The sequence below is a fragment of the Gossypium hirsutum genome, chromosome D10, assembly GCF_007990345.1.
Source record: "Gossypium hirsutum isolate 1008001.06 chromosome D10, Gossypium_hirsutum_v2.1, whole genome shotgun sequence".
Lineage (NCBI taxonomy): Eukaryota > Viridiplantae > Streptophyta > Magnoliopsida > Malvales > Malvaceae > Gossypium > Gossypium hirsutum.
The window spans coordinates 25,323,387-25,395,475 of NC_053446.1; the positions used below are offsets into that span (position 1 = coordinate 25,323,387).

At 33.2% G+C, this 72,089-nt stretch overlaps 2 protein-coding genes and 2 long non-coding RNA genes across 5 annotated transcripts; all 4 read left to right on the forward strand.

The window, feature by feature from the left end:
* Positions 1–12,212: 12,212 nt before the first annotated feature.
* LOC107915434 (uncharacterized) lies at positions 12,213–13,853 on the forward strand. Its single transcript, XM_016844593.2, has one exon. The coding sequence runs from the start codon at positions 12,213–12,215 to the stop codon at positions 13,851–13,853; it is 1,641 nt and encodes a 546-aa protein (XP_016700082.2).
* A 19,177-nt stretch (positions 13,854–33,030) lies between these two features.
* Positions 33,031–33,588, forward strand: LOC107914780 (mediator of RNA polymerase II transcription subunit 23). The gene is made up of 2 exons (XM_016843808.2): positions 33,031–33,272; positions 33,424–33,588. Exons 1-2 carry the CDS (start codon positions 33,039–33,041, stop codon positions 33,571–33,573), a joined length of 384 nt encoding a protein of 127 aa, XP_016699297.2. The 5' UTR covers positions 33,031–33,038; the 3' UTR covers positions 33,574–33,588.
* A 640-nt stretch (positions 33,589–34,228) lies between these two features.
* On the forward strand, positions 34,229–35,767 carry LOC121222194 (uncharacterized). 2 transcript variants are annotated; one of them, XR_005919288.1, is made up of 3 exons: positions 34,229–34,243; positions 35,018–35,255; positions 35,339–35,767. It is a non-coding gene; the product is annotated as an uncharacterized lncRNA (long non-coding RNA). The 2 variants fall into 2 exon arrangements; XR_005919287.1 differs by lacking the exon at positions 34,229–34,243 and having other exon boundaries at positions 34,728–35,255.
* Positions 35,768–45,740: 9,973 nt separating this feature from the next.
* On the forward strand, positions 45,741–47,671 carry LOC121222195 (uncharacterized). The gene is made up of 2 exons (XR_005919289.1): positions 45,741–46,143; positions 46,668–47,671. It is a non-coding gene; the product is annotated as an uncharacterized lncRNA (long non-coding RNA).
* Positions 47,672–72,089: the final 24,418 nt, after the last annotated feature.

A 72,089-nucleotide genomic window follows, 5' to 3' on the forward strand; every position in this document is an offset into this window, starting at 1 on the left:
GAGTTAGAATGATAAGATAGGACCCGTCAACTCAATTAACTCAAAATATTTTTACTCAATTTAACTCTATTCGATCGAACGTTCATTTTTAATTGTGTATAAAAAATACATTAAATATTTTGGAAATCCGGAAGTCTCTCCGTAGCACAAATGATGCATGTTTTTCTTCCCCCCACTGGCTTGTAAACAATGATTGACGGGCACCCTCTTTTATTTATTTTATATTCTTTTCATTTTGGCAAAGATCATCCTTTTATTGACCTTTTCAATTAAAAGCAAAAAACTAATGAAATATCAAATTGAGAAGGATGAATGGATCAATGGGAAATAGTAATGAGTTTGGTTGCTGGTCTGAATTGTATCTTTTTTACCCTAAATCAACGTCAAATTTCAACCGTTTTGATTCATTTTATCAATATCCATACGTATAAATTTGTCATTGATGCAAAATTTTATTTGTTATTTTTGTTTCTTACCAAAATATATTCACTAAACTTAGTTAATAATTTTAAATTTTAAATTTACCTGATATAAATTTTTGTAGTATATGAAGTCCGTATTTTTAATAACTAAAAATTAGAAATAAATATATACCAATTTTTTTTAAAAATTTCCAATAGATCTGTACAATATTGATAGAACGCAACAATAAACAAATGAAGAAAATATTTCTGACTTTTCATTTATGCATAGATAGAAATACTTGCTTTCATAGATTAACACTGATGTGAATCTATACAAAGATTTACTTTGCATAACCGCTGTTAACTAATTAACAACTGACTTCAGTTACTCTAATATTCACCATCATCCATGCTTTGTGACTCTTAGTTTGTTCCAAAACTGGGAAAAAAATGTCAATGACAACGGCTTAGTAAGTATATCAACAAGCTGATCATGTGTCGGAACTTCACCCACGACTAATTTCTCATCAGCAACTTTTTCACAAACAAAAAATAAATCAAGCTCAACATGTTTGAATTTTGAATGAAGAACAGGATTAGCAGAAACAACCACAACACTTGAATTATCACACCAAATAACAAACTTGTCTGTTGGATCCAAACAAAACTCACTCAAAAACGACTCGAGCCACATAATGTTTGCAACAGCAGCAGCGACACTTCAATATCCTACTTCTACTATTGATCGAGACACGACTTGTTGGTTTTTAGAACACTAGGACACAAGATTACCACCAAAGAATATAAAATACCCGGTGGTGGATCGATGATCATCAAAATTAAGACCCCAATTTGCATCAACATATCCAACTAAAGATAAACAATCAATAGGCTAAATCTATAAACCATAATCGATAGTATCACAAAGATAACGTAAGACCAATTTGATTGCAACATAATGAACATCATTCAAGGCATACATGAACTGAGAAATGTGATTGACAGTGTAAGCAATATTAGGTCGAGTGAGCACCAAATATTGTAGCGCCCCAGCAATGCTACGATACTCATTCGAGTTTGTAAGTGAACCTTCCATATATTTAGATAATTGACAAGAGCTGATCATAGGTGTGGTAACTCTTTTGGCATTTTCCATATGACATTGTTCCAACAAATGAAACACATATTTCCGCTGACTCAGATGTAACCCACCACCATCAAGATGAGCAACCTCAATACCTAAGAAATAATGAAGTAGCCTCATATCCTTGAGTGAAAACTCAGTATGTAATCGGCATACAAACACACCAATTTCTGTATTCAAGTTATTAGTAATAATTATATCATCGATTTAGACCAACACATACATACAACAAGTATTAGTAACCCAAACAAACAAAGATGCAACGGATTTAGAAAGCTCAAACCCAATGGAAATAAGAAACTCCTTCAACTTGTCAAATCATGCTCTCGGGGTTTGTTGTAACCCATACAACGCTTTATGTAATCAACAAAAAAGTTGTCCATTGTCATCTATCTGAACATACCCAGGAGGTTGTTGCATATAGACCTCTCCTGTTAAATCACTGTTAAGAAAGACATTCTTCACATCTACTTGGCGCAACTACCAATATTTGGTAACAATAATGGAAAAAATAGTGCAAATCGTAACTGGTTTGACAGCTAGACTAAGTGTTTCCTGAAAATCACAACCAGGAACTTAAGAACACCCTTTTCTAACCAATCGCCTCTTTTGACGAGCTACGGTGCCATTAGGATTGCTTTTCACCTTAAAAATCCACTTACAACCGACTACTTTACTACCCAGAGGTAATGAAACTATAGTCCAGGTTTTATTGTGAACCAAGATATCATATTCTTTATCAATAACCTTTTTCCACTCTTTGCTATCAAACGTGTCCTCAATGGTGTACGGTTTGCATTCATCATGCTCAATAATTAGCGCATTTGGTTTAAAACACTAGCTTTCAAGTGAGTAACCATATGATGAGTGCTGGCGGGAGGCAAAGCAATTGGCAGTAGAGGAACAATTGCTGAAACCTCAAATGTACGAGAATAAGAAGCAGACCCACCATTAAGAGAAAAATCACTCCGAATATGCAAGTGAACACTCCGAATCCTGACCAAGACGAGCAATGGGGGAGAATGAAGTCTTGTTAAAAATGGCCAACCATGCTGCTATTATGTTTTTGTTAAAATGCATGGTACTATGATGATTCTGTAATTTAGTTTGGTTGAGAATGAACTTTGATGTTGATGTTTTGATGGGTTGGTTGAGCTGATAAGTCAGCTTATCCATGTGTACAAGCAATGTTTTTAAAGTTACTAGGCTACTTAGTGGTATTAGGTAGTAATAACTGATGTAGTTGGCTATAAATGTATTGTTTTTCTTATTGAAAAATTAAGCATATCAGTTGTGAAACTTAGATTGCTTCCTTGCTGCACGTTTGTGAGCAAGTAAATTATTTTGTTTCTTCCTCCTTTGTTCTCTGTTTTGTTCTTTTTCTAAGAGCTGCTGCCATTGTTCTTTCTTTTTCTTTTTTCTGCCTGTTAACCGAGAGCTTATGCTCTTGATATGACTGGTATTGCAGCATGGAGTCCAAGGAGGAGTGTTAAAAATGGCCAACCATGCTGCTATTATGTTTTTGTTAAAATGCATGGTACTATGATGATTCTGTAATTTAGTTTGGTTGAGAATGAACTTTGATGTTGATGTTTTGATGGGTTGGTTGAGCTGATAAGTCAGCTTATCCATGTGTACAAGCAATGTTTTTAAAGTTACTAGGCTACTTAGTGGTATTAGGTAGTAATAACTGATGTAGTTGGCTATAAATGTATTGTTTTTCTTATTGAAAAATTAAGCATATCAGTTGTGAAACTTAGATTGCTTCCTTGCTGCACGTTTGTGAGCAAGTAAATTATTTTTGTTTCTTCCTCCTTTGTTCTCTGTTTTGTTCTTTTTCTAAGAGCTGCTGCCATTGTTCTTTCTTTTTCTTTTTTCTGCCTGTTAACCGAGAGCTTATGCTCTTGATGCTTTGTGTTTCTGCTTGCTGTTTGAAGAGCTTATGCTCTTAGTGTTTCATTGTTTGGTTGTTGCTGCCAGTGTTCCAACAAGTCTAAGAAACCAAAGGAAACTGAGCAACAGAGGCAACCGTGTCAATAGATTCCAAAGAAAGACACTGTTGGTTTATTGAGCGAGAGCAAACCACTAGAAGATACTTAGTGGAACAATTGGAGTTAGAAGACAAAACTATCATTGGTTGACATTGCAAACAAAAATTGGTTCTCATCAAACACCACATGTTGCGAAATAAACTCCTGACCATCGTCAACAAGACATTGATAACCCTTATGATGTGGGCCATATCCAAGAACTGTGCATGGTTGAGACCAAAACTCTAATTTGTGATGATTGAACGGTTATAATTATGGATAACAACAACACCCAAATACTCTAAGATGTGTATAATCAGGATGAGTGCCATGAAGAACCAAGTAAGGCAACCGATCTTAGAGTACCAGGGTGGGAAATCGATTGATAAAATGGACAGGACAAGTGAAAGCATACCCCTAATACTTCATTGGCAAGTGAGCTTGAACAAGTAGTGTAAGGCCAACTTCAACCACATGATGGTGCTTCCTTTCAACAATACCATTCTGGTCTGACGTGTGTAGAAAAGTGACCCGATGAATAATGCTATGAACCGAAATTTACCACCCTAGTCACTTTGAAATTGTCTGATATTTCAATTGAACTTCACTTTAACAAATTTCTAAAAACTCATAAAATAATCAATAGCTCGAGATTTCTTTTGAAGAAAATATAACCAAGTAAAATGACTGTAAACATCTACAAATGTAGCATAATACCAGCTTGACCCCGAGTTTATAAAATTCAGTCCCCATAAATTGGAAACAATAAGATCAACTGAGTTGTGGTAGATAGTAGTAGAAGAGAAAAATGGGAGCTTATGAGATTTCCCTTGATGGCACGCAGAACATACATGCTGCATTTTATTATCACTATTAGAAACATTACAAAGCTTTAATATAAAACTTAGTACACGAGAAGACAGGTGCCTAAGTCGCCTATACTACAATTTAAATGTACTACACTTAACAGAAAGATTAGAACTTGCTTCAAATTTAGTGTTGTTCAAGCACAAATCTAAACCACCAACGAAATTCGGAGCAGCAGAAGAAAACACCAAAGAAAACCTATACAAACTATCATGTGTATAGCCGTGAACAGAACTTCTTTGGTCTGAATATCCTTAACAAGACAGTGAAAAGGATGAAACTCGAAAAAAAATTATTATCTCGAGCAAATTGAAAAATTGAAATCAAATTCTTGTGAATATTAGAAACATGCAACACATTTGTCAAATGCAAACATTTAGTTGAAGCATATATAGTGTTATGTCCTAAATGAGCAATATTAGCACGTGTACCATCTCCCATAAGTAAGGGTGTCATACTTGAATATTGCTCGTGCCATGCAACACAGACGCATCATGAAAAACATGATTTGTCACTTCAGAATCAAGATACCAAGTTGTGGCTTCGGTGGAGGCAGTGCCGACCGAAAGTGGAACATTAGTGCTGCACCTTATTGATTCAGAATTTGGCTGGCCATAGGATACAACATGGAGCCCACATGAGTGAATAAAAGTTGGACAACAAACATTTGAACTACACAATCCCATTTGACTTTTAGGTAGATTACGAAACCCAACAGAAGACCTATGTGGTTAATATGAAACATGGTTGGCTTGAATCATAGGCCTGGACAAAACTGATGGCCTAGGTATATGGGTTAATGGACTAGAAGTATATGAACCAGAAGGATATGAATCATCGTAAAAAGAGGAACTCATATTAGGGTTAGAACCAAAATCAAAACCCTATCTACCGACGAGAACCCATCAAACGACCGATCAAAACAGTAGTAACAACCCTGAACGACACGCCCTATCTGACCACATAACTGACATTATGGACGACCACGACCACCATGACCTCGACCCCGATAGAAGCAACGACCACCACAAGACAAGTAGCTAGATTGACGAAAACTAAAAGAGGCATTTTGTCTGGCTGAAGAATTCACACTCGAATCAGTGGGTTGTTGAACTAGATTCGCTTAAATTGGATCCTTAATGGCAAACTATTTTTGCTGATTTTCACAATCAAGAAGCATGTTGATGAGACGATCTAATGACAAAGACTTAAAGACATACAAGAAAAATATCAGAATAGAATCGAACTCCATCGAGAGACTGACAAGAATGATACTTACTTGCTCTTCATCTGAAACATCGTGTCCAGAAGCACTCAAAAGATCACAAGTGGACTTAATCTTGGCCAGGTACTCCTTCATAGAGAGGTGACCTTTCTTCAAAGAATATTTTAGACAATATACTTTGGTGCTCGAAACTGCTACAAACTGAAGACATGCCTTGCTCAAATGGCATGGGTAGTGGTGGTACCTATAAAATAAGGTAAAATATCCACACTAATAGTAGACAATAACCAAGAGGCAAGCAATTTGTCCTACTATCAACAGGTGGCATAAGCAATATTTGAAACCAACCTCCTTCTTTATTAAGTGCGAGTGGAGGAGGTGTGATCACGTTGCCAGTAACAAAGTTGGTTAGACTATAACCATCAACAATGAGAAAAATCTGATGCTGCCATAGGACAAAGGTGCTTTCTTGAAGCTTCATTGTGTCATGGCGAGAAAACGAGTGAATCGGAGCACCATGAGAACCTACTCCGTCAATGGAACTGTATTGCATGGTTTCTTCGATTAAACAACATGATATTTTTAGATCTTGAAACTCTACTTCCTAGGAATCAAGCTTTTGATACCATGATAGAACATAATAGTAAACAAATAAAGAAAATATTTCTGACATTTCATTTATGAATAGAGAGAATTACTTGCTTTCATAGATGAACACTAATGTGAATTTATACAGAGATTTTCTTTGCACAACTGTTTTTAACAAATTAACAACTTTAACCATATTTAATACTGACTTTAGTTACTCTAATAATGAAAAGTCAGAAATATTTTCTTCATTTTTTTACTATTGTGTTCTATCAAATATTAACAACCTTTGCAATAAAACTTGAAACGTGTTGTATCAACCTTAGCAATAAAGGATGAAATTTATCTTTATTCACATCTAACGATCATACAACCATCGGGATACTTAATGGATGTACTTTATCCATGTAAATTTTTTTTAAGATCTTTTCTGTATAAGTTGACTAATGAACATGAATTCTATATTTAAAATGTTCGATCTGCAGGCCAAGACAAAATTTTGTTTTCGCAGGATCTTTCATCTCAAATTCTTTCTTTAAACAATTTACTGCATTTTGAAGCTCTTCTGAAGTTCCAATAATACTTAGATCATCAACATAAATAACAATTATCACAAAATTTTATCCAGACCTTTTTATAAAGACATATGGACAAATTGAATTATTTTTATAACCTTTTTTTAACAAATATTTACTAAGATGATTGTACCACATACATCCAAATTGTTTTATTCCCTGTAAACTTTTCTTTAATCTGATCGAGTAATTTCTCAAGAAACTCTATATCTTTTTGGGATTTTCATATAAATTTCACTAGCAAGTGTACCATACAAATAGGTTGTAATAACATTTATTAGACGCATGTCAAGTTTTTCACATACTGCTAGACTAATAAGATATCTAAACATGATTGCATCTCCCATAGGAGAATATGCCTTTTTGTAATCAATGCCGAGCCTTTGCGAAAATCTTTGTGCTACAAGTCATGCTTTATATCTTACGACTTCATTTTTTTTATTTCATTTTCACACAAATACCTATTTATATCCTATCGGCTTTACATTTTTAGGTGTTTGGACTATAGGTCCAAAAACCTCACGTTTAGAAAGTGAATGTAATTCTGCTTGAATTGCGTCTTTTCATTTTGGCCAATTTTTCTATTCCTACATACCTCAATAGATTTAGGCTCGGGATCTTCATTTTCTTTTGCTATTTCAATAGCAACATTATAAACAAAGTTGTTGTGGATAACTATATATATATTATTGTGGTTCCATATTTTCTCATATTGACATAATTTATCGAGATCTTTTTATTTTCATCATTTTCATTTTCAGGTACCTGAATCTCTTCTTGAATTTTATAATCATCAACAAAATTGAATTTGGATAAAAAAAACCACTATCCAAATCATCAAATTAAACCGCATATTAGGTTTCCAAAGAGCATAAGCCCTGGTAGGCAGGGGATCCAATCCAATCCGTCTACCCAACAACTTAAGAACCACTGTAATAGCCATGCTAGCCTCCATAAGTTTATGTACCCTTTCAGAAAATTGGATAGCTGGGATACCATCAACAGTCATCCTTGTGATATAATTATCGAGGATATCAATATTGTCATCACTGAATTTTGCCCGATTAGGGTTTTAGGCCGGGTTGATCTCGTATGGGCCCAATGATTGGGCCCATTATGATTTAATTTTGAACTTGTTTAAGCCTTTTTTTTATTTTTTTTATTTTCTGTTTTAAATATTAATAAAATAGTAGTAAAAAAATCTCAAAAAAACATAAATTACATTTTGGCCCCTAAACTTTTCTAAATTACATTTCAACCCTAAACTTTTCAAAATTACATTTCACCCCCTAAACTTTCTCAAAATTACATTTCTGCCCCTAAACTTTTCTAAATTGCATTTGGGCCCCTAAAATTTCTATAAATTACATTTTAGCCCCATATTTTCCTAAAATTATGTTTTTGCCCCAAATACTTTGCACACTCTACAATTCAGTCCGTCTAGGCATGACAAGACTACCCCCAACCAGCATCCGGGCATGCACCGCACCCTACGCCTGACACCGCCAATCAGCCATGCTCCCCACCTCCATGCCACCTGAAAACAAGAAGGAAAACGACAAAAATTGAAGCATTTAAAAGAAAATTGAAGGAAAGGGAAAGGGGGATTTTTTCGGCAACAAAAGAAAAAATAGCAGAGAAAACTAAAAAAAAACAGCAGCAAGCAAAAAGCCACCATCGCACCACCACGACCACCGTGACCACCGCCGCCGTGCCTTTGCCTTCCCTCCATTGCCAACACCTACAACACCATCAAACAAAGTCACAAACACAAAAAAAATAGCAAGTAAAAAAAATAACAATCAAATAAAGAAAAGAGAAGAGAAGAAAAGGAAGAGGGGAAGAGAAGAGCCCGTCCTTAGCCACCGAGGACGGAGGAGATCGGTGCAAGAACGGAGGCTGCGTGGGGCTAAGATTCGGCCCGAAGAAGAGGAAGAAAAAGAAAGGAAAAAAGAGAAGAAAAAAAGAGAAGAAAAAGAGAAAGAAAAAGAAAAAAGGAAAAAAAATATAAGAAAGACAGCAGGCCACATTGTAGCAGGCCGGTCAACAGGCCCAATAGCAGTGGCAGCCCAAGCAGCAGAACAGAAAAAAATAAAATAGCAGGCCTGTAGCAGGCCCTTTGCGCCAGCCCAGTAGCGCAACCCAACGTAGGCCCAGTAGCACAGCAGCAATCCAAGCCCGCGCCCAGCTTCAGACCAGAGACCAGCAGATCCGACCCGCTTGACCCAACCCGGATCTGGCCCATCAGAAGCAGCCCAGGCCCAATTCGCAGCAGGCCTAAAAAAAAGGCCTGTCCTTCAAGCCCACAACTTTGGGCTTTGGGTAAATTTTTTTTTAAATCCATTTTAATTTATTTAATTTATTTAAATGGTATTTTATTTAAATTAGCATTTTTATAGTTTTTTAGAAATATTATTATGTTATTTTATTTGCATGTTTAAAATAAAAATATATATTTTAATGCGTAAGGCAACGAGCCGGTTTAGCATCGAGCCGTTGATTTCATCGCTATGTTGGGTGAATATCGATGGCTCGTGTTAAATACGGGACGCCCTTCTAACAATCGAAAATATTTGAAATTCCTCGTATTTTAATAAAGATTCTCGTGTTTTATTAGAATCCCGATTAAATATTAAATTGAATCGGTTTGACACTAATTCGACGATTTCATCGCCATGTCGGGGTGAATATCATCGATTTCGTGTTAAATACGGTATTTTAAAAAAATCGTGTTTCAAAAATTTTCATGTCTTCAAAATTTCTCATGTTTCAAATAATAATAATAAAATTTCCCGTGTTTCAAAAATATATATTCGTGTTTCTTTTAAAAAAATTTTTTCCGTGTTTTCAAAATTCCCTTGTTTGAAAAATGTTCGTGTTTTCGTGTTTTCAAAAATAATTTCTCATGTTTCAAAAAAAACTTTCGCGAATATTTTTTTGATGTTATCGTGTTTTCAAAAAATTCTCGTGTTTGACAAATTTTCATGTTTCCGTATTTTAAAAAATTTTCGTGTTTCAAAAATCTTCGTGCTTTCAAAATTCCAGTGTTTTTTCAAAAAAATTTCCTTGTTTTCAAAAGTCCCGTATTTCAAAAATTTTCTTGTTTTCAAAAAAATTCCGTGTTTCAAAAATTTTCGTGTTTTCAAAAAAATTCCCGTCTTTCAAAAATTTTTGTGTTTTCAAAAAAGTTGACCATGTTTCATAAATTTTCGTGTTTCAAAAAATCCTCGTGTTTCGTATTTTATCAAAAATTTTATGTTTTCAAAAAAATTTGTGTTTTAAAAATTTTTGTGTTTCAAAAAGAAAATTCGTGTTTCCTAAAAAATCTCGTGTTTCAAAATTTTCGTTTAAAAAAAGAGTTTCGTATTTCTAAAATGCTTGTACTTTAAAAAAATTGTGTTTTCAAAAAAAAGAAAAAGTTGTTGTGTTTTAAAATTCTCGTGCTTTAATCGGATCACGACTAATATTAAATTGAACTCGTATTTTTGAAAATGAAGACAACGCGCGTTTAACGAGATACCAATTTTGGGCGTCGCGAGGGTGCTAATACCTTCCTCGCGCGTAATCGACTCCCGGACCCTAATTTTCTCTGGATTTTGACGTGGACCTAAAATTGCCTCTTTTTTAGAAAAGTTTAAAAAAAATTCTAAAAAAGATTTTATTTGGTGTCCGATCACACCTAAAAAAAGATCGGTGGCGACTCCTTTTTCAAATAAAATCGAGATTCGATTTTCAAGTTTTCAATAATCACTTCGACTAGCGCCCGATCGCGAAAATTTTTTAGGTCGCTACAGCTGGCGACTCCACTGGGGACTTTTGAGAGTTGAGTCTGATGTTAAACGCGTATTGTCAAATTTTTAAAATCCTTTGTTCAAATTAATTTTTAATCGTGATCCTTGAATTTTATTTTTTGAAAAGTCATGCATTTGCATTTGGTTTTTTTAATTAATATTTTTCTAACTTGTTTTGTCTTTCTGTTTTTTTTAGCTTTAAGTTTTACATTTTTTTAGTTGTTTTAGTAAAAATAAAATTTAAAAAGGTTTGTGAGTTTCTCCCCACACACCGTGCACTTGCATTCTTGCATAACATGAGCTCTCTACCCGGGCTCCATCCGTTTAAGTGGAAGTAAACGCTACGCCTTCGTGAGTTAACTCGTCCCTCCGCACAGGCTAGTGAAATACTTTCGGGTTACATATGACTTATGCTTTCGTGAGTTAACTCGTCCCTCCGCATAGGCATAAGTAAATGTAATCCCTCGAATTGAGCTCGTGAGCTTGTGATGGGTGATGACCGAGGCTCCGTACTAACCTTAGTAGGTGACAGTACGGGCAATTCGAGTACCTTTCTAGAACTAAAACCACATATAGTGAACCATACAAGCCACCCAATTAGAGCCATGCCGAACCTCTATTCGTTTGATAGTTACCAAAATAAGTACACGGGAGAAACGCCTCTTACCTTTTATTTCTTTTACATTTACACTTATTTGCAAATGAATTGAGTCTGTTTAATAAATTTGGCCGGATAGATTGTCTGAGGGTATGTGGGGTAGGTTTCTTGTAAAGCATGTTGGGGCAAAAAAAATGCGGGTCTGTTCCACCAAATTACATAATTGAATAGCTTAATTTGTTAAATTTTCTATAGTCTTTATTTTTATTTTTCTTTTGTTTGTATCTGTTGTGATCTCTAACCAAGGTTATTTGTTTTTCATTTTAGTTTTCATCATGCATCGTAGACATCGTTAGGAAGGTGTTGATTAGAGATTGGTTGCCAAAAACGGGTTTCTGATGGAGGAGTCAATTACGCAAGTAATTGAGGAAAATGTTGTAGTCCGAGACTGGTCTTTGAGGACCCAAAAAGAATCGCCAGAATAATCGCGAAGACTTGATTAGGATTTGGAAACAATGGGACTCAAGCACTAGGGGGATCTTCATTGGCCAAATCTTTTGTAATGGAATCTTTTGATTAATGAAACGCCTAATTATGGGGCTATCTTAAAATCAACACCTATTTTTTTGCATATTTAGGCATAAATAACATTCATTGGTCACTCATTCATTTATTTATTCATTGCATGTGCATATCACCCCAACCATTCACTGAGGCTAAAATCGTATAATCCACAGTGGCGGTACTACAAGGCTGGAATCACATTATCCTTACAGGACACGTCTAAGAACTAGAGCTATGGACGCTGAACTTAACGAAAGAATCGAAAGGATGGAAAGGGTCCAAAGAGAGTTACAAGAGCAATTGGCCAAGTCACAACAAGAGGCAACAGATATGATGGTGAGATCTTGAGAAGAATCACTCGAGCAAAGAGACCAAATGGCTAAAATGATGGAAATAATGACAACTTTAGTAAAAGGAAAGGGACCCATGCAGAGCCCTGATATCATGGAGCCCCAGTCAAGAGCTAATAATGATCAAGATCCACTCTATCCCCTAGGATTTACTCCACCTCACGCCCATGCAATCCTAGAACAATGTCCTGCACCATCTGCTCATCTGGGGCAAGGTATGTTCGTATCGAACCCCGGGGCTATTCCAGCAGATCCAATTGTTCCAGATCTGGACGATCCTGTAGAAATAGCAAAGTTGAAAACTAATGATTATGACGCTCAAGATAGGTACAAGATCCTAAAAGAAAGGCTCAAGGCAATAGAAGGTGCTGAAGTCTTCTCTGCTTTGAGTGCTAAAGAACTCAGTCTGGTGCCCGATCTGGTCCTACCCCCGAAATTTAAGGCACCAGATTTTGAAAAGTACGATGGGACGCGATGTCCAAAGGTGCATCTCGTCATGTTTTGTCAGAAGATGACTGGTTACGTGAATGAGGATAAATTGCTGATACACTATTTTCAGGACAGTTTAATTGGATCGGCTCTTCAATGGTATAATCAGCTCAGCAGAGAGAGGATTCGATCATGGAAGGACTTAGCATCAGCATTCTGTGAGCAATACAAGCATGTATCAGATATGGTTCCTGATCGACTAACTTTGCAAATGATGGAAAAGAAGCTGACAGAGACCTTTAGACAATATGCACAAAGATGGAGGGATACCTCAGCTCAGGTGGAACCCCCGTTAACTAAGACGGAGATAACGGTCCTCTTCATTAATACTCTGAAAGCGCCATTTTACGATAAGTTGGTAGGAAGTGCCACAAAGGATTTTGCAGACATTGTAATATCTGGGGAGCTTATAGAAAATGCCATCAAGAGTGGGAGGATGGAAAGTCCCGAAAGTTCAAAAAAGATAGTACCTGTAAGGAATAAAGAGGCAGAAACCCATATGGTCGGAACTGAGAGCCACTATACCTCTAATCCGCATCCAGCCCAACCACGACCACGTTATCGTCCGCCTTCAAACTTCTACTTTCCCTCCCAAAGTCCTTATTGTCAAACACTTCCTCTTTACCCCATTTATGCCATGAACAACCAAAGACCGTTCACCATGTTCCCACCAAATACCATGCCCACACAAAGCCAACCCAAAAATGAGCAAAGACCAGCAAGATCCAATCCTGAGAGACCTCAGTTCACCCCAATTTCTGTGTCATATAGAGAATTATACTCGAAACTATTAGAGAATCAATTAATATCCCCACATTACATGGCACCCTTGAAGCCTCCATACCCAAAATGGTATGATCCTAATGCTAGTTGCATGTATCACGCTGGAAATCAGGGGCATTCTACAGAAAATTGCCTGGCCTTTAAAAAGAGGGTTCAAGATCTCATCGATGCTGGCATTCTGCGATTTGATGGCGTTAGTAATGTGGCTGGAAATCTTCTTCCTAACCATACTGATGAGAATGTGAATGCGATAACAAATGAAAACAGGGGGCAAAACAATCAGCGAAGCGCCTTGAATGAAAAGGGATTTCAGAACATCAGCATAAATGTTGTTGAGAACGAGGGTGATGAAACCGATATGATGCGCCCTTGTCCTCCAGGATATGTTTTGAACAACTGGACTGCTGTGGACCTCCTTGTAGTTTCTAAGTCTTCTCCAGAGTAATGCCCAATGTTAATTCTCCATTATTTTGTATGTCCCTAAACAATGAGATTCCTTTTGTAATAGCTTATGTTTGCTCTTTATCATCTCAATGAACATTAATGAAGATGCATTTTGTCATGGTCTTTTCATTTCCTTTGGTGTCGTAATTATTCCCGCTTCTCAGTCTTTTCTTACATATATTTCATATCATTCAATAACATTGTGTGTGTTGATTCCAATACTTTGATACTCCTCTATAGCTTTTCCTTCTCATTCACATTTCAAGTGCTCAGATATCTATGGCATGAACAATCCCGTCACAAATCCTGAAATCGATTTCGAGAAGGCTCTTTGTTTAGGAGAATTCGAAGCTGACGAAAATGCTAAAGAGTGTGTCTCGTCTCTTGACTTATTGAGAATGGTTGAGTAAGAAGAGAAATAGATTTTACCCCATCAAGAATCTATTGAGACAGTGCACTTGGGAAGTGAAGAAAAGAAACAAGAGGTGAAGATTGGGACTTCTGTTTCGGAGAACACCAAATAGAATTTGATCGCCTTGCTCCGTGAATACAAAGATATATTTGCTTGGTCGTATCAAGACATGCCAGGATAACACGACAAAACATTATTCATTTTCTTTCATGGATGGTTTCTCGGGTTATAATCAGATAAAGATGGCTTCCGAATATATGGAGAAAACCACATTCGTCACAATGTGGGAAACGTTATGCTACAAAGTGATGCCATTCGAATTGAAGAATGCTGGGGCAACATGATGAGTCAGGAAAAAGAGAAAAGGCAATTTACTACCTTAGTAAAAAGTTCACAGAATATGAGGGAGAATGGCACGATGGCAGATCCTATTGTCTGAGTATGACATTGTATATGAGAGCCAAAAGTCAGTAAAGGGGAGCGCGATATCTCAAGCATGAGTCTGAGAATGAGTCCGATGGACGACCATGGTTCCATGGTATCCTAGAGTACATCAAGAATCAAAGGTACCCCGAGCAAGCAAACGAGAATGATAAAAGAACAATCAGAAGACTAGCGATTGGATTTGTTCTTGACGGGGATATTCTATACAAAAGAGGAAAAGATCAAGTGCTCATGAGGTGCGTGGACGCTGTTGAAGCTAGAAAGATACTTGAAGAGGTTCATGAAGGAATTTGTGGAACACATGCTAGTGGTTTCACCATGGCCAGGCAGATTATGAGACTTGGTTATTATTGGCTGACGATGGAAAGGGATTGCATTGGTTACGCACGAAAGTGCCACAAATGTCAAATTTATGGCGACAAAATTCATGCAGCTCCGTCGCCTCTTCATGTCATGACTTCTCCGTGGCCTTTTTCTATGTGGGGCATGGATGTTATAGGGCCAATTTCCCCGAAAGTTTCCAATAGGCATCGATTCATCTTTGTGGTTATAGACTACTTCACAAAATGGGTAGAAGCCACTTCGTTTGCTAATGTGACAAAGGCTGCAGTCTGTAGGTTCTTAAAAAAGGAGATTATATGTCGATATGGTCTGCCTGAAAGAATCATTTCAGATAATGCTTTAAATTTGAACAACAAGATGATGAAAGAAGTATGTGAGCAATTCCAGATAAAAATCATAATTCTTCGCCCTATCACCCAAAGATGAACGGAGGAGTAGAAGCCGCTAATAAGAACATTAAGAGGATTATTGGGAAGATGACTGAGACATATAAAGACTAGCACGAGAAGCTACCATTCACTTTGTACGCATATCGCACCTCTATACGGACATCTACGGGGGCAACTCCTTTTTCTCTGGTTTACGGGATGGAGGCCGTTTTGCCTATCGAAGTAGAGATCCCATCCCTACGCGTCTTGATGGAGACAAAGTTAGAAGAATCAGAGTGGGTTCGAGCTCGATATGATCAACTAAACCTCATTGAAGGGAAACGCTTGAAGGCAATTTGTCATGGACAGATGTATCAGAAAAGAATGATCACGGCCCATGATAAAAAGGTGCGGCCAAGAGAATTTCGCGAAGGGGAGCTCGTTTTAAGAAAGATCCTTCCGATACAAAAAGACTTTCGAAGAAAATGGTCGCCAAATTGGGAAGGGCCATACGTTGTAAAAAGAGCATTCTCAGGAGGAGCTCTGATTCTCACTGAGATGGATGGGAAAGAATTATCTAATCCAGTGAACTCAGATGCTGTGAAGAAATATTATGCCTGGAAAAAAAAGACAAAAACAAAAACAAAAACAAAAACAAAAAAAACAAAAACAAAACAGAAAAAACAAAAAACAAAAAACAAAAAAGAAAGAAAAGAAAAAGAGAATTAAGATGAAAACCCGAAAGGGCATCCTAATAAAATGGGCTCGAACTTAAGGAGAAAGACGATTTGAACGGGGAGTTGAATGACGAAGTCACAATATTTGAAGCATTATCAGAAGCTCAAAATCTTCTACACAAGAAGCCGCGCTCGAAAAGATCCAGGATGAAGAAACGTGGAAAGTTCATGCATTGGATATCTAGAACATTTGTGGCCATTGAATTCGCTTTCGTTTCTTTATGATGCTTTCTTTATTGAACTATTCCTTGTCAATTTTCTTTGTTGCTTTTGAAATAGTTTGAATATAAGGTATTTCTTTCATGCCTACTTTACCATTTTTCATGCATCTCGTGTTTGATTCATTTAACTGATAAGTGGTAAGATGACATACTCTAAACAAAAGGAATGTTGAGCATTACCTGGATGAGAATTTGATAAATACAAGGGCCCCAAAGCAGGAACAAGGTTCAAACAGGGGACAAGAGGGTGATATACGAGGAAATGTGGGTCACTCAACAAACTTGGAGATGAGCACAAAACCTGAGAGAAAGTCAAGAATTGAGGAAATGAATACGGATCCTCACGAAAATCAAAAGTGGGGCACGTGATAAACAGCCCAGGGTGCATGACATGATCATTTAGACACAAAAACATTTAAGACAAACATGTGCATATCATAATAACATCATACATGACATATACAGGTATACCAGTAGAGCAAGGAATACTGGGAGAAAGCTGCACAGAATTAATGAAGAAGAAGGCTTTTAGTTCCACCAGATGTTTTTTTTTGAAACCCTGTTTCTTTCAAGAAATTTTTTTCAATTTCTATTTTTCAAAAAATCAACTCATATTGCGAGAGGTGAGTTGAGCCTCGAGTCACGTCGAGGTATTTTTAAATTTCTATTTTCAAAAAATCAACTCATATTGCGAGAAGTGAGTTGAGCCTCGGGTCGCACGCTGAGGTATTTCTTTTAAATCTCCGTTTTTCAAAAAAATCAACTCATATTGCGAGAGGTAAGTTGAGCCTCGGGTCATGCTGAGGTATCTTCAATTTATGTTTCTCTGTTTTTCAAAAAAATCAACTCATATTGCGAGAAGTGAGTTGGGCCTCGGGTCGCACGCTGAGGTATTTCTTTTTAATTTCTGTTTTTTCAAAAAATCAACTCATAATGCGAGAGGTGAGTTGAGCCTCGGGTCACGTTGAGGTATTTTCGATTTCTGTTTTTCAAAAGTCAACTCATATTGCGAGAAGTGAGTTGAGCCTCGGGTCGCACGCTGAGGTATTTCTTTTAAATCTCTGTTTTTCAAAAAAATCAACTCATATTGCGAGAAGTGAGTTGAGCCTCGGGTCGCACGCTGAGGTATTTCTTTTAAATCTCTGTTTTTCAAAAAAATCAACTCATATTGCGAGAAGTGAGTTCAGCCTCGGGTCGCCGCTGAGGTATTTCTTTTAAATTTTTTTCAAAAAAATCAGCTCATATTGCGAGAGGTGAGTTGAGCCTCGGGTCACATACCGAGGTATTTTAAATTTCTGTTTTTCAAAAATCAACTCATACTGCGAGAGGTGAGTTGAGTCTCGAGTCACGTCGAGGTATTTTTCAATTTTTGCTTTTCAAAAAGCAACTCATATTGCTAGAGATGAGTTGAGCCCCGGGTCCCGCTGAGGTATTTTCAATTTATGTTTCTCTATTTTGCAAAAAAAATCAACTCATATTGCGAGATGTGAGTTGAGCCTCGGGTCGCACGCTGAGGTATTTCTTTTAAATTTCTTTTTTCAAAAAAATCAACTCATAATGCGAAAGGTAAGTTGAGCCTCGGGTCACGCTGAGGTATTTTCAATTTATGTTTTTCTATTTTCAAAAAAATCAACTCATATCGCGAGAAGTGAGTTGAGCCTCGGGTCGCACGTTGAGGTATTTCTTTTAAAATTTTTGTTTTTCAAAAAATCAACTCATAATGCGAGAGGTGAGTTGAGCCTCGGGTCATCCTGAGGTATTTTTCAATTTCTGTTTTTCAAAAGAAAAAGTAAAAAATCAACTCATATTGCGAGAGGTGAGTTGAGCCTCGAGTCACATCGAGGTATTTTTCAATTTTTGATTTTCACAAAAATCAACTCATATTACAAGAGGTGAGTTGAGCCTTAGGTCATATGCCGAGGTATTCTTCAATTTCTATTTTTCAAAGCTCAACACATAATTTGAGAAGTGAGTTGAATTTTGGATCGCACACCAAGCTATTTTCAGTTTCAGGTTTTCAAAGAATAAAAAATATAATAATTTTGGACAATCGAACAAAATTCAGTGCTTTTAAGTCTTTGCTCTATCCCTGTTTCACAGCGATGAGCAAAGAGGGGCAGCTGTCATCACTGAATTTTGCCCGATTAGGGTTTTAGGCCGGGTTGATCTCGTATGGGCCCAATGATTGGGCCTATTATGATTTAATTTTGAACTTGTTTAAGCCTTTTTTTTATTTTTTTATTTTTTGTTTTAAATATTAATAAAATAGTAGTAAAAAAATCTCAAAAAAACATAAATTACATTTTGGCCCCTAAACTTTTCTAAATTACATTTCAACCCTAAACTTTTCAAAATTATATTTCACCCCCTAAACTTTCTTAAAATTACATTTCTACCCCTAAACTTTTCTAAATTTCATTTGGGCCCTAAACTTTCTATAAATTACATTTTAGCCCCATATTTTCCTAAAATTACATTTTTGCCTCAAATACTTTGCACACTCTACAATTCAGTCTTCTAGGCATGACAAGACTGCCCCTAACCAGCATCCGGGCGTGCACCGCACCCTACGCCTGACACCGGCAATCAGCCATGCTCCCCACCTCCATGCCACCTGAAAACAAGAAGGAAAACGACAAAAATTGAAGCATTTAAAAGAAAATTGAAGGAAAGGGAAAGGGGGATTTTTTTTCGGCAACAAAAGAAAAAATAGCAGAGAAAATTAAAAAAAATAGCAGCAAGCCAAAAGCCACCATCGCGCCACCACGACCATCGTGACCACCGCCGCCGTGCCTTTGCCTTCCCTCCATTGCCAACACCTACAACACCATCAAACAAAGTCACAAACACAAAAAAAAAACAGCAAGTAAAAAAATAACAATCAAATAAAGAAAAGAGAAGAGAAGAAAAGGAAGAGGGGAAGAGAAGAGCCCGTCCTTAGCCACCGAGGGCGGAGGAGATCGGCGCAAGAACGGAGGCTGCGTGGGGCTAAGATTCGGCCCGAAGAAGAGGAAGAAAAAGAAAGGAAAAAGAGAGAAGAAAAAGAGAAAGAAAAAGAAAAAATGAAAAAAATATAAGAAAGACAGCAGGCCACATTGTAGCAGGCCGGTCAACAGGCCCAATAGCAGTGGTAGCCCAAGCAGCAGAACAGAAAAAAATAAAATAGCAGGCCTGTAGCAGGCCCTTTGCGCTAGCCCAGTAGCGCAGCCCAACGCAGGCCTAGTAGCACAGCAGCAGTCCAAGCCCGCGCCCAGCTTCAGACCAGAGACTAGCAGATCCGACCCGCTTGACCCAACCCGGATCTGGCCCATCAGAAGCAGCCCAGGCCCAATTTGCAACAGGCCTAAAAAAAAGGCCTGTCCTTCAAGCCCACAACTTTGGGCTTTGGGTAAAATTTTTTTAAATCCATTTTAATTTATTTAAATGGTATTTTATTTAAATTAGCATTTTTTATAGTTTTTTAGAAATATTATTATGTTATTTTATTTGCATGTTTAAAATAAAAAATATATTTTAATGCGTAAGGCAACGAGCCGGTTTAGCATCGAGCCGTTGATTTCATCGCTATGTTGGGTGAATATCGATGGCTCGTGTTAAATATGGGACGCCCTTCTAACAATCGAAAATATTCGAAATTTCTCGTATTTTAATAAAGATTCTCGTGTTTTATTAGAATCCTGATTAAATATTAAATTGAATCGGTTTGACACTAATTCGACGATTTCATCGCCATGTCGGAGTGAATATCATCGATTTCGTGTTAAATACGGTATTTTAAAAAAAAATCGTGTTTCAAAAATTTTCATGTCTTCAAAATTTCTCATGTTTCAAAATAATAATAATAAAATTGCCCGTGTTTCAAAAATATATATTCGTGTTTCTTTTTAAAAAAAAATTTTTCCGTGTTTTCAAAAATTCCCTTGTTTGAAAAATGTCCGTGTTTTCGTGTTTTCAAAAAATAATTTCTCATGTTTCAAAAAAAAACTTTCGCGAATATTTTTTTTGATGTTATCGTGTTTTCAAAAAAAAATTCCCGTGTTTGACAAATTTTCATGTTTCTGTGTTTTTAAAAAATTTTCGTGTTTCAAAAATCTTCGTGCTTTCAAAATTCCAGTGTTTTTTCAAAAAAATTTCCTTGTTTTCAAAAGTCCCGTATTTCGAAAATTTTCTTGTTTTCAAAAAAATTTCGTGTTTCAAAAAATTTCGTGTTTTCAAAAAAAATCTCGTCTTTCAAAAATTTTCGTGTTTTCAAAAAAATTGACCGTGTTTCATAAATTTTCGTGTTTCAAAAAATCCTCGTGTTTCGTATTTTATCAAAAATTTTATGTTTTCAAAAAAATTTGTGTTTTAAAAATTTTCGTGTTTCAAAAAGAAAATTCGTGTTTCCTAAAAAATATCGTGTTTCAAAATTTTCGTTTAAAAAAAAAGAGTTTCGTATTTCTAAAATGCTTGTACTTTAAAAAAAAATTGTGTTTTCAAAAAAAAAGAAAAAGTTGTTGTGTTTTAAAATTCTCGTGCTTTAATCAGATCACGACTAATATTAAATTGAACTCGTATTTTTGAAAATGAAGACAACGCGCGTTTAACGAGATACCAATTTTGGGCGTCGCGAGGGTGCTAATACCTTCCTCGCTCGTAACCGACTCTCGGACCCTAATTTTCTCTGGATTTTGACGTGGACCTAAAATTGCCTCTTTTTTAGAAAAGTTTAAAAAAAAAATTCTAAAAAAGATTTTATTTGGTGTCCGATCACACCTAAAAAAAGATCGGTGGCGACTCTTTTTTCAAATAAAATCGAGATTCGATTTTCAAATTTTCAATAATCACTTCGACTAGCGCCCGATCGCGAAAATTTTTTAGGTCGCTACAAATATCATCCTCGTTCGCAATATATTCCACCTCCACGCCACTAGAACCAGTCGAGCTGCCAACCTTGAACAAAGTATCTCGAAAAAACCTCTTGGGGACACCATCGGTATTATCAGCCAAACTTGACCCATCTTGATCATCTCTATTCACTTTAAATTGAACTTTCTTCGTGGCTCTTGCAACAGCTAGAGAATTCTCATTAACAGTTTTGATTGGAACCGTTTGAGCAATTTACATCATTTATTATAATTTCATTTTATTAATTTCTATTAAATAAAAACGAATTTAAAAAAAAAGTTACTTTAAACCTTGTATGAACATCTCTGGATATGAAGTTCTGCAATATTAAATTAATTTTGATTATAAAGAAAAATTCAAACTGCATAAAAATGTTTATTTATTGTAAATAATGAAAATATTTTAAAATTAAAACAAGAAGCAATAAATAATACTAATTATATATTATCTCACACTATGCCTACAATTAAAGAATTATCTATTCACAATCAACATTTTTCATAAATAAATATAGTAACCAATCAAATATATATTTTATAAAAAAAAACTTATCAATGTTAGTAATAACATAATATGCTTAAATTTTAATATAAAGTTTGTTTGTTTGTTTGTTTTTGAAGAATTTTGTTTTTGTAAATAATCAATTTAACGAAAGATATATATAGGTATATATTTTAATTTTTACAATTACATATTGATTCTAGTCCCAGTATATTAAAATAAATTTTTTATTGTATGTATATATGCATAATTTAACGATTCAGGTTAAATTTTTTTATACAATAATTAGTATTATCTATAACCTCTTTCCAACCCTTAAATAAAAGGATAAACGTGCTTTTAATGCAATTAAACTCACATTCTCCTACACTAACAAAAATTTCATGCCAATCTAACTAAAACTAATTAAATTGCCAATTCAGGTTAATTTCTCACTTGTAGATGCATGCATAAATATTGTGAATAAATTTTTTATTGTATATATTCATAAATATTATCCGTTAATATTTATTTTAATTATAAATATATATTTATAATATAGTTTTTCCCATTTGATTCAAAATTTACAATTACTTTTAAACACCATTGATATTGATTTAATATTTATTGTATCCATTGAGTATGATGAGGTTTTAATTATTGAGGCATGTCATTTGGGAAGCATAGAGGAAATTTATCAAATACTTAAGAAAACCTTACTATAGTATATATATTAGTTTTTTTTATTTGTGTATTATGTGCATTAATTAAAATATATTAAAATATTTTTTAAATTGAAATGTATTGTTTAAAATTTTATAAAAAATATACAATACCATAAATGTTTTTATTGGTTAATTTGGTTATATAATATTAAAATGATTTAAAAACTAAATATAAATTTGTGTGTTCATTAAAAAAATTCAAAAGTAATATTGTAACGTGAAATAGACAAGGTGTTTATAATTTAAATAAATAAAGGTGATTTTATCTTTATTTCATTGATTAAAAATTTGAATGGATGATTCAATTTAATTAGAGCACGTTTGGTTCGCTGTATTGGAATAGAGGCGTAATGGAATAGAGGTGTAATAGCAAATCAATTGTTTGGTTGGATGTAATGGAATAGAGGCGTAATAGTATTCTTGTGTTTGGTTGAATGGAATAGAGGTGTAATAGCATAATAGAAAAAACTAAAATGACTAGAATACCCTTAGCATAAATTTGTTTGGGTAAATGATTATTGTTATTGTTATTTAAATTTTAATAATATTATTAATATCAATAATAAATAATTTAATCATAGTTAAACATAATTATTATTAAATATTTTATAATTAAAATATATAATTTAATAAAATTCTTAATAATCAATATTCTTATATGAATTTACTCAAATCATAATATATGATACTATAAAAAAAATATAATTTAACATAATTATTATTAAATATATTATAATTAAAATATATAATTTAATAAAAATTTTAATAATTAATATTCTTATATGAATTTACTCAAATCGTAATATATGATACTATAAAAGATAATTTAACAAAACTATTATTAAATATATTTTAATTAAAATATATAATTTAATAAAATTCTTAATAATCAAAATTCTTATATGAATTTACTAAAATCATAATATATGATACTATAAAATATAATTTGAAATAATTAATATTAAATATACTTCAATTAAAATATATGATTTAATAAAATTTAAAATAATTAATATTAAATATAATTTAATAATGATATATAATTTCATAAAATTCTTGATAATAAATTTTCTTATATGAATTTATACAATTTAAAATAATTAATATTAAATATAATTTAATAATAAAATGTTCTTATATGAATTTACTAAAATCAAAATATAACTTGAGAATTATATTCTGCATAAACATAATTAACTTATATTAAGAAAAGGTTAGATGAAAATGAAATTCTACATCATAATCCATATGTTATATAGTTTTACAATATCAAAAAGTTTGAACATTGATTTTTAATGGTCAGAAAGAAATCTTCTGACCCATTCCAATCGCGCAACAGAAGGTAAACTAAAGAAAACGAGCATTTGAGTTAGATGATCTGGAATTTTACTCAAAGCTCGATACCGCTCATCGTCGGTTAAACCTTCAATTTCCCATAAGGTTGAATATAAATTTATAGCTTTCTCTTGGATGATCTGAAATTCTTCTGACTTCTGCTGAACTACCACTTCGGAGGCAATACTCCTACTGATTTGATCGCCAACGGCCTTGATGTTTTCGACCAATAAAGTGGCAGCCTCATCAAATGAAGAAGACATATTATCACGAGCATCAAATTTCTTCTTCTCTTGTTTGAAGATGAGGAACCCCCTTGGTCTCTATCTCGTTGCGGCTCCGCAGCAGAAACATCCATGTCATTCAAAGAGACGTCAGCTTCACAGTCATAGAATGAGTTTCTTTCTTCATTCATACCTGTAGTAGGTACACCCTCAGCATTTATTTCTTCAAGAACACCAGCAGCTATTTGAGCATCTTTCCTAGTTGCTCGATCTCTTGAGTATATGGTAGTAAGCTGGTCGTAGTAAGGGAAAGTACAATGTCTGAATTGAGCGGCTTCTTTGTGACTCTAAAAAAAATGAGGAAATCATATTAGTTATAAGTTTGGTAAAAATAAGATAATAAAGACTTGAAATAATCTTACCTTTAAATAGGAGTCCCAAACCGCATCTTCAGCAACAACGAGTTGCCTATGCTCGTCCCAACCAAAATCGCTATTGTTTTGGCCATTAAGCATGTCATAGACAATTGACCACTCCCTTTTTAGTAACCTAATCCTCGATTCAATATTAGGTTTCGCCTTCAACATTGCATTTGGTAAAACCTTTTGTAGCATTCTTTCCAACCCGTTTAAATAACCGGCTTTAAACCCGGTATCAGCATTAAATGTTCCAACATTGTGCAAGTCCACCATGCAGGAAACCAATGCTGCATCTTCTTCTGGAACCCATTTTCTTTTGGTTCCTCGAGAAGCTTGAGAAGAAGCATTTGATTCTGGAACACCTGACATAATTATCTTAAGAACAAAAAAAAACAAATTATATTAATTACTATTTTAATATCATTAATCAAAAGGTGAACACTTTATAAAATTATAATTAAGTTCAATATCATGAATCAAAAGCTCCATACCATAAAAAAATTAAAATTATAACACATGCTGAATGCGAAGAAATTAAATTATAATTCAACAAGTTTAGTACAATACAAAAATCAATACAAAAGTTTCACAAAAGTTTCACAAACTAATTTCTAGATGCTTGACATTCATCGAACATTTGGTTGGCTAGTTCCATCCTCCAAGTAGCCCAAGTATCCGATGGATGAATATTTGTGATATTCGGTTCATCGTCATCCACCACATTACTAGGTAATCCTTCTCCCACCTCCACTTCAATGGGATCAATACTCATATGGGTTCGAATAAAATTATGGAGCAAACAACATGCAATAATAATTCTATTGTGCACCCTTACAGGATAGAACGATGGACTCCTAAGTATTCCTCATCTAAGTTTTAATAACCCAAAGCATCTTTCAATAACATTACGTGCTGAGGCATGTTTCATATTAAAAAACTCTTGCGGAGAACTTGGCTGATAACCCTGACGCCACTCGTTCAAATGATATCGTTGTCCTCTAAAAGGTGCAAGAAATCCCTCACAATTTGTGTATCCAGCATCAACTAGATAATAACAACCTATAAAATAATTTTTTTTAAATGATTAATTCAGCACAAAAAGTTTGATCTTAATGAACAATATCAAAGTCCTCTAACTATCCACTTTACCATGAGGAACTTTTAGTCCATGTCTTCTACTAATGGCATCTCGAAGAACCCGTCCATCGGCAACTGAACCTTCCCAACCAGGAAGAACATAAACAAATTGCATCTCAGGTGTACAAACACCTAGCATATTTGTTGCTATGTCACCTTTTCGCGTTCGATATCTAGGTTTATCAACTGTTGGAACCCTAATCTTAATGTGGGTCCCATCAAGAGCACCTAAGCAATTCTATATCACATGATATAAAACCTTAAGTTAGAATACTAATTTAAATCTAAATCAACTAAATGTTGAACAAGCTATATATAAAACTCAGTCCAATACCTTAAACCATTTCCACCTTGTGTCAAAAGAATCGGCTGTAATTGGCTCCAACTTTTTAAATAACACATCTTGTAAGCGTATGACAACATTTAAAACACTATGAAATGCTCTGCTAACAGTTTCCCCGGACCTTCTAAAGTGATGCTTGATAACTCGATTTTTCAGGTGATGGGATATGATATGTAAAAACATTGCTACTTGCTCATCAACAAGCATGTTTCTTAACGACTTCAATCCCCCTATCGATTCTAGCATCTCACATAGTTTAAAAAAGGCAGTTATATTCATCCTAACTTGTTCAATACAGGTCTCGTCACTAGCATATACAAGCCTTTTCACATAATCCCGTTTTGCATAAAAATCTAAGGTATAGGACCTAATCCTTGGTCTATGTAGGCTAAGGCTGGCACCCATTCTAAAGAAGAACCAAATCGCAATTCTACAGATTTCCAACCATATTGTCAATGCAATACCAATTCTTTTACGCCTCACACTTTGTGCAATTAAAGGCAGACGAACCATCACTGCAACATATTATCACGAGAACACACTATCAAAGAATTGAAGTTGCAATTACACATTATCAAATAAAAATAAACAGTACAAATTTAGAACACACGAAGCAAAAAAGTATCAATTAAATGATATCGTTGCAACTTTAATTTCATTTCTTTATCAGTCACCCAAACAATAATGAAAGAAAAGATATTTAAATACATTTTAAATATATTAAAATTTAAAGGTATATGTATAATTGACCTAAAATTAATTGTTGGTATTTGTTAGATTATAACTAAACTCATTATAATTTAAAATTATAAAGCATGTTTAAAGTTTGAACATTGATTAGTTTATTTATTGATGATTAGTTTAATTAAGGTGACCTAATTTTAAAACAAATAAAATAAAGAATGAGGATTTGGTTTAGTAATGAAATTGACATCTACTTTTAACATCTACTTTCACTGTGAATCAATGGTTATTAGATTACACCCTACTCTTTATAAATGCTTTATTTTTTTTCCCTACAGAAGAATAATTTGGTTGGGCGATTTAAATTACCGTATCAACCTATCATATGATGAAACATGCGATCTCATCTCCAACAAAAAGTGGTCCGAGTTAATAAAGCGAGATCAGGTAGTTTATTGTTGTTTTCTTATCAAAATATGAGCTTTGAAGCCTTATTTAAATCTAGTAATTTATGATGACAGCTTGTCCAAGAGCTGCAGAAAGGTGGAACATTCGAGGGATGGTCCGAGGGTGTACTGGATTTTGCACCAACATACAAATATGAAGTAAAAATAGTCAAGGTATGGTTATGGTGATACAAGTTTTTTATAAGGCGACCAAATACAGACCCGATGCCCAGCAAAATGATATTCGACCATGTAATAATTTTCTGCTTCTTTTCTTTTCTTATCTAGAGTTCATCACTGAAATTAAATTAAATTCCTTAATTAATTATATCTCATTAATTTAGATTTCTAAGTAGGTTTGATGTGTGTTGACAAAATTAAACTTTGACCTTATCATAAATGTTGATAAGAAGTTCATCACTGAAATTCTAAAACTAGCAAAGTCCTAGATGAGAATGTATATATCCAGGGAGCCTACTTGCTTTTCTTCTTTAACTGCCGACTCCAGAATATGATAATATTTTAGAAATATAATTTTGTTTTTATTTCAACTTATTTATAAAAATCTATAAAATTGTTTTTAAGACCTTAATATTTAAAAACAAATTTGGTTTCAACATATCTTTTGTTGAATTAAGGGCTGGTTTTTATTTTTCTAGCTTTGGATTATGTACATATATGTTCAACAATTATTATTTTCTGAAAGAATCTCCTTTTCTTTCAATTTTCATATTTGAATTGAGGACATTTAAATGTTTAATTATTTAATATAAACTACTTAAATGTTGAATTAAGAGTTTTTAATGTCAAAAATAGGATTAATATGACATATAAAATAAACTGAAAACTATATGAGGACAAAAGATAATTTTGATCTGAATGATTTTTTTATCAAAATTTAAAGTATAAAATATTGTTGTAATTTTTTAATATTTAAATAAATAATAAATTCGAAGGCCCTGCTTTCTAATGCTGTGAGCTTAGAGGACAGGACAGGTGAAGTTACCAAAGTAGTGGAAATAATTAAAAAGGGAAAACAGTACAGCTTTACTGCAACAAATCTATCATTTGTGTGAAATGGATCACTTGAAGCTGTTTACAAAAGAAATATAAAATTAAATGAAAGAAATGTCCCCACTTCTCTTTTCTGTGAATTCATACTCAACTCTTTCAATTCTTAATAATCACTTATTTGCAAGTGTGGAGGAAATTGAGAATCAAAATAATGGCGATAAAAGGAGAGACAGAGAGAGAATTTAGAGATGCATTGAGAGGGAGGAATAGTTAGGAAGGAGGTGAAGCAATAGCACTACATGGGTATTCAATTTATAGACATAATGTCTTGGGGATAAGACAAGCCAAACAAATTATATATCAGTTGGGTATTGACTTTGGATTCAATTGCTTCCTAATTTAATAGTATGGCATTTTTTTTTCTTTTCACATTGAGAATTGGAACCTCTATAGGGATTAGGGGTGTAAGATGAAGTTGGAGCTTGATTTAAAATAAAAGTTAAAAGAGCTTGTTCAGTAAACCATGTTTACTGATTATTTCGATTCATTTTACTTAAGTTTGAGATTAGAAAAATAAATTAAACTAGTCAATTTAAGTTTCTAGTATCTGATTTATGCTCATATTAGAGACAGGCTTTATTGAAATACAATATCAGCAACAAAGACAAAAGATGCACTGCTCCATTGTTCTACAAAGTGAAAGCATATAATCAAAGACCAAAAACAAAAGCTGAACTTGATTTTTTTCGTATAAACGTTGCTTTTTTTATTTACCAACAAAACCATACAAACATGCAATAACCATAACCATACAAATAAAAGTTGTAATAAGCAATACAAACATACAAACAAAACCATACAAAGGAAACAACAAAAGCTGCTACAGCAATACAAACTTGCAATCGGGGAAAACATACAAACAAAACCATGAATACCAATGGAAAACTAACCTGTAATGAGCAAATTGGGGACGACTGCGATGAAGAAGTGTTGGAACAAAGAACCTGTAATGAGAAAAGGGAAATCGATTAAGTGTTGAAACGAAACCATGATTTGATTCTTTGATTCTTTAAAGAAAAAAAAAACGAATGGAATTATGTTAAATATAACATAGGTGTCCACAATGATGGTATATATGAAAGGGTGATGGTAAAGGAAGTCTTCCACCATGATTTCACTGACTTCAATTATATATAACATAATCATGACTATGGAACACAACACTGCACAACACAGATTACCTTCAACTACAAGTTTTTAAATGTTCCAAACATTTCAAAATATATTACTTGACTGAATATTTTTCTTCTCCACTAGGAAAGTCCAGATAGCTATGGAAATGTTTGTTTCTTTTCCTAACTGCCAAGTAGATCCAGTTGTCTTGAGGCATGATTTACAATGTGTATGCTCTATTATTTAGATCTTGCTATACCTAACGTTCATAAATAATAGTAATAATCAAATATATTGTAATTTTAAACGAAAAGGAGAAAAACATTACACTCACATTTGGCATAACATTAACTATACTCCAGAAAATAAAATAATTAAATACGATTGTAGACCTAATAATTAATCTTTCAACAGTGATCAAAATATCTTCTAATAATTCATTAGAAATAAATTTATTACAAAAGATAATAAACAATCAAAAGTTTATACAGGCACAAATAGAAGACTTAACTAAAAGGACAGAAAAGACATTAAATAAAGCTGATAAATTCCCATCTAAGAAAATTATAGAAGTAGTTGAAGTTCAATATAGAAAACATAAAAGGAAGATTAGATAGTATATATAGAGATGGTCAAGCTTTAGTTGATATAAAGAAGGATACTATTCTGATATTAAGAGAACAGGATAATAATAAGAATAAACTAAACAATCTCCAGGATTGGTTTACACAAGCTTTAGAAAAACAAACTACTGTTAAGGAACTAGTACAAAACAATCAAAGCACGATCAGTAGGAACTTTAACATATATCATCCACCACACAGCTTTATAATAAACGATAAAAACAAAATCATAAAAGACAATTAAGATGTTGAAGCCTTTTACAGGACAGTCAAAGACTATATATGAAGGTTCTAGTAGTTCTGGAACCAATAAAGAAAAAGAGAATAACATATTCAAGAGAGTATTTAGCACCAAAAAGAAAAACGAAGAAATAGAACTAGCAGAAATTATAGATATAGAAAAAGATCTAGAAAACTTTAAGCAAGCAAATCATAAACATTTTAACCCACATAACCTATATACAAAGGGAAAATTCTGGAAAAAAACCCAACTCATTCAAAAAATGGCAGAAACTCCTATAAAATGTGGAGATAATGACGCAGTTATACTACCATTATTACGAAAAGAATCATGTAAAATGCTTCAAGAAATGAAAAGTTGATTCATACCTCAAGATTCAAAAACCAAACGCCGAGACTGAGAGAAAAAATGAAGCAGTGGGAAATGGGAGGAGAAATGATGAAGACAGAAAAAGGAGAGGGTGGAGGTTGATTTCGGGTAGGGAGGGAGGGTAAAACAGAGACTTGGGAAGGGAAGTCAGACGTAATAGGGTAATCGTCGATTTGGGAAGGGAATAGAAAAGCAGTGAATTTGGGGATTAGGTCAGTATTGTAATAGGCGCGTAATACTGATTACAGCGAACCAAACGCTGGAATAAGTCGGTAATGTAATAGGCGAGTAATTGGGGCGTAATGGATTACCTATTACACTGAACCAAACACGCTGTTAAAGTAAATACAAAAAGAAATTAAAAGTGAATATATATTAAATAATTAAATTATAGATTTGATTGATTTAATGAATGTACATGTAAAAAAAAATAAAAGTAAAGGTATATTAAATTTGTCAGACTCGGCCTAATTCCCAATTAAATAAATTTTAAAATATTTTATTTAAATTTAATTATAAAAAATATAATAATATAAAACTATATATTTTCTTATTTTAATATTGTAAATTATTAAAAATGAAATAGAGGTGAAATAAATTCTGTTTTCACTAAATATTGCACTAGTTTTTTTTTGTAAATTACAAGAGGAGAGTAAAGCCCTAACAACAACGCAACTAGCGCAACTCGAACCTAGGCTACACCTGAGGCGATGAATATCCTAGACATCAGGTCAACACACAGGTACAATTCCACTATTATTTTCTTCTTAGCTAAAATGAAGTAAAAAATTATTTGATTGTTTAAAAAAAACAAATGTAGATTAAAATAATATTTACTTATTGTAATTATTAATTAATATAATTTATTATTAAAACTTAATTCTAAAAGGGTAAATTAGACCATAGGTCACCCAATTATAGGCTATTTTCTGTTTTGATTACCCAGCTATTATTTTTTAAATTGAACACCCAACTAATCGATGGGTGGCATGGCAAATAATCAAAATTTACATATATTACATCCATTTAGTCATAATTTTAAAAAAATTAACTCTCAAAATTTACAAATAATCTCAATTGGATCATAATTCTAAAAAATTTAAAAATAAATATAAAAATACATAAATATTCTCAAAAAAATTTTAATAACAAATTTAAGTTTTATATTAATATTAATAAAGAAAAACCCTCCCCCTCTCCTAATGGCCCCCTCCCTCCAGCCCCCGCGTCCCTCTCCTTTGTCTTATTTCAATGTTCAACATTTTTTTTCTTCTTTAAAACTCGATTGGATTCAAAAAATTAAAAAAAATTTAAATTTTGAATTAATCGAATTGGGTTATTTAAGTTATTTGAATAATTCGAGTCAACTCGAATAACTTGACTCGAGTTTCAAATTTGAGTCGAGTTGAATTTCACAATTCGAATAACTCGAATAATGAAAAAAATTGAATAATAGATTGGTGCAAATACCCTTTTGGTCCTTGTTAACTTTAAAAATAAGCAAATTGGTCACTCTCAACAAAAATTACCAAAAAGAGTTTAAAATAAATTTCAAAAAAGCAAAATAAATTTTAAAATTCAAAATATTTATAAAATTTATATTTTTAAAAAATTCTAAAAATATCAAAGAGTAAAAAAAAAGTTAAAATTTTAAAATTTTTCTAAAATAATAATTTTGGGACCTAATTAATGATTCAAATTTATCGTACTTAAGTATCTTATTATGTTCTCTAACATGGAACTAGTTATACTGTAACAATTTTTTAATTTGATATGGTTAATTTTTTTAATTTAACTCGAATAATTTCACTCATTCGACTCGACTCAAAAAATTTCAAATTGAGTTAGGATGATAAAATAAGACTCGTGAACTCAATTAACTCAAAATTTTTTCACTCTATTCGATTGAACGCTCACTTTTATTCTCTTTATTCTTATTCTCTCTCCTTCTGATTAAAGAAATTAATATCTAAAGATTCTTAATTGTTATTTGTTTGGTCCAAGACTTACAGCATGTTTGGTTGGGTGTATTGGATTAGCCAATACACCCCTAATCCGTGGGCCCCACTAATCCCCACTTAATCCCGTGTTTGGTTTGATGTATTGCCTATTACAGGCCTATTACAACACGGATGTATTCCTTATTTTCTCTGCTTCAACAACGATTAGCCAATCCGTTTCAAAAGTAAGGATTAGCTAATCGTTTCTGTTTTACCCTCCCCAGCCAAAATATGCTGCTCCACCCCACCCTCTCCCTCCCAACATCAACAGCAGTTTTCTTCGAACCAAATCTCCACCGTCTCGCGTTTGGGAAGCGAGAAAGTGAGAGAAAAATGAGCAAACCGGGGAAGAAAGTCGTCGATGTCGCGTTCAAAGCATCAAAGAACATTGATTGGGAAGGGATGGCTAAGCTTTTGGTCTCCGATAAGGCTCGCAAAGAGTTCGCTACTCTTCGTCGCACTTTTGATGAAGTTAACTCTACTTTACAAACCAAATTCAGCCAGGTCTTTTTCTTCTCTCTAATCCCTAGCTCCTTTTTATTCTCTCTATAAATCAATTGGGATGTTTTGGGTTGTCTCCTACACGATGGCGCAGCCAGCTTGTGAAACGGTCATGAATTGGTTATCTTCTGGTGGAGTTACAGAGTTGTTACCTGAAGCAAATGTACAGCCCAATGAGAGATTCATGGTGATGCGGGAAGTTAGTCCATTGCCTATTTCACTGTTATCTGGCTTTTCAATGAATCTTTATTTGAAGTTGGTCTTTCAAATGGAAGAATCTTTATTTGCTGGGCAGGTATTATCCTGAATAGAGTAATGTAATCTAATTTATAAATTGATCACTATTTTCTTGTAGGCTTAATTAATTTTTATTTGGTCTTTGACAATTGGATCACTACTGATTTTCAAACTATTTCTAATGCTTGGTATTGATTCGTTTGACGCAGGTTGTTCCTAGTATTGCTATGGTTGAAACATATACCAGATTGTTGCTCATTGCACCTCATTCGTTATTTTGTTCGCACTTCAGTGTAACTTGCTTCCCTTCTAATGTTATTATTTCTTATCTTTTAGAAGATTTCTTAGTAAAGGATTAGTGTCATGCAGTTTTCGAGATTTGTGGTATAAATTTTGTCTATTGGAAAAGTTATTCCATCTCATTTTTAATGGAAGTCTTAAGAAGTAATTGCCACTTTCAATATACTTGTAACCTCATTCTTGCTACTGGCTGAAAGTAAGTCAATCATCCTACTAATTTGGAAAAACAAATTTTGACTTATAATGACTTTATCTGTCAATATAATATTTGTTTTTCAGATTCCCTGACATCTGTTCAAGATCATGCTACTTTTCATCCAAACCAACTAACTGACTAAATGTAACAATTCACCCTTTATTAAATCATTTAATTTAGAAAATTGCACTTTGGAAATTTCTTTCCAAACCCATTGTAACCATCCATTGGCAACTTATATAAGAGCCAATGATGATTTATGATCAATAGATGACTCCATGTAGTGGGAGAAGGCTTAGTTGTTGTCTGACTGCTGATTTTTTCAATTTAGACCAAAGCTAAAGTCTGATTTCCTTATTCTCTCTTTATGGATTTACAAAAATATATTGTCACTTGCTAATAGAATAATAGGATTTCTTTAAAATGCCTTCTTTGCAGCATTTGGCACAGAGGAATGCTTCTTTATTGAGCAAGCCTGCGGTGACACTTCTGGTGCTTGAAATTGTCAACTATCGTCTGCTTCCACCGTACAGGTGATCTTCTGCATGGTTCATTCAGCCAAGATACTCCTCTCCCTTCTGCTGGTCATAGCATGTGATAGTATTTAGAATGGAATTTGCAGTTTCAGATTGAGCTTTCTGATTTCTGAGGATTTCTGTGCCCTTTGCTTTATATTGTTATTGCTTTTTATTTCTCTGACTGTTTTTTACGGAAATATCAATGCCTGACCTATATCTGGACCATAGATATGGGGATATGACCCTTCAAGGACCCTACAAATTCTTGGAAAAAAGTTGAACATACCCATTTTGGACATTTAGCCTGATCTGACACTTGCACTCGAGTTTGCGTAACACAGTTATCAATCATTTTCCAGCTCCAGATCTCCTTGATCTTTCCTAGATCAGTTCCATGCCCCATACTTCACTGAAAGTTCAATGGAAATCAATTGCCAATGAGGACATTGTTTAAATTGGCTACTATTTTGTTTGCAAATACAATTCTTATTTATGTGCAATTCACTTGTTGAATGCTATTAGCATTTAACAATTTCAGATTAATGCCGTAGATGTTTCATTTCAATAATGCTATTATGTGATCAGATTCTTCTGGACACCAAAACTTGAGATACTCCTATACTTATGTTCAAAGTAGAATGAAGAAAATATAGACATCTAGCTACTCAATTCTCACTTGTCTGCAATTTCTAGCAGTCAAAGTAATCATATTTATCATGCTTGTTATAAGGTTTGGATGGAGTTTTGAGGGATTCACCGTTACAAATGTTATATACTCTTCCATTGCAGGTGTAGAGATCCCCAAGTTTGTTGACACCGTCACTCCTCAATACAAACCAAAATTTGATGAATTGGTGAGAATCAACAGGATAATTGACTCTCTTTTACCCTGTCTCCAAGTTTTTTCCTCGAATGATGTGCTATTTATTTGTGGTTATAGCTTGTAGAATTGAAAGAGGCAGAGGAGAAATCCTTGAAAGAGTCTGAGCGATTGGAGAAAGAAATTGCCGAGGTTCAAGAACTTAAGGTAATAAATAAAACAATGCCGGAATGTGTGTTGTTGTGTTCCAAATCACAATTGCTGAATTTTTTATCTTTTTTTATGAACAGCAAAAGATCAGCACCATGACCGCAGACGAGTACTTTGAGAAACATCCAGAGCTTAAAAAGAAATTCGATGATGAGATCCGGAATGACTACTGGGGCTATTGACATCTTTGTGAATTTAATGGCCAAGCTTTTGGTCTCGACTAGAATTTCTGAACCGTTTCTGTTGTTTTAACCCCTTTTTCTCTTGTGCGGTGATCTGGGTTGGAAAGATTAGGCTGTAATGATAAGAAAATAATTGTGTGAGAAAAATTTATCCAATCATTTGAGAAACAAGGTGGATCTTGTAAGACATGCATTCTATTTAGCAGGCATCCGCAGTCATACTTTTATGGCAAAATTTTTACTGTCTGCCCTCTTCATTCCATTCTGTTTTATGTTTATTATTTGAATATTATCTAGATACAATTGAATTTGGACACCTATTTATCTTGATCCATTCTATATGTATTTTTTAATAAGTGGTTATTTATATTATTAGTATTTTGAAATTTTAAATTTTATAAATTAATATAAAAAAAGGTTTTTACATCAAGAATGAATTTATTGATTCAAGTGCATCTAGACAATCATTTATCCAAATTCATCGGGACGTGCTTTTTAGTTCTTTTTAATATTAATTATTTTAAATTGTATAAATTCATATAAGAAAATTTATTATCAAGAATTTTATGAAATTATATATTATTAAATTATATGTAATAATAATTATTTTAAATTATACAAATTCATGTAAGATAATTTATTAGTTATAATTATTTTAAATTTTATTAAATCATATATTTTAATTAAAATATATTTAATATTAATTATTTCAAATTATCTTTTATGGTATCATATATTATGATTTGAGTAAATTCATATAAGAATATTAATTATTAAGAATTTTATTAAATTATATATTTTAATTATAATATATTTAATAATAATTATGTTTAAATATGATTAAAATATTTATTATTGATAATAATAATCTTATTAAAATTTAAATAACAATAACAATAATCATTTACCAAAACAAATTTATGCTAAGGGTATTCTAGTCATTTTAGTTTTTTCCACTATGCTATTACACCTCTATTCCATTCAACCAAACACAAGATTACTATTACGCCTCTATTCCATTATATTCAACCAAACAGTTGATTTGCTATTACACCTCTAATCCAATACACCTCTAATCCAATACACTTCTAATCCAATACACCTCTAATCCAATACAGCGAACCAAACGCACCCTTAATAGCCATAAATTTATCTTAAAATAGTTTAGAAAAAGTGGGAATGCATTTCTACAATATGTTATGTTCAGGGTTTACCATTTAAGATCTTTTTAAAATATTTTCTGTTGTAGAATATTTTCTGTTTAGGAAAATTCTCTACTATTTTTGAAAATTAATATTGTTATTTTACTTTTTTGTCTCTTCTGAAAACAATATAAATAGCAGGCTATTCTAATCATTTTTCACAACACAGAAAAATAAGAAAACTCAATCCTCTCATTTTTCTCCCGTTCTGGCTCTCTTAAAATTTCGGTGTTTTACTAAACCACATTAGTGCGATATTCTTTCTAGGAGATTGAGTTTTAAGCGGGATCATCTGTGACACCTCTAATCTTTCCTAAAAATTGAACCTAGTGTGGTTTACCCGATTTTCTTCTAGTTTATTTCCCGACTTTTACGAAAAGAGCAATCCTTTTGAGTTCTATCTTCCTCATTCGAGTGTACGAATTTAGAAGTACTGTATTAACCTTGGGGGTGACGTCCATTTCCGATTACACCAATCAGAGTGAAATCGCTTCTAAGTAGTGATTCTTTCACGGCACAGTAATTGCTTTTTTTATTTGCATTTTGCTTGGTTTTTTTTTTGTCAGTGCTAATAGTTTTGTTTGCAGTAGTATATTTCATCCTAAAATACGAGTCCCCACTAACATGGGGGAGGAGTAGGCCCAAATTGCTAACCCTAGCCTGCTAGCCCAAAAAACACCAAGGGTATAGCAGAAACCCTAGCTTCCCTTCTTCAGTGTTGGCGCCACACTCCCTACGTCACAGCAACTGCCCATCACCCCCACGTCACAGCAACCTCGCCCACGTTCAGCAGCCTCTGTGCACGCAGCGCACGTCTCCTCCAGGGCACCTGCAAACAACGAACGGCCAAAACAGTAGAAAATACGACAAAAATATAAAAAATGGGGGGGTTTGGTTTTTTATTTTTTCTGTTATTGTGGGGGGAATATAAGGCAAAAAATAAAATCGGAAGGGGGAGGTCAGTGTGAAAAACAAAAAGGCGGTGTAAAGAGAAGAAGCGGAAAATACGAAGGAAAAAAATAGAGTTTATTGAAAGTGAAAAAGTTTTTCTTCTTCTTTTGATAATTTTCCGCCTCTGTTCTTTTATATATATATATATTTAAGTCAAATACGAAGAGAAAGAAAGGAACCTTTTTAAAAAACCTTACTTGTATGTTGCATTGTCGGAACCTCCATACTTTCGACTTCGAATCAAAATAGGGTGGGCAATGGCTGAGTTGAGTGGCGTTGTGGGTAGGGATGAGCAAAACTCGATTCGACTCGAAAAAATTGAAAAAAAATTCGAATTTCGAGTTAAATGAATCGAGTTATTCGAATCAACTCGATTTTTTTTTTCGAATTTCGAGTTCGAATCGAGTTGAGTTTTCGAATTCGAATAACTCGAATAATTCGAATAATTCGAATATCAAACTATAATATTTTACATTTTTACCCCAAACTCCCAAACCTTTTTACTTTTCCCTCAAAACTTTTACTCCTTCCCACTTTCCCCCCAAAACTTTTACTCCCCTCCCCTCCCCCAAAATCCATTTCCCACCAAAATTTTACTCTCCCATTTATTTTTTCTCAAAATTTTACTCCCAAAAACCCTCAAAACCTTTTATTTTTCCCCAAAATTTTTACTCCCTCCCACTTTTCCCCTAAAACTTTTATTCCCTTCCCATCCCACCTCCCATTTATCCCAAACCCTCCCCCCTCCAATTTTTTTAATATTTTCCCTCCAAAATTTTACTCCCCTTATTTACTTTCCCTCAAACTTTTATTTCCCAAAACTTTTTATTTTTCCCCTAAACTTTTACTTCTCACCCTTTACTCTCAAATAAAAAATCAAAATTATCTAAAAAAAATCATAAATAGTAATAATTTTATTTATATCTACTATTTATATTATTAAATTAAATTTCACATTTTATATTATTTATATTATTGAAGTGTTTAGTCATATTAAATATTTATATTAAAATTGAATTATTAATTATGCCATAAAATATTCGTGTTAAAATTTTATATTGGTATTAATTTCACATTTTATTTTTAAAATAACTTTTATTAAAAAATCATATTTTTACATTTAATATATTTTTTAATTCTAAAATACATAGTGACAAGAATCTGAAGATAATTGAAACAACTAAGCAAGCAAAGAAGCTAATCAGTATATAAAAATTAATAAATAAATTATGAAGTGATGAAAGTTAATAAAAAATTTGATTAAGGTGAACAAATTTTATTACGATGGGTGGCAATGGTTACAAGGACCCAAAATTATTTTTTAAAATTTAACTCGAACAAATATATTCGATTCGATTCGATTCGAATTCCATCTCACTCGACTCGATTCGAGAAAACTTCAAATAAAGTTAGGATGATAAAATGAGATTCGAAAACTCGATTAACTCGAAAATTTTTTATTTGATTCGATTCGATCGAATGCTCACCCCTAGTTGTGGGCATAGGTTTAGTCTGTTGGAGAAATTAGAATGGTGGCTGATATTAGGGTTAGCATTGGTTTTATTTTAAAGTGAAAGAAACGGCATCATTTGGACTTTATGTCAAGGCTCAGTGGCTTATTTGCACGATTGGTCCTCCGCCTTTGTAACATGCTTAAATTAAATTTTTCATGTTTCCTAAATGTGGCTGCATTTTTTATCGTTTATCTCAATCTTGTCCATGCTCGGAGCGCTACGTTTTGGAGGGTTTGGAATATTTCCGAATTGGCCGTCCATGTTACGCGCATTTTGTAAATTCGCCCTTTGTTTTTATTTTTATTTTTTTCCCTTTTTCAATTTTGTTTTGATTATAATTTAATCCTTTGTATTTGTTTTACTAATTAAGTTTAATATTAGTTTGTTAATATTATTATTGTTATTATTAAGTTACTGTTGTTATTATTGTATTATATATTACTGTTATTTTGAGTATTATAGATTACTATCATATTTATTTATTTTTTCATTTATTTTTCAAATGTATATATATTATTTTACTACATATTGTTTTAAAATCATTCTATACTATTTACTTTAAATCAATTTATATTAGTTATTTTAAGCTCACTTTCGTATAATATTTATTTAATTTTTTAATACCTATTTAAATCATTTTTCATATCTTATTTTAGACTCTATTTCATTATATTCATTGCAACTCTATGTGTATATTATTATAGTATTATAAATATTAAATTCTCCATTTTATATATGCTATTTATTTAAATAATATACTATTTTCTATCATTTATTCTTAATTTTCTTCACCTTTGATTTATTTCAAATTTTCCTACTTATCATTTGTTTTAAATATTTTATATTGTTAATATGTTGATGGTTTTAAATTTCCTTTCTCTCATGAAATGTTTTTTAAGCTCCTTATATTAGATTTATGACAATTTGTTTAGCTTTTCTTTCAAAATTGATTTTAATTCATTAGCTTTTGAGTGTTGGTTTTAGTATTCACACAATATATGACCGAGCATCTCTTTTTTCAATAAAATTATACAAATTTCAAATAAAAGCTTATTCTCGGGAATTCAAAAATGTTGGGTCCTAACTCATTGGACATGACATTTTGTCATCTCGAAATAAGAATTTCTAAGAAAATAAAGGCAATATTTGGTATTTGGAATTTTGAGAAATTGTGTCCTAACTTACTGGGTTTCGATTTTTTTCATTTGACCTAAATAACCGAATATCCTTCTTAAGTTTAAAAGCATGAGTCTTAAAAGTCAAAAGACAAGCTTAATTTCGGGGATTGGAATTGTTGTACCCTAACTCACTGGGTGTGACATTTTACTTATCTGAAATAAGAGGGTCTTATCATCTAATTCAATTTATTAAAATTTTCTTTTAAGAAAAACCGTATTTTAAAATCTTCTCAAATTTTCGACGCTAAGACATTAAATAATCAATTTGGCACCAATTCTGGGCGTTACGAGAGTGCTAACCCTTCCTCGTGCGTAACCGACTCTCGAACCTATTTTCTCAAAATTCGTAAACTAAAAAAATCGTTTTCAAGGTGATTCGATCACACCTTAATAAAAGATTGGTGGCGACTCCAATTTTCGTTTTTAAGTCGAAAACTAATTTTTGTTTTCAAAAAATGGTTTCGACAGCTTAGCGACTCCACTGGGGATTGTTAGAGAGTCGAGTCATAAATTGATTAATTTTTGTCTTTTGGTCGAAAAATCAAATTTTGTTTTAAAATTCATGATTTTCCCTTTTCATTCATTGTTTTTTCATCATGATATGCTTGCTTAATTGGTCTAAGTCCGTTAGTTTATTTGCATTTTGCATTTCATGGTCAATTTTACCCCTCTAAGTGGGAGTGAAAAACTAGTCTTTCGTGAGGTTTTCACCTCCGTGCAAGATAGTGGATCGCTTTCGGGATACATCCGTACCTATGTCTTCATGAGATTTTCATCTTCGTGTAACCATAGGGAAATGTATTCCCCTGAACCGAACTCGGTCCACATGAGCCTATAATGGGTAAGGATCGAGGAATCTGCTGGTTCGGGTACCTTTACCTTAGAAGCCAAACCTCATATAGCGATGGTGAACTTTTAGTCGCTTCGGTCAACAATTCTAAAGTGAGCGATGAGTGGATCCTTGATTCGGGTTGCACCTTCCACATGAGTCCCAATTGGGATTGGTTTACAACTTATGAAACAGTGTCTGAAGGTGTTGCTTTGATGGGAAATAATACTTCATGTAGAATTGCAGGTGTTGGAACAATTAAAGTTAAGATGTTTGATAGAGTTATTAGAACACTTAGTGACGTACGACATGTTCCAAAATTGAAGAGAAATATAATTTCGTTGAGTACTCTTAATTCAAAAGGGTACAAATACACAGTTGAAAATGAGGTTTTGAAGATTTCCAAAAGTTCTCTCGTTGTGATGAAAGGGCAGAAAAAGACTACCAAGTTATTAGTTTTGCAGGGTTCTACTGTTACTAGTGATGCAACTGTCGCACCCTCTTCCTTGTTAGATGATGATATTACTAAACTTTGGTATATGCACCTAGGGCATATGAGTGAGAATGGCATGGCAGAATTGAGCAAAAGAGGACTTCTTGATGGGCAAGGAATTTGCAAAGTGAAATTCTGTAAGCAGTGCGTTTTTGGGAAGCAAAAGAGAGTTTGATTCACTAGAGGAATCCATAACACGGAAGGAACGTTAGAGTATATTCATTCTGATCTATGGGGGCCATCCTGAGTGCCTTCGAGAGGTGGAGCTAAATATATGCTAACTTTTATTGATAATTTTTCCAAAAAAGTTTGGGTGTTCTTCTTGAAGCAGAAAAGCAACATGTTTTTCACATTTAAGTCTTGGAAAACTATGATTGAAAAACAGACGGGAAAACAAATAAAATACCTCCGTATAGATAATGGCATAGAGTTCTGTTCAGGTGAGTTTAATAAACTGTGCAAGTCAGAAGGGATCGTGAGACACTTGACAGTTCATTATACTCCACAGCAAAACGACATTGTAGAACGAATGAACAGAACGAACATGGAGAAGGTTCAATGTATGTTGTCAAATGACAACTTAACAATGTCGTTTTGGGCCGAAGTAGCCTCTATTGCATGTTTTTTGATCAATTGATCTTCATCCGTTGCCAATGAGAAAAAGACTCCACAAGAGGTATGGTCTGGTAATCCTGCTGACTATTCTGATTTAAAGGTCTTTGGGTGTCCTGCGTATCCTCATGTTGATAATAGAAATTGGAACTGAGATCCATTAAATGTGTTTTTCTTGGTTATAAAGTTGGTGTAAAAGGGTATAAGTTATGATGTCCTGAAAATAGAAAAGTTGTGATTAGTAGAGATGTTGTTTTTGATGAAACTGCTATGCTACCTAACTTATCTCTTAAAGACTCTTCCAATAAAGAAAATAAAAAGCAAGTGGAGCATCAGATTAATCCAGAATCTACAATCGAGTTGACTCCTCAAGCTAGTACAAAAATTCAAAATAGAGTTGCTTCTTCACCATAATACTCTATCGCCAAAAACAGAACTAAAAGAGAAATTAAACCTCCAAAGAAGTATGCTGGGGCTGATCTAATTACTTATGCTTTAAATGTGGCTAAAGATATAGATGCAAACCAAGAGTCATCTAATTATTAAGATGCGGTTAGCTATGAAGACTCAGAAAAGTGGATGTTTGCTATGCAAGAAGAGATGAAATCATTCCACAAAAATAAAACATGGGATATTGTAAAACTTCCTAAAGGTAAAAAGGTTGTTCATTGTAAATAAGTGTTTAAAACAAAAGAAGAGACTCCAGGAGTTGAAGAACCCAAATATAAAACAAGGTTTGTTCTAAAGGGTAATAGTCAAATTCCAAGAGTGGATTTCACAGATGTGTTCTCCCCAGTTGTGAAGCATAGTTCGATTTGATCTTTGCTTGGTATTGTGGCCATGCACGATTTGGAGCTTGAGCAGTTAGATGTAAAAATTGCATTTTTACATGGAGAACTTGAGGATGATATTTACATGCAACAACTAGAGGGTTTTACAGTCTTAGAAAAAAAGGACTATGTTTGCTTGTTGGAAAAGTCCCTTTACGGTTTGAAACAGTCACCAAGAAAGTGGTACAAGAGGTTTGATTCCTTTATGACTTCTCATGATTTCAAAAGAAGTAGCTTTGATAGTTGTGTTTACTTTAAGAAAAACAGTGATGGTTCTTTTGTGTATCTACTCTTTTATGTTGATGACATGCTAATAGCAGCGAAAGATAAATAAGAGATAAGAAAGGTCAAAGCCTAACTAAGTGAAGAATCTGAGATGAAAGATTTGGGACTAGCAAAGAAGATACTTGGTATATAGATTCTCAGAGATAGAAAAACAAGTAAATTGTACCTAAGTTAGAAGGGTTACATTGAGAAAGTTCTTTACAGATTCAATATGCAGAATGTTAAGCCTATTAATACTCCTTGAACAGCCCATTTTAGACTTTCATCGGCTTTGTCTCCACAATCAGATGATGAAATTGAGTACATGTCACATGTTTCATACTCTAGTACAGTAGAATCTCTCATGTATGCTATGGTTTGTTCACGTCTAGATTTGTCATATGCAGTCAGTGCAATTAGCAAATACATGGTGAATCTCGATAAAAAACATTGGAAAGCAGTTTAGCAGATTTTAAGATACTTACGAGGTACTACTGATGTTTGCTTATAGTTTGAAAAAACCAAAGATGGAGTCATTGGGTATGTTGATGTTGATTTTGTTGGAGACCTTGATAGAAGAAGATCTCTCACAGGTTATGTTTTTACAATCAGAGGTTCTGCAATTAGTTGGAAAGCCACTTTGCAAACTACAGTTGCTTTGTCTACCACTAAAGCTGAGTACCTGGCGATTACTGAGGCTTGTAAAGGAGCTATTTGGTTGAAAGGAATCTTTAGTAAACTCTATGAAGACCTTCAAATTAGTATAGTACTTTGTGACAGTCAGAGTGCCATCTTCCTTACAAAAGATCAAATGTTTCATGAGAGAACAAAACACGTTGTTGTTTGGTATCATTTTGTTCATGATATTATTGTTCGTGGTGATATTGTTGTGAGCAAAATTTGTACTCATGAAAATCCTGCAGATATGGTGACTAAGTCACTTCTTATAACCAAGTTTGAGCATTACTTAGACTTGGTTGGTGTTCATTATTGAAGTTAAACCCTTAAGGGTTTTTATGGAAGAGGTACAGAACTTGTTCGTTGAGAGTTCGCAATGAAGAACTTATTCATTGAGAATTTGTGTCCAGGTGGAGATTGTTAGAATTAAGTGACCCGAATTCTTATTTAAATGAAATACATTGGTAAAATAAAGTAAAAGTAAAATCCATATAGAACTACACTTCTTTTATTTTATTTTAGAATAAGGTTTTTTAAACCTTATTAAGCTCAATCTATTTGATATTGATTAGAATAAGATGTTTCAATCTTACTACACTCTTATTAGAATATGGTTTTACAAGTCTATAAATAGACATAGTCTACTCCTCTTGTAATGATTCGAATTCGACATAGTAAATTATCTTCTCTTCTACCTGTGGTTTTTTCCCAAATGGGTTTCCACGTAAAATTTGTGTGTTTTTTATTTTTCTCTCTTTTTCTTTGTGGTAAATTTTCAATACCGACGTTCTATTTTTATCAGAAGTAATTTGAGAGAATTTTAGAGAGAATCCTTTGAGAGCTCAAAATATTGAAAATGTCAAAAGTTCTTTCTCCTGTTGCGAAAGACTCCTATTTATAGTATTTCAAGAATAAGAGTTACAAAGCTGGTAATTAACGTGAATAATGTAATTAATTTTCAGTTACAAAGAAGGGGGAAGTGAAAGGTATTGTTAGTGATGTTGAATAGTGAAGAAAAATTCGCTATGTTTTTGAAAGGAGGGAAAACCACTCAATGTTACAGGAAAATGTTAAGAGAAGAACTCTTAGCTACCTACATATCTGATCCACCAAATCAAGCTCTCTGAAACATCCCAAAAGTGAAGATAACCCAAGAATCCTACCATATTTCAAGGTTATTTCCACATTTTCTACTTTGGCGAATCAGTACCACGTGAAACATCTTTCTCTAAACATCTCTTGAAATGCAAGATGATGGTTTTTCTTGGATGAAAGTTTTTCTTGAATAATAATTATTTTGACTTGTTCCAAACACGAGTTGTTCTCAATATAGAAGTTGTTCCGAGTAAGAGTTATTTTTGGTGATGCTTTCCTTGTTAAAGCTTGTTCTAAATAATGGCTCTTTCGGAAAAAAAAAACACAATTGTTCTAAATACAAGTTCTTCCAAACAATGGTTGTTTTAAACATGGCTATTCTTGAAACTCCATTATTCTAAACAAGAGTTGTTCCAAACTTTAGATATTCTCATAGAAGTTGCTCTCAAATAACAATTACACTGGATAATAGTTGTTTTAACTAATATCATGTCCCAAAAATCAGGATAGTAGAATCGGAATAGTAAATTGGGGGTTAGTGAATCAGAAACAGTAATTAGGGTAGATAATTAAAATAATTAGAAATTAATTAAATAAAATATTAAAATAAATATAATTAATAATTTTAGGTTAAGAAATTAAAATTGAGTGTTCGAGAATTAATTTGGTTAAAACAGATTTTAAAAACAATGTTTGATTTGAAAATAATTTGGAATTGATTTTAATTGAAAAACAATGACCTATTTGAAAAAGTGAAGAAACTGGAGGTGGTTAAATGGGCAATGACCCAATTTTTTAAAATAGGTTGCCTATTTAACAACACCCACGTCTTCTTGTTCCCTTCCATTATTCGTTTTCTTCAAAAATTTATCAAACACCAAATCAAAGCTTTTCTTCCGAAATTAGTTTATCCTCTTTGATTTTCAAGCTCTCCAAACATAAAATCTCTTATGATTAGCTCGAATTAGCTAATTAAAATCCTTAAAACCCTCAAGAGATTTTCACACACGTTTTAGCTCGAATTAGCTCCATAGCTCATCAATTTTTCAAAAATGAGGTGAGATTCTAACTTTTTATGATTAAACTAAGTGACATGTTATTCCAAATCGAGATTTAAATGATTTAATCAAGATTTCAATATATCACTTGATTTTAAAGTTGATTTTTGGCTTGAAAATAGTGGGTCTCGTATTTCTTGGTTAAGATTTGGTTTTAAAGTGATTTCTAACTCATTTTTATCTAATTAAAATGCATTTTATCTTTAACAAATCCTAAATGAATTTAAGCAAATTGAATGTTTTCTCCTTTTTTAAAGATCACATAAGCTTGATTTTTTCAGAAAATTAGATCGGTGTAATTGGGTAAAATTGATGGTTTAAATGTGTAATTGGATGATATTTAGGATGTTTGGAATCGAAATTAAGGTTTAGAAACTAGATTTGAGTGGTGAAATCGCATTTTCGACAAAACTAGCTAGTTTTCGATAAGTATGATAGATGAGTTGTGGTCTGCATTTTTTATATTATTTATGTTTGAGGTTGTTTATAATGTGTTTGTAATGTATTTAATTTGAATGCAAAGTGCTAAACTCATTAAGAGGTTCTACAAGCAAGGACAAAGGTAAACAAAGGCTTATTTGAGCTTTTGCCATAAAAGTCAATGTTGCAAGGTGAGTGGTTTGATTTGCTACAATTGTGCACAAATCAAAGTGTTAAATGGGAGATTAGGTAGCCTAATCACCTATACTAAGTTCCAAGAGTAAGTGTTTCTACCTAAACGAATGATGATTTGCAAATGATGCTTAAATGCAGTATGTTATGTGATGTATATTGAGATGACAATGAAAATGTTATGTGTTTATGACTGAATATGATATGAGTCTTGTTGATTTTATGTACACTATATGAGATCTATATGTTGTGGCTATTTAAGCATAATGTGAGCACTTGTAAGTGCATGATATGAAACTAGAATTTGTAATATGAACATGAATTGTATGACATGTGAAAGTGTGTACAAAATACTAAGCATATATGTTTAAGTGGATGTGTTTGTAGGGTATATTTGGTTGTGTTGAAGGGTATATTTCGTTGTGCTTGGAGGGTATACTTGGTTTTGTTTGAAGGCTACGATGGTTGTGTTTGGTGGGTGATAGTTTTATGCTACACATTATATTGATCGTATTTGGAAATTTGGTTATCCAATGTAATATATTTTGTATATATGTTTCATGGTCACGTTGTGCCAACATATCAATGTGAATGCTATGAATTATGCTAGATTGCTTACCATGATTAATTGTGATAGTATGTTTTCTTTTAACTTTGGATATTGTGAGTACTTGTGGCAATCTTTGAGCACTCACTCTTTTATGTTTAACAATGGAAGGATATAGGTAAAACGAGGAGGAGAAGTGAGCTACCAAGTGATCCAAAGTAAGACAAATTACCTCGAGTACGTTTGATGTGTTTGTAACTCAATAAGGAAGGCAATATGAGACTAATCTAGAGGGTTTTAGACTTTGAACTGTTAATGGTTTGTAATTGGACGTTGTGAACTCTTTAAGTGGTTTGATTTGGAGCTTTTATTACTGTTCCAGATATATGATTGAATGGTAGATTATGAATGCTTGATGAATGGTATGAGTAATTGTTCAACTAACTTATAAATGTAGGTTGAATAGCCGTTGGTTATTAAGGTAAGTATTACATATTTTATGTGTGATTTGGAAATTAATCATGAGTTTAGTATGCATGAAATATAAAATTGGACAAATTATGTAAATAGTAGGTGGCCTGTGAACTAATTAAATGATGATGATTTTATGAAGAGATGCATGATGTTTTAATGAATCTTCCTAAACAAGATTTATACATATTACTCTACTATACTATTTTCAACCTTATGAAATGGTGTTTTCCAACATTTTACTACATTATGATTTAGATTTAATCATTTGTTTTTAAATAAAACGATTTTTAAAATCCTTTCAAATATAACATTTTAAATACCCTATCACCTACATGAATGTTTAATTGAAGCTTTTAGAATATTTTCTTGTTAAAAATTCAATTTACAGATTATGCTGATGACTTGATGATTAGAGTAGCTTAATGGAAGCATGACTTTAGGTTATCAAATATTGCATGAATAATTGTGTGAGGTGTGTTTAGTGGTTGGTGTGCTTCGTGGTGGTTTTAATGGAGAGTCACTTTGGTGACTAATGTGATGTTCGAAATTTGGGTTGGATCATCCCGGTTAGGTATGGGGCGCCACAACTAAAGTCTTGTTTCGAACATAGCTATTTTAGACATAATTATTCTTAAACAACAATTGTTATGAACAACAACTATTCTAACAAGAGTTGTTGCTCCAGAAGAGATACGCTTGGTAGTACAATTTCTTGAAGTATAATATTCTTTATTTTAAAGAAGAGGTAAAATATTAGTAGGCAAAATTGAATATCTAAATTTTGCCCTCTACATGAGAACTTCTTAAGAATATAGAAAAAGTAAATAAATAAAACAATTATGTATTTGTAAAAAAAACTAGTGCTATGTAGGAAAAGAAAAAAAAAATTATATTTCTCACTTTGTTGCCCTCTGCATAAATTTTTGTTTGACGAGAGAAGAGAAAAAAATTCATGCATAAAAGCTAGTGTATTGCGGCAAAACGTGACAACACTTTCTCTCTAAACAAATGAGAATAACATGCTCAAAATTTTAACAAAAATTAAAACAACAAGCTATATATATATAAATAAAGGAATAGCATGCAAGAGGTGTTCCAAATAATTTAGAAAGAGCAAGTTATAGTAGTTTGGAAGAGCATGTCTTACTTTTCCCAAAAAATTTGAGAATAATAGTTGGTAGCGCTTCACTAAAAGAAAATGGGAACAACTAAGCAAAGTGTTTCCAGAATAATCAGATATAGTGTTTCTGGAACAACTTACCATAACATTTTCCCAAAAAAAAAGTGGGAACACCAAAGTAGAGCATTTTCAGAATAACTTGCCTTATTGTTTTCCCTTAAAAAAGAGGGAACACCCAAATAGAGTGTTTTTGAAACACCCAAATAGAGTGTTTCTGAAACACCCAAATAGAGAGAGGAAATATTGCAAACAAGTGAATAGAATGTACTGGTAGAAGGAGGAGAGAAAGATTGGACCAGATTTGGTAACATTGAGCGTAGTGACAGGTGATGGTCGATAAGATGGAGAAAGGGAAATGTGGCTGACGATCATGCTTAACAAAGAAAGAACTTTGGAGAATTTTAGAGAGAATCCATTGAGAGTTCAAAATGCTAAAAATGACAAAAGTGTCAAAAGTGCCAAAAGTCATTTCACCTATTGTAAAAGATCCTTATTTATAGTGTTTCAAGAATATGACTTACAAAGTTAGTAATTAATATGAATAATGTAATTAATTTTTAGTTACAATTTCATTAATGATTAATAAGGGGTAATGAAAGGTTTTTTACTTTTTTTGTGATGGTGAATAGTGAAGAAAAATTTACTATGTTTTTGAAAGGAAGGAAACTCACTCAGCATTATAGGAAAATATTTTTAGAGTCCTTTCACCTATTAGGAAACCACTTGAAATATCTTTCACAAAATATTTCTTGAAATGCAAGATGATGGTTGTTCTTGGATGAGAGTTGTTCTTAAATAATGATTATTTTGACTTGTTCCAAATGTGAGTTGTTCTCAATGTAGAGGTTGTTCTAAATAATAGTTGTTTTGTGGTGATACTTTCCTTGGTAAAGCTTGTTCTTAATAATTATTTTCTACTTTTTGGAAAAACACAATTGTTCTAAATACAAGTTGTTCTAAACAATGGTTGTTCTAAACATAGCTATTCTTGAAATGCCATTGTTTTAAACAAGAATAATTCTAAACTTTAGTTGATCTCAATAGGAGTGATTCTCAAATAACGACACTAGATAACTATTTTTTTAACTAAAGCCTTATTCTGAACATAGCTATTCTGGGCGTAATTATTCTCGAACAACAGTTGTTTTGAACAACAACTATTCTAACAAGAGTTGTTGCTCCAAAAGAGATACATTTGGTAGCACAATTTCCTGAAATAAAAAATTTTCATTTCAAAGAAGATATAAAATGTTATTTGCCAAAATTGAGTATCTACACCATCTCTTATAACTCCCAACTTTTCTTTTTCTAGTCAATTCCTCACAGATTCAATTTCCTTAGAGACTGGCCATATTTTAGTATCATGTTTCATTCTTTTGTCTTGCAAGTTCTTTGTTGTGGGGTGTTCTTTGTATTGCAATGGTGTTTTTTTTTTTCATTTGTGTAAGGAGTATTGTGGTGTTTGATATTATTTTGATATCCACTAATTTGTTTTAGGCGAAGATTCTATTTTGAGTCTTCCTGCTAGTATAGGATACCTTATGTCTAGTATTTGCATTTTGTAACCTGTTTTGGGATTTTTCTTTATATATTTCTATTGGCTTGGAAAAAACGGGATGTAGTCTAGAATCAATTTTTTTGTTTTTCATGACATTCCTTCCAGCCATTTAGGGTTTTAAGGATGGAAAAAACAAAAGAAATGCTTCAATTTTTTTTCATTTAGCTTTGATTTAGCAGGAAAATCCAGTTCTTTAACAATTTTAGGTGATGGTGTTTTTGTTTGGTTTTGGGAAAGACTTTGAAAATTATAAGAGAAAAGATGGTGATGAAAGAGAGGAAGATGAATTGGAATGGATGAGTTGGTAAAATTTTAATGATCTGTAAAAATTATTGGTAAAATTTTAATGATCTGTAAAAATTATCCACATGACATTAAATTATTAGATGAGATCCACATGACATTAAATTATTAGATGAGATCATAATTGATGTGGTAGGAAAGGATCATCTAATAATTTCTCCAACACATTTACATGATTTCAATTCTACGCATATATGTCAAATTTTAATTAGTGACACATGTCATTCTATGAACTTACTTTGAACTTAAAATTTCTTAAATTACTTCAACAAAATTTAATTGGTGACACATGTCATGCTATGAACTCACTTTGAACTTAAAATTTCTTGCTTCAATATATTACTTTAGTGTATATATTAGATTAGATATGAATGATATACATATAATATAAAAGTAGGTACGGAGGCATATATAAAAATTTTGAGTTTTAAGTTAATTTTTTACGTTTCAGAATATATATATTTTATCTATATTTAAAGTGAATCTCATTTTTTAAAAAGTAAGTTTTAAATATGTTTTTCTTACCATTAATAATAACAATAATAATAAATAGAAGTTTTAAATTGCTTGATAATTATGATTGGGATTGAAAAAATATTTTAGCTTTACATTAAAAAAGGAAGTATATATATTTGAAAAATATATTAAAAAATTAATTATGTTAAAAAATTAATTTCTTTTATAAATTATATTAAAGAAAATCTTAAGAAAAGAGTGAAATTATATTTTTATTAAAAATACCTGAAATAGTACAGTACAAATAGTATTTTAATTAAGTATTGTAAACTATACTCGTTAAAATTTTTAATGTTATGGGCCAATTTAGCCCGGGCCCAAACCCAAATAGAAACCCAAATACAAAAAATAAAATAAATAACAGTCCAAGTCCATTTACAGCAGGCCCAAATTACAAGCCCAAATAACACAAACCCTAATGGCCCAAACGACATTCAGAAAAGAAAAAGAAAAAAAACCTAGTGCCGCACCTAGTCTCTGATAGCCACTGCCACCTTTGCCACTACCACCGCCACCGCCACTGCCACACCACCCTTGCCACCGCCCATTTGCACTTGCAGAGAAACAAAAGTAATCATTAGATATACAAATTGTAAATCGGCTATAAAAAGCCTAAAAAACATATTGTAAGGGTCAGTTTTTTTTAAAGAGAAATCAAAATAAAAAATAGAACAATGAAGTAATCAAAAAAACATTTCAAAGGTGATCTTTTTATATCTTTATTTCTTTCTATTATTATCTATATATAAAAAAATAAAATAAAAAGAAAAGAAAAAAAACTCCCTGGCTTTCGGTTTTGCCGTTGGAAATCGAAGCGTTCCCTGTATTTTTGCTGCCATTGGCGGGTCTCCGATGTGCACTAACCCCAAATCTGGGTTCTACTCGAAAAGAGGAAAAAAGTGGGGCTTTTGAACTTTCCGGCTATTGTGCACGACGGTGAATCGCCGGAGCCAAGGCCGGTCAAGAGGGGCTATTAAGAGAAAATGGGGAGGAATTTTTAGTTTTTTTCTAAAAGGGGGTGAAGTGATTTTTTTTGGAAATTTTTTATTTAAATAGGGCCTAGAAACAACACCGTTTTGGCCTATTGCCTTTACCCCAAAACGACGTCGTTTTGTGTTTGACCTGCGCGCTGACCCAACCCACTCCTAGTGTCACGGGGCTAGAGTTTTCATCTTGCGAACCGTGCAACCTTAGGCAATCCGTTCGTCCAAACTCGCCTAAGTCAGCCTTAACTCAAGTGAGGATTCTTTAAGAACTCCTCCAAGGAACCAATTGAAGAGCGGAAGCGATTTATGGCAAAAGAAGTTAAACCAAAGAACAACAGAAAGCCACAGAAAAGAATGCACACAAGGTGTTTGAGTAAATGCTCTTAGAATTCTATTACTCTTAAGAATTCAGAATACAATGGAATGGAGTAAGTACAAATGAGGGGAGGCTCTCTATTTATAGTTGAGCTCCCCCAAAACCCATGGTCAAGATACATTTACATCGACGGACGAGATTACCCATATCCCTTTATTTTATGGATTTACAAGATAAGCCATATCAAATCAAATCTAATATTTACAAGATATGATTCCCCTCTATCTTCTAAGATTAATTACCATATTAGCCTAAGTTGCCATGTCTTCATTATCGGGCCTACTGGGCTTCAATCTGACAGGCTTCTCTAATAGCTCTTTGAATCGGGCCAGTTCTCGTGGGCCAAATGATCCCCATCTGAGCAATAGATCTCCATTGGATGCATTTGGTGCGATGGTCACGGGCTTTGAACTGCGGCTCGTGACACTAGGATCTGCATGTTTTTAAACGGAAGGGCTAATTGTGCTTTTAGCCCTTTCTATTTTGTTTTCGTTTACAATTTAGTTTCATTCATTTTTTAATTTTACCCTATAATTTATTTCGGCTTGCAATTTGGTCTACCTTGAAGCTGTGCGTTTTGGACGGTGGGGATTATTTCCCATTTGGTCCCTCATTGTTATTCGAGCATTCAACTTGGTCTTTTTCCTTTTTATTATTTTTTGATTTGCCCCAATTTTCTATTTTAAAGTTCAATTTAGTCCTTTTTGTTGTTTTTGCTATTTTATTATTAAATTAATTAATTAAATATTATTATTACCATTATTATTTTCCCTTTTTATTTATTTACTTGTTATGATTACCATATAAATTAATTAGTTTTGCATTATTATTTCTACTATATTTTTTATATATTTATTTACCTAAATATTTTAAATATGTTTATTTTATTATATCGTTTATTTATTTATATCCTTTTATATTATTTGAAGCCTTAGATTTTTTATTATTATATTATTATTAATATCATCATTATTATTGATATTATGATTTTTAATTCGTTTCACACTATATTTATTTAGTTATTTGTCTAATACTAGTTTTTTAGTTTCAAATTTTTAGTTTTTCTTTTCTTTACTTATTATCTTTCTTTCATTTTGGCTTGTTTATTTTATTTTCGCCCTTATTATTGTCATTTATATTAACGCTTTTTATGCATATTAGCACCATTGTTTATTTTTTTACATTTTTCCGCCAATTTACATTACTTTAATCTTTGTCCAATACACAAATTTTGGTTTTTAATAATAAGCAATATTTCGTATTTTAGAATTCGAAAGGTCGTTCTCTAACTTACGGGATTTCGATTTTTCTCGATAAGTCCGAATACACGTACCCTTTTTTAAACATAATTTTTTAATAATAATCTTGGGAATTAATAAATGATCGTGTTCTAACTTATGGAATATGATTTCTTTTCTAAAACCGAGATAATTAAATATCTTTTAAAATAATAAAACTTTCGGTGTTTATTCTCGTTTTGAGGGTTTAAGACATTGTGTCCTAACTTAAGAGACGTAATTATTTTTCTCAATTAACGTGAAATACACCCTTTTCTAAAAAATTTCAATTAAGTGATTTTAACAAAGGATCACATTTTAAATCCCTTCAAAGTTTTCAATTTTCGACACTAAGACACTAATTAATCAACTAGGTACCAATTTTGGGTGTTACGAGGGTGCTAATCCTTTCTCGTACGTAACCAACTCCCGAACCCGTTTTTCTGAATTTCGTAGACCGAAATCGTTGTTTTAATAAATCAAATTATTTATTAAAAACAACCATTTTTTGAGGTGACCCGATCCCACCTCATCAAAAAAGGATTGGTGGCGACTCCAATGTTCGTTTTCGTTTTCAAAATCAAAGTCGACCCCTTTTACAAAAAAAATAGTTTCGACATTTAACATCATTGTAAAATTTTGTTTTTTAAATTTATACAAAAATATCTTTATTAAAAAAATTACTATTGTTTTACTGTTGTGAGAACTAAAAAAAATATTTTTTTGGTATACAAATTTATTAAAATAATTTTTAATTATACAAATTATTTCTGAAGCAAAATGTATATAAATTTTATTAAAAACTAATTATTTTTATGGTATTTTAAGACAATATTTGGAAAAAATAGTTTTTTATGTAACAGATTTTTAAACTTATTTAAAAACATTTTTATAAAATAAAATTTTAAAAATTTTACGGTGACATATTTTTAATAGAATATTAATTTTTTGCTAATTAGATTTTACACAAGTAATTATAATTCTTCAAATAATGATTTTAAAATTACTATTAAAATATTCCGATGTTTAATAACAGTTTATATATTAATAAAATTTGTCAACAGATTTTAAAAGTGAAATTTTGAAACACACATAAAAAACAATAACATATTTTAAACATTTAATTAATATTTTTCAAAAATGGTAAAAAAAATACTGTTTAATTTTTATTTTCAAAATCTACTGAAATTTTTTAAAAAGAATTCAACACAATTAACTGTTTTGCAAATTTTAAAAAAATGATAGTGGATGGGGCAGCGGAAGAAAATGAGAGACGATGGCAAAAACACGGTTTTGATTTTTCTTTTCCCTTTTGATTCTTTTGTATTTTTAAAAGACTTATATGTTATTTTTAAGTGCTTAAAAGATTTATATTTTTTTTGTTGAATAAGTCTACAAGTAAAATTATTGGAGAAAATCCACACGTTATGATGAGACTCAGACTAAGAAAATTTTGTCTTTAACACAAGGTTTTCATGACCATTAAAGGGTTTATATTTAAATAACATAATAGACACACTTAATTATGAAATGCCACATGTTAAAACTTTTATATTTATGTTAAAAAGTTTTTTAATGAGATTTTTTTTTGGTTTATAGGTTAAAACTCTTAAGAAAAACTTTAATTAAGTCCTTCAACTTAATTGGTTTTTAATTGAGTCCTTGCTATTTACTCAAAAACTTAATTAAGTTCATTGATTAATAATTTTTGCTTTTGATTAGGATAATTGTTTAAATTAGTTGATGGATTTATCAGATGATAGCACGCGGTGGCTCTAAATTTAATATTTTATTATTCTAATTAAAAATATGAAAAAAAGTTATAGAAATTATAAAAAAATTTTAATTATAAAAAATATAAAAAGGTTATAAAGCTTACAGAAGCATAAAATAAAAAAAATTTATGAAAAAAATGTAATTTTTTTTATGTAGACTGTGGGTGAATTTCCAAGTTTATAGGTAATATGGTCACAGATGCTACTCTTAATTTTGTTTAATGACTTAATAGATATTTAGTTGACTCAAACAATGATTTTTTTTTTGTAAAAATTGTGATGCATTAATCGAAGCGTTAAACATTACAAGAGACATAGGAGAGAGACTAAACAAATCCAAACTGATACATTTACCCTATACACCCCATCTTAAACCCCTCACCGCCATGATGCTTGTAATAACTTTATTAGGAAGAATATCATATTCAATGTGGTTTTCTTGTAACAAAGCTATCTTAGCAAAAGCACAAGCCACCTTATTGGCATCCCAACAAGTTCAATGGAAAGACAATGATCTTAAAGAAGATTGCATCATCAATCAATCGTGCAATATCATACCAAACTCAGTATCCAAATTACGAGGAGCCCACAGTGCTTCAATTACCAACAAACAATCTGTTGGGATCGACTCGATTAAGCAGCGAACAAGTAAAAAAGGCGAAAGAATTGAGAAATTGAACACACAAATTTAACATGAAAAACTCATCCAAATAGAATAAAAACCATTGGTAAAGATAATTTTACTATAATGGAAAAAGAACAGAGAGTACAAAAGATGAAGATAAAAATTAAACCTCGAAAACCCAAAAATAAAGAATTCTCAAAATGTAAACACAAAATTCTCTAAAAGTGTTATGAGTTGTAATCTCTAATGGGTGTATTTTCTAAGGTTGTAAAAGAGTCTATTTATAGGCAAAATTCATAGGTCAAATAATAATGAAATAATCTAAACTAATCAAAGTTTTATTGAAACAAATAAACAAAGTTTGATTAGAAGATTATTTCTCAAATTTGACTGAAATAGGAGTCATACTCAACAAATCTCCACCTTGGAGTTACTACTTGTTGACATTAATAAGAAATCATCATCGCTTTCATCGACCAAATTAGCACCAGCTACATCTTCCTCGTTACTCTCAGCAACTCTTTTATTTCATAGTTTATAACAATCTGCTTTGGCATGACCTAACTTTTTACAATAGCGACACATTTTGTCTCGCTTCTTTGATGCTACCAAAACAGAAGCTTACCTATCTGCCTTGCTATCCGAACCAACCTCATTGTCAACTTTGTCTCTACTCAAAAAATGACCCTTCACATCTTCGAACGAGAGTTTGTCTCTGCCATAAATCAGGGTCTCCCTAGAAGACTTGTATGAATGGGGTAAATAGCATAATAATAGCATAGCCTGATCTTCATAGTCAATTTGAACCTCAATGTTCTTTAAATCATTTAAAAGAGTAATGAATTGACTGAAGTGATCTCTAAGAAGCTCACCTTCGTTCATGCAAAATGTAAATAGATGTTGTTTCAAAACTAAACAGTTAGCTAGAAACTTAGTCGCATAAAGAGTTTCGAACCTTTTCTGCAAGGCGGATTAGGTCTTCTATATTAATACCTCTTGCAATATCAAATTCACGAGGCACAATTGGATTGCAGACAAGGTCTTTTCATCAAGCTCTTCCCATTCTGTTTGATTTAGATTCTCAGGCTTTTTCCAGGTAACAACCTTGTTCAGGTCAGTCATCATCTGAGCTTTCCACAGATTGAAATTTGTATCACCATCAAACTTCTCAATTTCAAACATTGTTGCTGCCATCTCTGAATGGATTGATCTACGAAAATTGAACTAGCTCTATACCGATTGTGGGGGATCGACCAAATTAAGCAACGAACAAGTAAAAAAGGTAGAAGAATTGGGAAATTGAACACACAAATTTAACATGGAAAATCCCTTCCAAAGAGGATAAAAAACCACGGGTAAAGATAATTTTACTATAATGGCAAAAGAACAAAAAGTACAAAAAATGGAGATAAAAACTAAACCTCGAAAACCTGAAAACAAAGAACCCTCAAAACATAAACACAAAATTCTCTAAAAGTGTTATGAGTTCTAATCTCTAATGGGTGTATTTTATAAGGTTGCTAAATTCATAGGTCAAATAATGATAAAATAATCTAAACTAATCATAGTTTTATTGAAACAAATAAACAGAGTTTAGTTGGAAGATTATTTCTCAAATTTGACTGAAATAGGAGTCATACTCAAGACAATCTGATTCTACGATAACCCAATCCATTTGAAGTGACTTAAGCCAAAAGAGTGACTCTCTAACAGTAATAGCCTTAGGAAGCAATGAATTAATAAGCCCTTTCTTACAACTAGTATAACATTGGATAGTATAGGCTTGTGAGTTCTGAATGATAACCACATAACCAACCTTCTCTCCATCAGTTGATTACAACGTGTCAACATACACTTGAGCCACCTTGAATGAAGAGCAACCAAAGCAACAGTGAAACCTTGAGCCAATTCATTTGTACAATAGCAGCCACATAAATTGTTTCAGCATCCTCCTAAGCACACAAAAATATATTAGTGAAAGCAACAATGCATTTCTGTGGTACATGCACCGAGTGCCAGAATAAGAGGTTCTTATGGAACCACAAATACCATAGTAATGTAAGGCCCATGTTCTGTTGCCGACCTCCAAGTAAACGAAAGAGCGACTCAATACAATCTAAAATAGCAGGCCTTATAAATTAAAATCTATCCAGAGTCTAAACTATTTGCACACACACATAGCCCAATAAAAAATTATCCAAGTCCATCTCCATCCTACAATGTGTGCAACTGAGAGCCATATCCACCCCCTTTTTCAACCAATTGCACCTTGGTAGGAAAAAAGTATCACAAGCATCTCCAAGTAAACTCCTAACCTTAGGTGGCACTTGACAACCCTAAAGCTTAAACCATGGCTCATCATGAAATAAAGACTCAATATTCATATACATAACCATAGCAAGCTTATAGGTTAACCACACCATCTATTATCCATCCTTTTAAAGTATGCTAACAACATTATTAAAATATGAGCCAAATTCGTAGGAGCAAAAATACCTTCCAATAAGTCTATATCCCATACCATACCGTACACCATAAGCAAATCTTAGACTTTTTGTCACGCCCCAAGCCTGGTGGGTTCAAGGTTTTTGTGTACAGTGGTTAAATATGCTATTTGGCGGAATGTAATTCGCCCAATTTTTTCTTTTGGCACATACGTGTGGGCGTATAGTTACAGCCAAATATGTTTAAAAGCTTTAATTTCAGATTACTCTGCAATTAGAAGAGAAAATAAATTGTAAGTAAAAAGGTTATTGTGGGAAAAGGCAGTGCTAAAGGTATAGTACACCTAGTTTGCTTGTAGTACTGTTCTAGTTAAGTTGTAATGTAATCCAGTTGGAAATCAATGAGATAAACTAGAATGAAATTTATTGTACTAGATTTTTATTTATGTTTTTCTCAGATTGTGTAGGCCATAAAGAAAGAAAAATTATGAAATTTGTGACACTTGTCAAGTTCCACTAAGTAAGTTGGGTTATATATATACATAAGTGAGAAGGGGGGAGAGGAAGGTTCTTCTTTTTGGAAGTTAGCATTCTAATTCTTTCCTCTACTTAAATTCTATTGTAATTCTTTTTCAATAAGCTGGAAGCTAAGGTTTGGGGCTTAATTAGTGCTCAACTCACCTCGGGGTAAGTATTACAGTTTTGCATATTAAATTCAGAAAGTGTAAGTCTATAAGGAATGTACGATTAGTAAGATGAAAGTATAAGGCTTTGCATGGGGGTTGTTAGTGTGCGAGATGATAGTAAATTGTATACGAAAAAGTTTAACATGTAAGCAGTGATTGCTATTGTTTCAGTATGGGTGTTTGATTCTAGAATTCAAGCTATTTTAGGTAAGTGTCAAGTGAGTTTCTACTTAGACTCTTGCTGTATATTGTTCGTATAGATGAATGTTTAAATGAAAATGATCAAACTATGAATTAGAAACCCTGAAAAGTGTAAAATGAATGTGATACGTATATGACTATATGAGTGAAGTTATGTTATATTTGATTGAGTATATGAACGATTGTTGTAGATGGTATGTATGTTAGATAAGGGGTCCAGCGAGTCCAAATACGTGAAGAAGTGTTCTGAGTTATGTTAGAAGCGTATACGGGGTTATGTTCTGATTAAGAAAATAAGTTAGATTCTTGAATGTGAATTCTAGTGGATGTACGTCGAGTGATATGAAATTTGAAGTATGGGATGTGTCTGTATTAGAGAGTTTGTAATGTGAGTCAGGTCACCTTGGTGGTATCTGATGAAGTCTGTTAGGACAGTAAACAAAAAATTCTGAAATGAAATTCTAAAGGAAATGTCCATGACCATATCACACTCTGAAAAATGATCTATTGAATGACATTTACTGAATGTGGTTCTTTGCATGTCCTAGAGCGGTGATGGGCAAACCTCACGTGGTGTGAGTTTAGGCAAATCCATACAACAAACACGACAATAATGGATAACTTTTGTGGCGTATCCTGAATGAAATGCCTTTTAAGCGTACTCTGAATGGATAGCCTTTGTGGCTTTACTTGCTTATATGTGATGAATTGGTATTTAATTGAGATGTTGAACTATAAATCATAAGCAAATGTCTTATATTTTTTTGTAACACATTATTGCTCGAGTTCGACGACTGGACTGGGTAAGGGGTGTTAGAGTTTCTTTGTTTCATCTACCTCCATAATAGTTGACTCTTTAACAGCAGGGTCTCGTACCTAAACCACACCCATCTCTTACTCAAACCCCACCTTGACAATCCAAAACTTGGCTTGTGTAATGAGTGGATCCCTTATGCCTATTATCCACACATCTCTTACCCTAATCTAAATTCAAATTTTGATTATCTTAAGAGCAACCCCTCGAATTTTGTTGCCCCAAACCTTTAGAACCCCAATGCCATTGGGAAGGTTGTGCCTATATTAGACTCCAAACTTTCGCTCATATTTCGTCCTGCCACTGCCGAACCACCTCCCTCTCTAATAACTCTTAAAGTTTTTGACAACCATTTTCACTGTATCCAATGACACCAAAATGATAAAAAAAAACCAAAGGGATCCTCTCAAAGCTAAATGTGACTTCAAATAAATCCCCAGTTTGCCGACATAACTTCTTACACATAAGAGGTTCAAGAAAATATAGTCTAACATAATGTGCATATAACAAGATAACGAATTCCTCTTTGAACTGGCATCTGACCCGACTTGCGTGTGCGTGTTAAAAACAATGAATTTATGAAATCATTTAAAGAGTGGGTTTTAATTGCAAGCATACAGTGTCAGTTGTATTAATTATAGTTCCGATGGAACATGAAGTATTCCAAGGGGTCGAACCCAAAGGAAGAGGTGATTGAGCAATAACTAGTGTACACAATAGAGTCTAATCGGTTACTAATACGATTTTCTAGTATAGGAATTCATAACAAGATGAGTTTGTAAGAAAATTAAATATTCTAATCTAAGGACTAAATTAGAAGAAATGTAAAACTAGAGGGACTATTCAGCAAATAACTAATGGGGGTTGGCTGATTTCAATGTGGTTCACCAAATCTCAGACTAGGGACATAAATCGCGTAAATTACCAAGTGACTCAATTTTATCTTCCGATCTCAGTTTTATTGACATAGACAAATTGAGTCTGGTTTATCTTCTGATCTCGCCGGTTAATCTGAGACTAATGAACGGGTGCGCAACAAGATTACCTTCCGGTCTCACTTTATCTTCATGTTCGCCACTACTTAAGTTCTTAGTTCTATTCAAATTAGTCCAATTTGTTATGATTTAGTCCTTTGTCCAAAGGGTTTAGTTTACCCACATCTCCATCAGCTAACCTCCTTAAAAGTTTAGCTATACATACTTAAAGTAAAGAAAATGAACATAATAATGGAAAACAAGGCAGCCATAAAAGTAAAGCTTTGAGAAATATATAAAAGTTGAGATTTTTATGCAAGAAAACTTAAATAGCATGAAATCAAAAGCATTTAATAAGAAAAATATAAAATAAGAAACATAAAAGGAACAAGCTTTAATAGATTTAAAGTAAAATAAATTGGAATATGTGAAACTATAGCTTAAGGAGTCTTAAAAGCAAGGTACAAGGGCTGAAAATGTAAATAAATCTTACATATAGTAATAACTAATTTAACTAACAATAAGAACAATAAGTAGATGCAAAAAAAAAAAAACTTTAATCTAAGGTAGAAGAAGAGAAAAATAAAAACCCTAGAAAAGTGCAGAAAAAACTAAGGAAAACCTAGAGAAAACTAAAACCTAAAACTAAGCTAATGTGTCTCTCTCCTCCTCAGCAAATTTTGGCTATTTTGAAGTGTATTATGATAACTTTTCATTGCAAAAAAATGCCCATACACAAGCCTTGTGTGATTGGTGGCTGGGTAGACAAAGATTGCCCTCTTTTTCCAAGTTTGTCCCTCTAACAAAGGTGATATCACGATATCTCGGGCAATATCGAAACTTGAGGTCTTCCTTGAAAGGTGGATATTGCGATACCCAAAGAGGACATCGCGATACCACTGAAGGGGATCTTTGGTCTTCTATATTGTTGGAGGTATTGCGATACCAAGGGTTGGATATTGCGATACCTTTTCCCTAAGTGCTGTTCTCACTTGTTTTCAATCTTCGGCATGTCCTTACATCACTCAGACACACGTTAGGCCTCCCAATGGCACTATCAGCCAATTTGGGTAAAAAAAAGACAAAAACTAGACATTTTTACTTATTAACTAAAAATATGAAAATAATGAAAAACTATGCTAAAAAATCTATTTTGCTCAAGAAAAAGCTCATTAAGGGTGTCGAAAAAGCCTAATCTACCACATTGATTTGTGGCAGATTAGCATCATACTCAATAAACTGCCCCATAACGTGCCCTATACTTTTTTTTAGCATCTCCAAAGCAAACCCCGGTGGAAGATCGTGTACCTAGACCCATAAATCTACATAAAATAAATTTACATTCTATTGGTTCTCCTCCTGCTGTAGATGATACGTAAGCAGGAGACAATTATTAAACGAGAAAGGCCCCCATGCAATCATCTTTCTCAGATCCATCTTGTGAAAAAAAATTGTATTAAATAGAGACCCCTATCCCTGAATGGCTTAATACTCACCCCTTGAAGCGACCGCCAAAGAGAAAGAAGAGTCCCCTCCTTTGTTGCAAAGTTCACCATCCTCCCCCTAACAAATCGACCCACCAAGCAGAGATCATAATCAATATCCTCCTGCCCCTCGTTCGCCCCCACCACTAACTCACCATCCTCCTCTTGCAACAACAACCAATTGAACTTAGAATCCATATCAAGAATGAAACTAAAAAAACTACTTGAGAAGAAACGCTAAACATGTACCAAGTACATGACCAAACTTGCACATCTGGTAGACAAAGAGAAACCCTAGCAGCAAGACAATTGTTTAATTTAATTAATTCTTCCTTTTTCTTTTAGTTGATTGAAACAATGATTAAATCTTGTTTTCTTAAGCATTTGGCAATTACAAGACTCAATTATGCAACATATCGAGTAAAATTCTCGCTTCTCACTTCGCTTCCATTTAAATTTAATCAACACATATTATGTAATTTGAAATGGTTCAAACTTGTTTAGTTAAAATAATATGATATATATATTTTGGGGGTTTTACCAATGTTTTCAGTTTTCGAGCTTTGAAGGTGTTTTCCCTAATTCGTCAACTATTCGATTCTATAATTGAAAGCTCAATTGGTAAAAAAAATTACTGTTTTGATATTTTTATAATATTTTTTTATAACTTTTATATTTTTAATCTTTCTTTAATTTTTATGATAAAAATAAAAGGTTAAATCCACAGCTGTCACATGTTTTTCAGCTGATTTTAATCATCAAAGTGATAAAAGACGAAACCATTAATAAATGGACTTAATTGATTTTTTAGATTAACAACAATAACTTAATTGATTTTAAATTAAGTCAAAATACTTAATTGATTTTTTTTCCCTTAAAAGCATTTTAGATTTATAACACAAACTTTTTTCTATAATATTTTTAATGAGATGTTAAGAAAGTGATGCTATGTGATTATTTGGATGAAGTATTTTTAAATTTAGAGATTTTAAAAATGTTAGTATTTTGTGGACTGAGTCTTAGTTAGGTTGGCACTGCTATTCTTGTTAGCACACTAAAGCACGTTTATCCTTATATTTAAAAGCTGCGGAAGGGTTATGAGTAATTCTATTTATTCTATATAAAAAAAATGTTAGCATTTTAGAATCCATCAATTGAAAATGTTAGCAATTGTAATTGTTTTAAGAAAAATTAGCTTATTAGAATTTTACAAATTTAAAATAATTATATAAAATATAAAAATATAAAAAATATCCAATATGGATATTATTAGATTAAAAACTTATAAATATTTTTAATATTTAAAAATTCAGGTGCAATAGTCAATACCGTTAAAATTCTTCTACTAAACCCATTGGTATGTCATTTTAAAATAAAAAAAAAATACTTGGTAGTCATATAATAATAAAAATAATGTTCAATCAAATAATAAAAGTAGAGGAATCAAATTAAATAAAAATTAAAGTGTATAAATTAATTCTTAAATTTTATTATTATATAGGGGTTAAATTTAAAATTTGACCATTATCTTATAACATAAAAAAAAGACAAACCCAAAAAAAATGTCAAGTGAACTAATTAATAACATTAAAAACTATATGTATCAAATTATATTAAAAATTAAAATATATAGATATCGTATATCAAAAAATAAAAATAAAACGAAAGAAAGAAAACAAGTGATTGTATGCCACGTGTCCTTCCTTTTGTATAAGGTATATAGATATCAAACTAGAACACAATCAAAAGCGATGCTTCATTTAAAGTTAGACACTTGATGAATTAAATGAAGATAATGTTATTGATTCGCTTAAGAGGTGGAAGGAACACCGATCTCGAAACCCTCTATGCTAGTTGTGTAACATCCTTATTCGATTGGATATTAAATATGACTAAGAGACGTCACATTTAAACATTTGAAATATTTCATGACTTTCATATATTACTCTAACATTATCAAGAACTCATATAACTTTCTAAACTATTTTCAAAGTTCCAATATGAAGCCATTACATTTGGACTGTTGGGATTTTGAGCCCTTAATGTAGTTATTCTGTTATAAATGCTTGTAATTTTTCGAACAAATAGGTTAATAAAATTGCATAGTTAAATTATTATCTTTTGTATTTCATCCTCACCGTTTTCCACAAAAAAGCAAAAAAATAAAAAATAAAAACTAAGCAATTATTGGATCATATGTTACCTAATATTTAACTAATACTAAGTTGGATCATAGAGATAAATTATGATGCGATAATACAACTTATATTAGTAGGTTATTGTAATACTTCATATTTTAAGTAATTAAAATTAACAATTGATTTAAGGGACAATTATATCATTTATCTAGTACAATTGAGGAGATAATTGAAGGAGCCTATAAAGAAAAGCTATTGATTATATTTTATTAAATAAAAAGGATGTAAGTTAAAAGATATTATTTGAATAAAAATTATCTTAAGTTGCCATTAAAAACATGGATTGAATTGTTGGTGTTACATTACCACCAAGAGAATGAAATCTATCAAACAAGTTACCATTAAACACTTCTTCAACCAATTTTTAAATTTTAATCTTGGAATTTAAGTAGCTTCATTTTATTTATTGATAAAATATAAATATAATTTTATTTTGAGATAAATATTAAAATTATATATGAATTTTGTTCCAATATGCAATGTCATATATGAACTTTGATTTTGTGCGATTTTATACATAAATTTTTTATTTGATTCAATGTTTCACAAATTAGGAACAACCTAGTGACTTAGATGAATTTTTTTAAAAAATAATTTAGTGATAATGTTATAATTTTATTGAAATTAAATTATCAAAAAATAGTTTGTGGGTGTAATTTAACTAAAGGGAAACTATATATCTGAAAAGGTTCCGAAAATATGGATTACCCCGGTAATAAAACTTAGGTAAGGTTGGTAGAAATAGTGATGGAAATAAATAAGAATATTAAAAATTAATTAAAATTGACGAGCATGAGAAGAAAACTAGTGACCAAGAGAAAACGCGGTTTTGTTTTTCTTATACTTTAGTATTTTTTCTCAAATTTGAAAAAAATATTAAGGATTATTATGTTGTATATAAGTGCATAGATTTGTACAATCGATAATGTTTAAATTTTTTGTTTTTTTTTTTTTAAGATTCATATTGAGAGTTTGTTACCGTATCTTCTATTAATGTACAGTGCAATAATTAATATTAAGTAATAATAAGCTTTTGTTTTTTTATTTTGGAAACAAATAAACATATAAGTAAAATAAAACCAATGAAATAATAATAATAAAACTAATTGACTTCCCAAGTCTTGTTTCTCCTCCAAAATAAATAAAGTCGGATGAAACAGCCATTGACATCGGCATCAAAATCAGATTCTGTGGAACGAAAGATGCTCTACAATAAATCAGCGGTGCATTTGATACTAGTCCTACTGCTATCATTTTCTCTACTCTGGTCTCCATCTTCAACAACAAACACTCACTTAACCGGTAAGTTGAATTACAACTATATATTAAACTTGTTCTTCATTACTTATTTTTATGATCTTTTTTTTATTGAATATGTTGTGTTGGTATTTGGGTTAAAATTGCAGTGAAGGAGAGGAATGAAGTGATACATAGATGTAATCACTGAATTTTGCTCGGGTAGGGTTTTGGGCCGGGCTGGTCTCATAGGGGCCCAACGATTGGGCCCGTTGGGATTTAATTTTGAATTTTTTTTGTCTATTTTTAATTTTTGTTTTAAATATTAATAAAATAGTAATAATAAAATTTGAAAAAAATGCAAAAAAAATAAAAATTACATTTCAACCCCTAAAATTTATCAAAATTACACTTTGACCCCTAAACTTTCTAAAAATTACATCTTGGCCCTATATTTTCCAAAAATTACATTTTCACCCCAAACATTTTGCGTCTTCTACATTTTGGTCCTTCTGGGCATGTCAGGCCACCCCCAATCGGTGTTCTTGCGTGCCCCCTCCACCTCCATTGCCACCTGAAGACAAACAAAAAGAGGACAAAAATGAAGAGATTAAAAGGAAAATTAAAAGAGAGGGGGTAGGGGGTTCAATTTTTAGCAGCCAAGCAAAAAAAAAAGTAAAAAATTTTGTTGCAGGACAAAAAAATCGAGCTAAGAACAGAGGAATAGAGTAGGAGAAATTGGGAAGAAGAAGAAGATAAGAGAGAGAGAACAGATAATTTGTTACTGTATTTTTTCCTTGAAAAACGCTACCATGCAATACATGCAGAATTTAAAAAAACTGTAAACAAGTACGTGGACAATTCTGTTGTAGCCAAAACGCTCCGTTTAAATAATTCAAAACTCGCCGTTTCCCTTATACTCGACTTCTCTGCTAATTAAGTAGCTCGTAACAGTACTTCCTCCTTGCAAGACAGCCTTGTCCTCAAGGCTGAAAATTAGGAAACTTGCTCTGAAACGTAGTGAAAAACTCCCATGTTGCATCTTCCGGGAAGGAATTTGCCCACTCCACTAACACCTCCGTTATCGCCTGAGTCCCTCTCTTAACCATCCTTCGGTCTATAATTCGAACAGGTTCCTTGGGCAAAGCTCCATGCTCATCCGTCAATGGTAATTGAACCTGTGTAGGAACCGCCCCCACATGTTTCTTTAGTTGGGAAACATGAAATGTCGGATGAATTCTAGATTGTGGTGGAAGTTGCAGGGTATATGCCACAGCCTCGACTTTCTTAATCACCCGGAAAGGACCATAGTATTTAGGGGACAGCTTCTGATTAAGGATTTTCCGAATGGATTCTTGCCTGTATGGTTGTAGGCGCAAATAAACCATGTCACCCACCTGAAAGCTTCTATCAGAACGATGTTTGTGGGCCAACTGTTTCATACGAGTCTGCGCCTTCTTAAGACAAGACTGAAGTAATTGTCGGGCAGCTTCTCTAGCTTGCAAACTGCGATCTACAACAGCCACACGAGAAACGCCTGCCAAATAAGGCATATGTGTGGGAGGGGGTTGTCCGTATAATGCCTCATATGGGGAAATTTGAATAGCTGAATGATATGAGGAGTTGTACCACCACTCAGCTAATGGTAACCAGTGAACCCCTTGTGCAGGTGTCTCTCCTGTCATGCACCTTAGATAGTTTTCTAGGCATCGATTAAGGACCTCCGTTTGACCATCCGTTTGTGGATGATAGGCGGTGGACAATAAGAGCTTAGTTCCCGATTGTCGGAACAACTCCCGCCAGAAGTTACTGATAAAAATTCGATCCCTGTCTGAAATAATGGATTCGGGCATACCATGCAATTTGTACACCTGCGATAGATATTCTTGAGCCACGTCTTTAGCAGTAAACGGATGATTCATCGCTAGAAAATGGCCATACTTGGTGAGATGGTCGACCACCATAAGGATGGTAGCCTTTTTATTCGAAACTGGTAAGCCCTCAATAAAGTCTAAGCTAACCATCGACCAAGCTCGCTCAGGTATCGGTAAGGGTTGTAAAAGGCCAGGGGATGCCACCGATTCACCTTTGCATCTCTGACAAACTAGACACTCACGGATCCACTTCTTAACATCGGTCGTGAGTCCCTTCCAGTATAATTGGCTCGATATCCTTTTCCTAGTAGCATGCACGCCTGAGTGACCCCCTATGGAACTGGAACAAAAGTGCATGAATAATTCTCGACGCAGTTGAAGAACTTTGCCCACCATAATCTTCCCTTTCCGGAATAAAAATCGACCATCCCAAAAGTACTTCTCATCCGTATTTTGGGCCTGCGAAAGCTTCTGAATAATGCCTTGTAACTTGTCATCTGACTTATATGACTGTTGTACCTGCTCCAGGAGACTCGAAATAATGGAACTCGTGGACATCTCGTAGTACTGGTACTGATCAGTTTGTGGTTGTCGAGATAGAGCATCCGCAACCCTATTGTTGATCCCTTTCCTATATAATACTTCAAAATCGTACCCCAGCATCTTCGCAACCCATCTTTGCTGAAATGGTGTAACCGCTACTTGGTCAGATAGAAACTTCAGACTCTGGTGATCTGTTCTAATTTTAAAATGTCGGCCGACGAGATAAGGGTGCCATTTCCGAACGGCCAATAGTACAGCCAACATTTCCTTCTCGTATATTGATAAAGCTTGGTGACGTAACCCGAGAGCCTTGCTAAAGAAAGCAATCGGTCTCCCTTGTTGCTGTAACACTGCTCCAACACCCATCCCACTAGCATCTGTATCAACAACAAATTCAAGCTAGAAGTTTGGCAGTGCTAATACAGGAGCTGAACTAATGACTTGTTTGAGTGTCTGAAAAGCTTCCGTAGCCCTGTCCGACCATTCCCATCCATTTTTCTTCAACAGATCAGTGAGTGGCCGAGCCAAAATTCCATAATTCTTGATGAATCTCCTGTTATACCCGGTAAGACCAAAGAAGCTGCGCAGTTCCTTCACCGATCTGGGAATAACCCATGCACGAGTACACTCAATTTTTGAGTTATCCATAGAAACAGTCCCTTCTCTCAAGACATGACCCAGGTAGTGGACCTGAGAAGATCCAAAACAGCATTTTGACTTTTTTGCATACAGCTGTTGTTCTCGCAAGATCGACATAACTGACCTAAAATGTTGCAAGTGTTCCTCACACGATTTTGAATAGACAAGAATGTCATAAAAAAATACAAGCACAGATTTCCGTAACAGGGACTTGAAGACTGAGTTCATGAGCGCCTGGAAGCTTGAGGGGGCATTAGTGAGGCCAAAGGGCATCACTAAGAATTCATAGTGTCCCTCATGTGTACGAAAATTTGTTTTATGTATATCCGACTCCCACATACGTATTTGATGGTAATCGGAACTTAAGTCCAATTTAGAAAACACCTTAGCCTCCCCAAGTTCATCCAACAATTCTTCAATCACCGGGATCGGAAACTTGTCTTTGACAGTGTGCTGATTCAACTGTCTGTAGTCCACACATAATCTCCAACTCCCGTCATTCTTCTTGACCATAACAATGGGAAAGGCAAAAGAACTTGTGCTGTCGCGGATAATACCAGCTTGCAACATTTCTTTAATAAGCTTTTCCATTTCATTCTTTTGGAATGCTGGATACCGGTAGGGTCGCATCTTGACCACTACTTCTTCGTTCATTAAGGGAATCTTGTGATCGTGCGCCCTGCGAGGAGGTAACCCTTTGGGGACCTGAAATACATCATCAAATTCCCTTAACAACCCTTGAAGATGAAGCTCATGTTTCTTATTCTCCTTGGTAGTCAGCACCATTTGTTCAGGCGAGCTCAACACCGCTGAAAAAGGACCTATTGCTTGTCCAATAGCTGCAAAGCATCTTGGTTTAGGTTCATTCTTACCTGCTGCTAGGGAACCTGGAGCTATGCCTTGAAGGACACAAGACTTCCCTGCTACCTTAAACTGCATTGTGAGGGATCCAAAATTCCACATAATGTCTCCCAAAGTCAATAACCATTGCACGCCCAATACCATATCACATCCTTTCAAAGCTAACACCATGAAATCAGTTGTAAATTTATGGTCCTGCACCTCCCAAGTAATCCCTTTGCACAACCCTCTAGTAAACAGACAGCTCCCATTTGCTACGGAGACTCTGAACTGTTCATGTCGCATCACTGGTAATAATAACCTGTGAATCAATTTTGCATCAACAAAATTATGGGTACTACCTGAATCAACTAAAATGATAGCCCATTCATTTCTCAATTTCGCAGCCATGCGCATGGTATTGTGTCCCTGCATTCTAGTAAGGGCATTAAGTGAAATGGTAGGAGATGTCAGACCCTCCTCCTCGACCCCCTTTTCCTCCAACTTGTCAGAACACTCCTGAAACTCCTCAATCTCCCTATCAGAATGAGGTTCCAACAAAACTTGGTACAGTTGCGACTTCATGCACTTATGACCTGCGTGATACTTAACCCCACACCAAAAACAAAGGCCCTTCTGTTTCCTTTCAGCCATCACTGCTGGAGAAATGGTTCTAGAACCCTGGTTGTTAGCTGAAACCTTAGTAGCCCCCTGATTACCAACTACTGGCCTAGTGGACAAAGAGGATGGTCTCGATACGGCAGAAGTATTGCTAAAAGTTCTAGATGACTGAACTCCCATAGTGGTTGTATGTACCCTTCCCGAATGTGACATTAGAATCTCTATCTTTTTAGCCAATTGGAAAGCCTCCATCAGGGTCGATGGTGAAAATAAATCTAAATAGTGGCCTATTTCTGTTTTCAAGTTTCCCAGAAATATACTAAGAGCATATCATTCAGGTAGGTGTAATTGATTAAGTAAACCTACAAAAAGGTCTTGAAATTGTTCAACCGTACCTTGTTGCTTTAGGTTGACCAATTCCCTCATTGGATCTCCAAACGTTCCACACCCAAAACGGTCTTGGAGACTCTTAATATATGCTGGCCAAGCTAACCTTTGCAACCCACCATTGCGTTGAGAGTAAAAATGATGCCACTCTAACGCCCGACCCTCCAAATTTAACATCACCACGCGAACTTTGCTAGCATCGGGTATCTCTTCTGCTTCAAAATATTGCTCCAACTTAGTCCACCAACCCCTGAAATCATTGCCATCAAACTTGGGACACTCTAATCGATTTTGATTAAAGGAAATCCCAGCCATATGAGATGAAGTTTTCACTTGTTCACTAACTCCATTTGGAATTACAGTTTCTTCCTGCATCGGAGGAAGATCCATGTTCTTAGGGCCGAAACCTGGAGGAGCACCCAAAACACCCTTGCCTTTGTTGCTGGGAGCATTTGCCGATTATCCCACTGGTGGTGGTCCAAAGTACTGACTCAGCAAAACTTGAAGATCTCCCTGGAACTCAGTTTTAAAATCCTGTAGCTGCTGTTCCAGCTTCGTTTCCACCCTAGAGATCTCCTCTTGAATCTTGGAAATCTCTTGCTGCATACCGCTCACCTCCTTCTGCAACCGTGTAGAAACCCCGTCACCAGCCATAGAAGGGATCGTGAATAGCTCTGATACGTTTGTTGCGGGACAAAAAAATCGAGCTAAGAACAGAGGAATAGAGTAGGAGAAATTAGGAAGAAGAAGAAGATAAGAGAGAGAGAACATATAA

Coding starts and splice junctions, on each gene's coding strand:
- LOC107915434 (XM_016844593.2), top strand. CDS start 12,213: ATGCAGAGCCCTGATATCATGGAGCCCCAGTCAAGAGCTAATAATGAT.
- LOC107914780 (XM_016843808.2), top strand. CDS start 33,039: ATGTTTTGGGTTGTCTCCTACACGATGGCGCAGCCAGCTTGTGAAACG. Junction 33,273..33,423: donor AATCTTTATTTGCTGGGCAG/GTATTATCCTGA, acceptor CGTTTGACGCAG/GTTGTTCCTAGTATTGCTAT.